The sequence below is a fragment of the Haematobia irritans genome, chromosome 1, assembly GCF_050003625.1.
Source record: "Haematobia irritans isolate KBUSLIRL chromosome 1, ASM5000362v1, whole genome shotgun sequence".
Lineage (NCBI taxonomy): Eukaryota > Metazoa > Arthropoda > Insecta > Diptera > Muscidae > Haematobia > Haematobia irritans.
In genome coordinates this window covers 265,739,644-265,811,732 of record NC_134397.1, presented here as the reverse complement: position 1 = coordinate 265,811,732, position 72,089 = coordinate 265,739,644, and the positions used below count along the sequence as shown (strand labels likewise).

At 32.4% G+C, this 72,089-nt stretch overlaps 1 protein-coding gene across 1 annotated transcript; it reads right to left on the bottom strand.

Moving 5' to 3' along the window:
* Positions 1-33,039: 33,039 nt before the first annotated feature.
* LOC142236188 (uncharacterized) lies at positions 33,040-59,170 on the bottom strand. The gene is made up of 6 exons (XM_075307453.1): positions 59,128-59,170; positions 58,955-59,049; positions 58,165-58,370; positions 47,517-48,336; positions 47,193-47,295; positions 33,040-33,140 (listed from the first exon to the last, which is right to left on the bottom strand). The coding sequence occupies exons 1-6, from the start codon at positions 59,168-59,170 to the stop codon at positions 33,040-33,042; spliced, it is 1,368 nt and encodes a 455-aa protein (XP_075163568.1).
* Between the last annotated feature and the right edge of the window lie 12,919 nt (positions 59,171-72,089).

Genomic DNA, 72,089 nt, shown 5'->3' with positions numbered 1-72,089 from the left:
TAAATATAATCTTCTATAGCACTAACTATATGTGCAAAAAATCATCGAAATCGGTTCAGATTTAGCTATAGCTCCCATATATATGTACCGCCCGATTTTTCTAAATTTGGCCATAAAACCCTTATTTATCAACCGATCTTACCCAAATTTGGCTAAATGTAGTCTTCTATAGCACTAACTATATGTGCAAAAAATCGTCGAAATCGGTTCAGATTTAGATATAGCTCCTATATATATGTATTGCCCGATTTTCCCAAATTTAGCCATAGAACCCTTATTTATTAACCGATCTTACTAAAAGTTGGCTAGATCCAGTCCTCTATAGTACTAACTATATGTACAAAATTTCATCGAAATCGGTTCAAATTTAGATATAGCTCCCATATATGTATCGCCCGATTTTGAAAAATTCGCCCTTATAACCTTATGTTTGACCATACAGGCCTCATTTCGTAACTGATCTTATTCAAATCGTGCACAAGGTAACCTTTTGTGGTATTAATCAAACCCGCAAAATATTATGCAAATTGGTTCAGATTTAGATATAGCTTCCATATATATGCATCGCTCGATTTTCCCAAACTTGGCCATAGTACTCTTATTTATTAACCAATGTTACTCAAATTTCAAATTTTGATGTACTAGCCGATCGTACTTATACGTACTTGTAGCTCTTACATAAGAATATTGCTCGATTTTTACAAATTTGTATTTATTACCCACACTAATTTAACGATTTTCTCTTTTTTAATAATGGGCTAAATATTAGTGGCATGCTAGCTCCGTAGGCGCAATATCAACACAGCCAGTGTTGCTAAAAGTAGGGGAAATTCCCTATATGTATGGTTTTTCTAATATATAGCGTCTTGTAGGGACGTAGGGTCACAATGTTGGACATTTTCACTCAACACAATGTGTAATAATTTTTACATTTTGGTGCCTCTAGAGGAGGAAATTAGAAGCCGGCAAGGCTTGATCTTTAACAATGTGTGGTAAACTTTATTCCTGTAGAGAATTTTGTCAACATTTTATTTCTATAGAACATTTTGTCAGAATTGTATTTCTACAGAAATTTTTTTCAAAATATTATTTCTATAAAAAATTTTCGCAAAATTTTATTTCTGTGGAATTTTTTCTCAAAATTTTATTTCTATAGAAGTTATTGTAAAAATTTTATTTCTATAGAAAAATTTCTCACAAAAATTTGTTTATAGAAACTTTTCCAAAATTTTATTTTTATAGAGATTTAACGAAAAAGATTACTAATTTGGGTAGAATTCTACCAACTGTGGCAACCGTGGTGGTAATACAAATTTATATTCGAAGTTATATACGTTGCATATTCATGTTTTAAGATAATAAAGTACTTAGAACCATTTTTGTTTTGTAAAATTTTTTAAATTTAACGAAAAATATAGTAGGGAAAATTGTTTGGGAATGTATGGGAAAATAGGGAACTTTTTTTTTTGTCCTTGTAGGGTAAACCGAACATTTTCCGTGGCAACATTGATTATGAGCTATAGTCAGATTGACACAAAGCACCCATAGACATGTACCCCTTAATTCTCTTAAATATGCAACTGCGGTTTATCTTCCAGACCTATATGTTACCCCACAAATGCTTATGATTACTAATTCTGTAATGGTGGTTTAGGGTATGATATAGTCGACCCCGCCCGACTTTCTACTTTACTTACTTGTTATTATATATTAACAAAATTTACTCACAGTGTATTTGTCTATTATTCTCCTTTATATATTTAATTTCAAACTGAAAATTTATTATTGCTTTTGATATTGTGCCGCTCGATCAATATCCAAAATCAAATGGAAATTAAAATCATTCAACATCGGCCAAAACAATAATGGCAACAATCCCCATAACTGCGGCAGTTTTTGAGAAATCTCCCAATCAAAGAGCGGTGATAAATGAGTGCACAGCGTGTGAAGCGTAAAAATATTTTGATTGTTTAAATCACTTAACGCTTCCAAAAGGCTGAACGTCTACAAAAATATCTTAAAAATATTTCAAAGAAAACAAATCGATTAGTTCTCATAGAGAGTGTTAACACCATCATTTTGGCATTCAATGTTTCACGCTATTATTTATACATATATACATAATAATCAACATATTGATAATTTAAACAAATTGTTAACGTATATTGTTTTTGAAGTGAGCGGTCATTTTAGACAACTCAATTACTGTTTTTTGCGACAGCGACTATGGCAAAAATTTCTTAAATACTTAGAAGATATCAATGATCACATCTTATATTTAGATCGAGGACAAATAATTTTTTTTACGAAATAAATTATAAATACATATATATTCATTTGTCTTGATTAGCTAATGTTTTTTATAAACTTATGACCCAAAATTTTGTTATGGCAAATTTGTGGAAATATTACTGGATTTTTCTGTGTCATTTAGAAATTTGAATTATTCTTTTATGTCTTAGCAAAATATTTTTGAGGAATTTAAAATGTTAAGATAATTTATTACTATGTGATGTTTGAAATTATTTTAACACCCTTATGGAAGCAAACAGCAAGAAACACTACTTTGCTGCCAAAATAAATTTTAAATATAGATATTTATATTTATTTATGTATATTATTTAGTTTTTTAAACAAGTATATACGGTTGTAAGTTCGGCCAGGCCGAATCTTATGTACCCTCCACCATGGATTGCGTAGAAACTTCTATGAAAGACTGCCCTCCACAATCGAATTACTTGGGTTGTGGTATTTTAAAACTTCTTAACATCGTCTTCTAAATTGTGAGTTAGTCCATACGTGGTATATTAGACACAAAAGGTATGTATAGGTAAGTCTACAAATTATTACGAATCGATATGGACTTATATGGGGGCTATTTAAAATTATGAACTTGATATGGACCAATTTTTGTGTGATTGGGGATCGATTTATCTGAGGGATATATATATATATATATATATATATATATATATATATATATATATATATATATATATATATATATATATATATATATATATATATATATATATATATATATATATATATATATATATATATATATATATATATATATATATATATATATATATATATATATATATAAGTATAAGCCGATATGGACTTAGTTAGGCATGGTTGTTAACGACTATATACTAGCACAATGTACCAAATTTCAACTGACTCGGATGAAATTTGCTCTGGATCGGTTTATATGGGGGCTATATATAATTATGGACCGATGTGGACCAATTTTTGTATGGTTGTTAGAGACCATATACTAACACCATGCTCCTCCAAGAGGCTCCAAAACTAAATCTCGGGATCGGTTTATATGGGGGCTATATATTTGATTATAGACTGACATGGTCCACTTTTAGCATGGTTGGTTAATATCATACACTACCACCACGTACCAAATTTCAACCAGATCGGATGAATTTTGCTTCTCCAAAAGGCACCGGAGGTCAAATCTGGGGGTCGGTTTATATGGGGGCTATATATAATTATGGAATGATATGAACCAATACCTGCATGGTTGTTGGATACGAGCGAACATCATGGATATACGAATATCACGTACCAAATTTCAACCGAATCGGATGGATTTTGCTCTTCCAAATCTAGGGATTGGTTTATATGGGGGCTATATATAATTATGGACCGATTTCGACCAATTTTTGCATGGGTGTTTAAGGCCATATATTAACACCACGTTCCAAATTTCAACTGAATCATATTAATTTTGGTCTTCCAAGAGGCTCCGAAGGTCAAATCTGGTGATCGGTTTATATGGGGGCTATGTATAATTATGGATCGATGTGGACCAATTTTTGTATGGTCATTAGAGACCATATACTAACATCATGTACCAAATTTCAGCCGGATCGGATGAAATTTGCTTCTCTTAGAGGCTCCGCAAGCCAAATCGGGGGATCGGTTTATATGGGAGCTATATATAATTATTGACCGATGTGGACCAATTTTTGCATAGTTGTTTGAGATCATATACTTACACCATGTACCAAATTTCAGCCGAATTGGATGAAACTTGCTTTTCTTAGAGGCTCCGCTAGCCAAATGGGGGGATCGGTTTATAAGGGGGCTATATATAATTATGAACCGATATGGACCAATTTTTGCGTAGTTGTTATAGATCATATGCTGACACCATGTACCAAATTTCAGCCGGATCGGATGAAATTTTGTTCTCTTAGAGGATTTGCAACCCATATTTGGGTATCCGTTTATATGGGGGCTATACGTAAAAGTGGACCGATATGACCCTTTTGCAATACCATCCGACCTATATCAATAGCAACTACTTGTGCCAAATATCAAGTCGATAGCTTGTTTCGTTCGGAGGTTAGCGTGATTTCAACAGAAGGATGGACGGACATGCTCAGATCGACTCAGAATTTCACCACGACCCAGAATATATATACTTTATGGGGTCTTAGAGCAATATTTCGATGTGTTACAAATGGAATGACAAAGTTAATATACCCCCATCCTATGGTGGAGGGTATACAAATATAAACGCAAAATTATGATAATTTTTTGTATTGCTCTTTTATTTTCGTATTGTTAATTTTTATAATTAACACCAATTTAGTTTTAATGTTTAATGAGTACATGCAGTTCCTCTATTAAAATATTTCGTTTAAATCCTTTTTTTCTAACATTCACCATTAAGTTTTTCTCTTAATTTTCATAATTTGTTGTCTAGGCAATTACAATCACCATTCTCACGAAAATTTTTAATTTCCACTTTTTGTATCTCTTTGTAGCCAAACATATTTCTATTCTATTCCGGCCATGGAGGAACCTCAAACCAGGATGGAAAGTTACGATTTTCAAAAAAAGGTACGACAGCATCAACAGCCCCAACCATCCAATCATTTAGCATCAACATCAAAAAAAATATAATTTCCGTTTACTTTGGTGTTCTTTTTTTTGGTTGTTCCTGGCTTGTATTTCGTGGGTAATAAAAAAAAGAGATGTGAAATCATTGATAAGCCTTTAGCGACGGCCAGAGAGTGTGTTCAAATTTTGAGGACGAAAGCTATGACAATGATGAACTTTTATGACGTTGGTTGTGTCGCATCATACTTTTGAGGGAGAAATTAAAGTGGTTGATATTTCTTTTGGACAAAAAAAATGGTATTTTTTCAATGGAAGGATCGATTGCAATATAGTGATTATGTATCGTTTATTATTATTTTATACGCATTGTTAGATATGACGTCGTTGTGTGTATGGGGTTTATATTGGCCACGGATATTTTTATTGATTGATTTCAAATGTTGATCTCATTTAAGATATCTTGGAGATGATCGAAAAATTCAAGAGCATTTTATAAATCTCTGTACATTATTATGATAATGTTCGAGATACAATTCGAGATAAAACTATAGAGGTATAAACTGTATATACACCCAGAAAAGGAATATGCACTGAAAAAAAAGCATGCCCGGTTCCAAAGATTTTGTCTTTACTTTAAAAATTTTGGTATTGATTCCGAGCCAAAGAAGCGGAGAATACAAGAAATGATACTTTTAACCCTCCAATACCCCAATTTTTTGCCTGCTGATTAAATTTTTAATGTTAACGACACAAAAGTAAGTAAACTAAACAAGAACAAGTATATAAGGCCGCAAGTTCGGCCAGGCCGAATCTTATGTACCCACCACCATGGATTGCGTAGAAACTTCTACGAAAGACTATCATCCACAATCGAATTACTTGGGTTGTGGTATCTTAAAACTTCTTAAGATCGTTTTCTAAATTGTGATTTAGTCCATACGTGGTATATATTAGACAAAAAAGTTATGTATAGTTAAGTCTACAAATAATTACGAATCGATATGGACTTTTTGTACGTAGAGAGCCAGAATTGAAATATGGGGGTCGCTTATATGGGGGCTATATACAATTATGAACTTGATATGGACCAATTTTTGTGTGATTGGGGATCGATTTATCTGAGGGCCATATATAACTATAGACCGATATGGACCTAGTCAGGCATGGTTGTTAACGACTATATACTAGCACAATGTACCAAATTTCAACTCACTCGGATTAAATTTGCTCCTCCAAGAGGTTCCAAAACCAAATCTCGGGATCGGTTTATATGGGGCTATGCACGATTATGGACTTATATGGACCACTTTTGGCATGGTTGTTAAATATCATATACTACCACCACGTACCAAATTTCAAGCAGATCGGATGAATTTTGCTTCTCCAAAAGGCACCGGAGGTCAAATCTGGGGATCGGTTTATATGGGAGCTATATATAATTATGGACTGATATGAACCAATTCCTGCATGGTTGTTGGATACCATATACCAACATCACGTACCAAATTCCAACCGAATGGGAAGAATTTTGCCCTTCCAAGGGGCTCGGGGGCCAAATCTGGGGATCGGTTTATATGGGGCCTATATATAATTATGGACCGACATCGACCAATTTTTACATGGGAGTTTGGGGCCATATATTAACACCACGTACCAAATTTCAACTAAATCAGATGAATTTTGGTCTTCCAAGGGGTTCCGGAGGTCAAATCTGGTGATCGGTTTATATGGGGGCTATATAATTATGAACCGATGTGGATCAATTTTTGCATGGTTGTTAGAGACCATATACTAACATCACGTACCAAATTTCAGCCGGATCGGATGAAATTTGCTTCTCTTAGAGGCCTCGCAAGCCAAATCGGAGGATCGGTTGATATGGGGGCTATATATAATTATGGACCGATGTGGACCAATTTTTGCATGGTTGTTAGAGACCATATACTAACACCATGTACCAAATTTCAGCCGGATCGGATGAAATTTGCTTCTCTTAGAGGCCTCGCAAGCCAAATCGGGGGATCGGTTTATATGGGGGCTATATATAATTATGGACCGATGTGGACCAATTTTTGCATGGTGGTTAGAGACCATATACTGACACCATGTACCAAATTTCAGCCGGATCGGATGAAATTTGCTTCTCTTAGGGGCCTCGCAAACCAAATCGGGGGATCGGTTTATATGGGGGCTATATATAATTATGGACCGATGTGGACCAATTTTTGCGTGGTTGTTAGAGACCATATACTAACACCATGTACCAAAATTCAGCCGGATCGGATGAAATTTGCTTCTCTTAGAGGCCTCGCAAGCAAAATTTTGGGGTCCGTTTATATGGGGGCTATACGTAAAAGTGGACCGATATGGCCCATTTGCAATACCATCCGACCTACATCAATAACAACTACTTGTGCCAAGTTTCAAGTCGATAGCTTGTTTCGTTCGGAAGTTAGCGTGATTTCAACAGACGGACGGACGGACGGACGGACGGACGGACGGACGGACGGACGGACGGACGGACGGACAGGCTCAGATCGACTCAGAATTTCACCACGACCCAGAATATATATACTTTATGGGGTCTTAGAGCAATATTTCGATGTGTTACAAACGGAATGACAAAGTTAATATACCCCCCATCCTATGGTGGTGGGTATAAAAATGTATACGGTAAAATTCAGTATATGCTCTCGAGTTTGAACTAAGTTTTCTTTTTATTTTACCCATTTCTGTTGTTTTAAGGTTAATTTTTCGCTTTTCAGCTTTTTTTCTTCATATGCTATCAAAGTCCTTTAAAAGCGAGTTAACGACAACTTTATTTTCCAAATTAAGACTCGACTTCCAGTACAAATTATGCTATGTTTCAAGTAAAAAACGTCTTTAAAATAAAGTTTTGAAAAACATGTCCTACATTTAAACGATTTTTTGCCTTGTAGTCAAGATGCAAAAAGACAACAAATTTAAAGACAATTTCATTAAATTTAAAGAATTTTTCTGAATTTTTAAAGTCACGTTGACCTTACCCCAAAAAAAAATTTCTTTCATGTTATGATACCCATTTTTAAGGCAAATCACTTAATTATAAGGACAACACGACTTCATTGAAAAGCTTATCAACTTGTCGACAAGGAAAAAACTTTATTTTAGAGAAATGCGTTTTCTATGCTAAGCACAATTTGCATTCATATTTTAAGGACATGAAATCTTTGGCATCACGACAATATTTTTTTAGTGTGATCACATCAAATATGTTTCAGGAGTAAAATCTTATTTTTGGACGGAGAACTTGCACAGAAAAAACTAAAGCTAAACTTAATTTATTTTTTTTTTAAATATTTGTTTGTAATTAAAGTATGTGTTTTGGCTCAGAATAGAACCGTATTGATTTTGGAAGAAGTCGGTTCAGATTTAGGTATAGCTCCCATATATATATTTCATCCGATATGGACTTATATGGTCCCAGAAGCCAGAGTTTTACCCTAAATTGCTTCAAATTTTGCACAAGAAGAGTAATTAGTACCAAAGTCAAGTGCCAAATTTTATTGAAATCGGGTCAAATTTAGATATAGCTCCCATATATATCTTTCGCCCGATATGGACTAATACGGTCCCAGAAGCCAGAGTTTTACCCCAATTTGGTTGAAATTTTGCACTAGGAGTACAATTAGTAGTGTAGTAAAGTGTGACAAATTTTATTGAAATCGGTTCAGATTTAGATATAGCTCCCATATATATGTTTTTCTGATTTCGATAAAAATGGTCAAAATACCAACATTTTACTTGTTAAATCGCCACGAATCGCCACGAACAGTTGTAAAAATGACTCTAATTTTCCTAAACTTCTAATACATATAAATCGAGCGATAAATCGTAAATAAACTTTTGTGAAGTTTCCTTAAAATTGCTTCAGATAGAAATGTTTACCATATTTATACGCACCACCATAGAATGGTGATGGGGGTATAATAAGTTTGTCATTCCGTTTGTAACACATCGAAATATCGATTTCCGACTATATTCTAAGACGATATAACGATGTCCGTCTGTCCGTCTGTCTGTCTGTTGTAATCACGCTACAGTCTTCAATAATGAAGCAATCGTGGTGAAATTTTGCACAAACTCGTCTTTGGTCTGCAGGCAGGTCAAGTTCGAAGATGGGCTATATCGGTCCAGGTTTTGATATAGTCCCCATATAAACCGACCTCCCGATATGTGGTCTTGGACTTATAGAAATCGTAGTTTTTATCCAATTTGCCTGAAATTGGAAATCTATAGGTATTGTAGGACCACAAATACGTGTGCCAAAAATTGTGAGTATCGGTCCATATTTTGGTACAGCCCCCATATAGACCGATCTCCCGATTTTATTTCTTGGGCTTGTAGAAACCGCAGTTTTTATTCAATTTACCTGAAATTGGAAATCTAGAGGTATTGTAGGACCACAAATACGTGACACAAAAATTGTGAGTATCGGTCCATGCTTTGGTATGGTCCCCATATAAAACGACCTCCCGATTTGGGGTCTTGGGCTTATAGAAACCGTAGTTTTTATCCAATTTGTCTGAAATTGGAAATCTAGAGGTATTTTAGGACCATAAAGAGGTGTGCCGAAAATGGTGAGTATCGGTCCATATTTTGGTATAGCCCCCATATAGACCGATTTCCCGATTTTACTTCTTGGGCTTCTAGAATCCGAAGTTTTTATCCTATTTGCCTGAAATTGGAAATCTAGAGGTATTTTCGGGTCATAAAGAGGTGTGCCGAATACGGTGAGTATCGGTCCATATTTTAGTATAGCCCCCATAAGAACGATCTCCCGATTTAACTCCTTGGGTTTCTAGAAACCGTAGTTTTTATCTGATTTGCCTAAAATTGTAAATATTCTGGTATTTTAGGCTCACAAAAACGTGTATCGGATTAAGTTTTTATCGGTCCATTTGGTAATGCCTCCATATAGACCGACTTCACTTCTTGAGGGTGTAGAAGGCGCACTGATAATGAAAATTGCTGGAAACTCAATGTAAAATTTCCAGATTTTACTTCTACAGATTTAAGATTTCAAATCAAGACGTTATTTTATAATTTTCTTGCACACTTACAAGAGATGTTAATAATTCCTCTAAAACTCAAACAAAAATGGTTCTTATAAATTCAGAATCTATGAGTACTATCCTCATAGGTGAAATCTTTCAATTTATCTTCGGGAAGTGTCCTCAAGTCCTCAAGCCCTCCTGAAATTTCAAAGAAAACCCTAATATTTGGTGTATGGTGGTGGGTATTTAAGATTCGGCCCGGCCGAACTTAGTGCTATATATATATTTTTTTTACTAAGATTGTGTTCCACCCTAGTGCATTAGCCGACTTAAATTTTGAGTTTATAGATTTTGTAGAAGTCTATCAAATTCTGTGCAGATCGAGTGATATTTAATTGTATATATTTGGGACAAACCTTTATATATAGCTCCCAACAAATTTGACGGATGTGATATGGTATCGAAAATTTAGATCTACAAAGTGGTGCAGGGTATAATATAGTCGGCCCCGCCCGACTTTAAACTTTCCTTACTTGTTTGCTTCTATGAGAGGGGGTAATTTCGTGAACTGCAGTTTAAATGTACAACAGGGCATTATAATTTCCTGATTTTAACACTTTGCGGATATCTCAAAATGTAATGTATAAAACATTTTACTTTTTTTTTTTGGTTTGTACGAGTATGAGGTTTAATTTTGTATGCAGTGCACATAATAAAATAAATAATTTTCCCATATTTTTTATATTTTTTCATTGCCTAAATAAAAACTGTTTCCAATGATCCTTGGCTAACAAACGAATCCTTAATTACCATTAAAGATATCATATAAATAATTACAAATGTTATTTATATTACAAATTTGCTTTTTTTTGCGCAATGGACGTAAACAGACTGAAGCCGTAAAAAAAAACACAATTAACCCCACCATCCTTTTCTCTATTTCCATTTTCCGTCTACAGGAGCTAAACGGTTCTAATGAATCATTAGCCAAAAAAGGTTTCATAAAAATTTAAACACATAATGCCACCATTTAACCCCTAGATAAAAAGCCAGCCAGACAACCAGAGTAAATTAACCATCATTTACAAATAACAACTACGACAAAACATGATAAAAAAAGCAAAAATTACAAAATGTAAATGAACGATGCTAATGTCAATCAAATTAAATAAAGAAAGAAGGAAGGAAACAAAGCAACGACCAAGCTACGCACGTTAATTAGAAATAAGGATGAACGAGCATTATGTGAAAGAAGAACCCTCTTGAATCTTGCTGGTTGAGTAGGCAATACAATGAATATTTTACGTTATTATCTCCCTACTTGAAGTGTTTGTAAAATTAATTAAATAACGAAAGACAAACGAATAAAATTATTAACGCCACTGATGATAATCAGCAGTTGCCATAATGAGACTAGATATGATTGTACATTGCTGGTGACATTTCTGAGGGTTTCAAAGCTTCTCTAAGTGGTTTCACTGGAATGTGGAACGCCGTTCGGACTCGGCTATAAAAAGGAGGTCCCTTGTCATTGAGCTTAACATGGAATCGGGCAGCACTCAGTGATAAGAGAGAAGTTCACCACTGTGGTATCACAATGGACTGAATAGTCTAAGTGAGCCTGATACATCGGGCTGCCACATAACCTAACCTAACCTAACCTAACCTATGATTGTACAAATTTCTCTATAATTTCGGCACAAAGTTGTTGTCTAGCACTTCCCCTTTTTACGGAAAATCTGTAAAAATCCTATATTTACTTGTATGGGATATAAATGTTTATACCAATGCCATGCAGGCAACATCATTATCCTGTTAAAAGAGATTAGTGTTTATCAGTGTTGCCATTTTGGTCCATTCGGACCAAAATTGATCCAATAGACTTTTAATTTTTAAATTTAGTCCGATGGTCGGAGCAAACGGAATTTAGTTCAATTTGGTCCATTTTCATAAATTTGGTCAAATTTATAAACTAAAGTGCGTACTATGTTCGGCTTCTGCGCCGAAAACCAGATTATTTCCACGATCAATTAATTTTACAAGACAAAATGTTATGGATTCAATGTCTTGAACTGTTTATACCCTACACCACTACTGTGGTATATAATTCATTTGATTATTCATTATCTTCTCCATGATTTTTGAAAGAAATGGAAGAATTGCGATAGGTCGGTCATCGTTATATTTCTTGGGAACTGGTATAATCTTGGTAATTTTCCAATTATTTGGAAAAAATAGACTTAGTGAGTATTGTGTTACAAAGTTTGTGTCGTAAATTTAATGAAAACATTTTTGAAGCAAAAATTATAAACTTTATTTAATAAAAATTTCATTATTTTAAAGAAATTTGTCCATAATATTCTGTAAATTTCGCATCCTACAATTTAGGTTGCGTAATCTTTAATATGACGTAAATATTTGTTTTCAGTGTGAGTGCATGTTGTGGTCTCCAAATACCTCGAAGTCGAACGTCAACTTTTTGTAATATTGAATTTCCGCTTTTGATGTTAGCTAAAATTGATTTCTAGATTTTAGAAAAGTCCACGTTTTGATTCCGATGTCAAACAATATATGGTTGATACAATAGAAGGTTACCGTGTGCTAAATTTAAGTAAGATTGTTTACTATATAAGGCTGTTATGGTCAGTAATAAAGTTACTAGGGGTACATTTTTGAAAAACGGTCGATACATATATATGGGAGCTATATCTAAAACTGAACCGATTTGGATAAAATTTTGCAGGTTTTGTTGCTATTAAAGGTGATTACCTTGTGCTAAATTTGAGTAAGATCGGTTAATAAATGAGGTCACTATGGTCAACAATAAAGTTATAAGGGGCAAATTTTTCAAAATCGGGCGCTACACATATATGGGAGCTATATTTAAATCTGAACCGATTTGGATGATATTTTGCACATATGGTCAGTTCTATAGAAGATTAGAGTAAGCCAAATATGAGTTAGACCGATTGAAAAATACGGGTTTTATTGCTAAATTTGTCAAAATCGGGCGATACGTATATATGGGAGCTATAGCTAAATCTGAACCGATTTCGATGATATTTGGCACATAGTTATAGTCAGTAATATAGAATTTTAGATTTTACCAATTTTGAGTAAGATCGGTTGATAAATAAGGGACTTTTGGCCAAATTTAGCAAAATCGACCGATACATACCCAGCAAAAAACAAGTAAGTAAAGGGGGCCGACTATATTATACCCTTCACCACTATGTAGACCAAAAATTTGTGTTACCATTTCAAATCGTTCAAATTTGTTGGGAGTTATTATGAAGGCTTTTATTATAAATATTTATACAATTTATATACAATATGGAGATAATTTTTTGTACTTCTATAAAATCTCTAGAATTAAAATTTAAATCGGCTGACACCCTGGGATGAAACACAATTTTAGTTACAAAATATGGGAAATATAAATATATGGGAAATATAAAGCTAGAGCAATTTTAATGCAATTGTACGAAATAATATTTACGATTTATCGAGCGAGAAATACGTATTCGAGATAAAGGAAAATTTAAGTAATATTTAAAATTTTTGCTACAGTGGCGCTTTTACAAGGATATTGGTTAAATCTCGGCATTATATGTGGTCAATTTTGGATTGTGATATATTATTCGGCCAAGTTTATTTTAAACTCGACCGTTTTGTGGAAAGTGTGGTATTACAGTGTGAAATATAACTACGAAATCTGAACCAATTAGATCAAAAAGCTTATTAAATATGTTCTCTGTGGAAACTATCGAGTCAACTGAAGGAAACTCCCATTGAAAATGGGTCTAAAATATGAAATATTCTACTCAACTCTGGCGTATATATACAAAATTTGAAGCAAATCAGGCTTCAACTCTGGCTTTTGTGCAAATCGGACGAAATATATACATGGGAGCTATATCTAAATCTGAACCGAGTTCAAACAAATTTGGCACAGTTAACCATACTATTAAACGCACTCCTTTTGGGAAATTTGAAGCAAATCAGGGTAAAATGCTGGCTTTAGAGGGCATATAAGTGCAAATCGGACCAAAGGTATATATGGGAGCTATATCTAAATCTGAACCGAGTTCAAACAAATTTGGCACAGTTAACCATACTATTAAACGCACTCCTTTTGGAAAATTTGAAGCAAATCAGGGTAAAATTCTGGCTTTAGAGGGCATATAAGTGCAAATCGGACCAAAGATATATATGGGAGCTATATCTAAATCTGAACCGATTTTAACCGAATTTGGCACAGTTAACAATATTATTAAACGTACTCCTTGTGCTAAATTTGAAGCAAATCAGGGTGAAATTCTGGCTTTTGAAGCCATATAAGCGAAAATCGGACGAATGATATATATGGGAGCTATATCTAAATCTGAACCGATTTAGCTGATGTTTTGCAGATTTTACGTGACCGACAAAACATTCAGATGTACAAACTTTCAAGAAGATCGGTTCATAAATACGTGAATTATGATCAAATCGGTGATAAATATATATGGCAGCTATACCTAGATCTGAACCGATTTTTCCAAAATCAATAGCGATTGTCTTTGACCCGAAGAAAGACCCCATGCCAAAATTGAGGACGATCGGACTTAAACTGCGAGCTGTACTTTGTGCATAAAATTACATATACAGACAGACGGACAGGCAGACGGACATCGCTAAATCGACTCAGAATTTAATTCTAAGCCGATCGGTATACTAAAAGATGGGTTTATGACTATTATTTCTTGGCGTTACAAACAAATGCACAAACTTATTATACCCTGTACCACAGTAGTGGTGAAGGGTATAAAGAGCTTCCAAAAAAGTAGCTTGGATCTCCAATCTGTGATCCGGAAGTAGTGCAAACTTTGATCATCTCCAATGAATTTTACACGGGCTTGTCATAGGACGGAAGTACTCCCTTTTTGATCCTTTGCATTGCTTTAGAAGTTTTGCCCTGGAAGTTAATTTGAATGAAGAAATTTAAAAAGCGAAAAAAAAAACAATTTTTTTCAACCAATTTCACTTTTTTTTCATCCAATACACAATTAAATTCCTATTATCTAATTTTTACAATTTGAAAAACTTTTTCGCTCCGACCAGGAGTTGAACCTGGGTTTTCTGGCACCATAACAGAACGCCTTAGCACACTCAGCCACAAACGCAATTTAACATAAAGCGTCGAAAAAATTATCGTAATTTTCAAAACCTTCTCAAAAGTACTTCCATGGAAGCGAAAAAGTCAAACGGCACAGGTTCAAATCCCAGCGGGGATGATTTTTTGTTTTTGTTTTATTATTTTTTTACTTTTTTATTAATTTTCTATTTTTTTAGTTTTTTTATTAGTGTTCTATTTTTTTGTAAAATTTAATTGTCCAAAATTTGCACTTAAAATAGCCAGATTGCGTTCTTTGTAATACTTGTCCACAAGGACTGCATCGGAAGTAGAAAAAAATCATTGGAGGATCCCAAGACGCGCTTTAGAAGAAATGTTTGTGCACTTGTCCAAAAGGACTGCATCGGAAGTGGAAAAAAACTCATTGGGGGATCTGACGATGCATCGGAAGTTGAAAAAACTCGATGGGGGATTCTGGGATGGGCTTAAAAAGAAACGAAAAAGAGGTCACTATGGTCAACAATAAAGTTATAAGGGGCAAATTTTTCAAAATCGGGTGCTATATACATATGGGAGCTATATTTAAATCTGAACCGATTTGGATGATATTTTGCACATGTGGTCAGTTCTATAGAAGATTAGGGTAAGCCAAATATGAGTAGGAATGATTGAAAAATACGGGTTTTATTGCTAAATTTGTCAAAATCGGGCGATACGTATATATGGGAGCTATATCTAAATCTGGACCGATTTCGATGAAATTAAGTACACTTTAGGGAGGTGAATTATATTACCTTTTGCAAAATTTGGAGAGAATCGGTTAGACAAAAAAACCCAACATGACCCCATTTGTCGAAATCGGACGTTACATATATATGGGAGCTATATCTAAATTTGATCCGATTTCTTCCAAATTCAACAGCGTTCGTCCCTGTGCCCAAGAAACACTCTGTACCAAATTTCATCAAAATCGGTTAATAATTGCGACCGGAATCCTGTGAACAACAAATACATGGACAGACGGACACCAAGCGCTACATCGACTCAGGACAGTGTTGTCAGGTTAGGGGTTTTCCCCCCAAATTTAGGGGTTTTTTCACGTTTAGGGGGATTTTTAGGGGTAAAATTTATTTGGTGGGATTTTTGGGGTAAAAAAATTATTTCAGACCTTATAAAGTGGAGCAATTCTCAAGCAAATTCGTAACAATTCTAGCATGAGTTATGAGAAAAAGATGCGGAAAGTCAACAAGAAGATCCTAAATACAAACAAGTATCCAATAGCATTATTTTCGTTATCTTTTTTAAACTCTTCTGTTGAAAGGATATTTTTAATATTTGACAAAATTAAAAACAATCGTATTTTAACTTAGCAGCTCAAAGCTTTTTAAGAGTAAGCCCGCTTTTTAAATTGATATACATATTGTATTATTACATCCATAGAAAAAATAATTTCCTCAGGGATGAAATTTTAAACAAACGAAAATCTCTTTTGTTTTAAAGTATTTTCTTAAATAGCAAATTTTATTTTTTATTTACTTCAAACGAAAAAAAATTTTAGCATCAAAAGAAAACTTAGTTTTTCTAAAATTTCGTTTCTCAGGAAAGAAATCTTCTTTCAGGATATATATTAGTGTTAAATTTAATTTTTAAAGTGTATCACCACATGATTTTTTTCACGTAATTTTGGGACCACTTTTTGTACTTTTATATTCTGAAATTTTTTGGGGGTTTTTGAAAAAAGATTAGACCAATTTAGGGGTTTTTTTCTTATAATTTGGGGGGAAGAATCAAAAATCACCTGGCAACACTGACTCAGGAGGTGATTCTGAGTCTATCGGTATATATTTTACCTAAAATCAATATTTCTGGTAGACACATTTTTTGGCAGATCAAAGTTATTATACCCTGACCACTATGTGGTTTAGGGTATAAAAACAAATATTTTGAAGCTAAAATTGTATGTATTTAGGGGCTTGGTTATGGATATTTGAGGCCATAAATTCAATATAAAGAATTTCAAGTGAATTTGAAGGAAAATACCCCTCTCTAAAGATAATCGGTTTAAATGGTATGGTTTCCAACGTGATATATGGATTTGTAACATAAGATTTAGATTTGAAGGGAACTTGTTTATTTGATTTCTAAAGGGAGTCTTAGATTTCTGTGTACGCGTTCAAGGAAATATTATGAAAATTTCACAAGTCATACGATATCATGGTTATTGTTCCAAATGGATAATTTTAGTCAGTCGATATGGGGGTCTATATCAAAATTAAAATCAAAATATTAACTATAATAAGTGTCATTTTTATGTCCAAAATAAATTAGGTCATGTCAGGTATAAATTGCAGTTTCCGTTGGCAGAGTCTTCGGATCCAACTAAACTTTTTTTAGTGAAGTAGAAAACACTTCTTTTGGTATGCACTGTATTTTCACAATCAACGATATTTGGAATCTAAAGCAGAGAGCATAATTGTCTCTCTCTCTCTCCCACTTCCTCGTTAATTATATTTCTTTAGAAAGGGGATGATGTGCTATTGACGTCTATCGTTTTGTTAGCTTTTAGCGAGGGGTTGTCAAACTGTTGATGTTTGGTAGCGCAAAAAATAACAGCATTTAAGTAAATAAAACACCCCTTGTTATTTTGTTCTGTTCTATTCATTATTATCTTCCCGTCCCGTCCCTTCTCCTCTTCCTATTTTGTTTTCTTTGGAAACCAACAATAGAGATAAACGATGTGGCATCCAGACTGTATGATGGTAATTTTCGGTGGGGTTGATTGGGATGGTTAACGATGGGAATATTGGTGATGGCGTTCAGTGCTGGCATCACATCATGATGATGTTGGTGGTGAAGTTGACTTCTGAAGCTCGAATCCAATGAATAATGCCTCAAACATTTAAACGATGGCAATAAAAACGTTGTTGGTAGCAGTGCTCAGATTGTGTTGCGAAAATTATGATGACAATATGAATAAAAGTTGTAGGGATTCCAAATTGAAAATATTACTGATATTTGGGAGTGAAAGCATATATACAATCTGAAAAAAATTTTAAATATAAATATACATAAAACAATATTTTCGTAACATATTAAAATAGTATCATATTTATAGTTACTTTAAACAAAAAATATATCGCAACTGCTATCCCTATTTAACAACTACATTATGTCAGTTATAACAATAATAATGATGATAGCGATAAAAAGCTTTACGACCAGCAAGGATTCCACTGGTAATACAACTATGCTTATTCAATTATCCTTTTCCCTTTGCTTTATAGCTTCTGCAGTAGCGTTGCTCTTAGCTCTGCTCATTTTCATAAATCGCTGCATGACTGAACATTCACTTGGATTTTAAGAGTAGCATGAAATACGTACAAAATGGTCTCAAATAAACTGTTTCCTATTTTCGCCTTTGTAAGGAAATCGGATGGTGGCCATTCTCATATTCTTCGAATATAATTTCACTTGAAGTTGGCAATAGAGCGAAAGTATTCAAAGGCATACAGTGTTTTTGTTTCTTTCAACTATGAAAATATTTTATTAACAACAAAACGATCTGTAGCGACTTCAAATCGTAGCGATGAATAATCCTAAAAATCAAATAAAAAATCACACCACAGGATGCGAAATATGCACCCAGAGAAAAATCACCACAAACATGTTTCAGAAGAAAAATTATATTTTTGGACGGGCAACATTTAAAATGTTTTTTTTTTATACCCTCCACCATAGGATGAGGGTATATTAACTTTGTCATTCTGTTTGTAACACATCGAAATATTGCTCTAAGACCCCATAAAATATATATATATATATGTATATATATATATATATATATATATATATATATATATATATATATATATATATATATATATATATATATATATATATATATATATATATATATATATATATATATATGTATATATATATATATATATATATATATATATATATATATATATATATATATATATATATATATATATATATATATATATATATATTCTGGGTCGTTGTGAAATTCTGAGTCGATCTGAGCATGTCCGTCCGTCCTTCCGTCTGTTGAAATTACGCCAACTTCCGAACGAAACAAGTTACCGATTTGAAGTAGTTGTTATCGATTTGAAGTAGTTGTTATTGATGAAGGTCAGATGGTATTGCAAATGGGCCATATCAGTCACTTTTACGTATAGCCCCCATATAAAGGGACACCCAAATTTGGCTTGCCTATCCTCTAAGAGAAGCAAATTTCATCCGATCCGGCTGACATTTGGTACATGGTGTTAGTATATAGTCTCTAACAACCATGAAAAAATTGGCCGCATCGGTCCATAATTATATATAGACCCCATATAAACTGATCCCCCGATTTGGCTTGCGGAGCCTCTAAGAGAAGCAAATTTCATCCGATCCGGCTGAAATTTAGTACAAGGTGTCAGAATACGATCTCTAACAACCATGCAAAAATTGGTCCACATCGGTCCATAATTATATATAGCCCCCATATAAACCGATCCCCCGATTTGACTTGCGGAGCCTCTAAGAGAAGCAAATTTCATTCGATCCGGCTTAAATTTGGTACATGGTGTTAGCATATGGTCTCTAATGACCATGCAAAAATTGGTCCATATCGGTCCATAATTATATATATAAACCGATCATCAGATTTGACCTCCGGAGCCTCTTGAAAGACCAAAATTCATCTGATTCAGTTGAAATTTGGTACGTGGTGGTAGTATATGATATTTAACAACCATGCCAAAAGTGGTCCATATCAGTTCATAATCATATATAGCCCCCATATAAACCGATCGCTAGATTTATTTTTGGAGCCACTTGTAGGAGCAAATTTTCATCCGAGTCAGTTGAAGTTTTTGTACATTGTGCTAGTATATGGCCGTTAACAGCCATGCCTAACTAGGTCCACATCGGTCTATAGTTATATATAGCCCTCAGATAAATCGATCTCCAATCACACAAAAATTGGTCCATATCAAGTTCATAATTGTATATAGCCCACATATAAGCGACCCCCATATTTCAATACTGGCTCTCTACGTACCGTGCAAAAGTCCATATCGATTCGTAATTATTTGTAGGCTTACCTATACATAACTTTTTTGTCTAATATATACCACGTATGGACTAACTAATAATTTAGAAAACGATGTTAAGATGTTTTAAGATACCACAACCCAATTAATTCGATTGTGGATGACAGTCTTTCGTAGAAGATTCTACGTAATCCATGGTGAAGGGTACATAAGATTCGGCCTGGCCGAAGTTACGGCCGTATATACTTGTTTTTTTTTTTTCTTTTTAATTTTCTATAGAAATAAAATTTTGACAAAATATTCCAAAGAAATAAATTTTTGACAATATATTCTAAAATAAAATTTTAACAAAATTTTCTATTGAAATTAAATTTTGACAAAATTTTCTATAGAAATTAAATTTTGACAAAATTTTTTACAGAAATAAAATTTTCTATAGAAATTAAATTTTGACAAAATTTTCTATTGAAATTCAATTTTGACAACATTTTCTAAAGAAATAACAAAATCTTTTATAGAAATAAAATTTTGACAAATTTTTTTACAGAAATAAAATTTTTTACAAGTTATTCTATAGGAATAAAATTTGGACAAAATTTTCTATACAAACAAAATGTTGACACATTTTTCTGTAGAAAAAAATTTTGACAAAATTTCCTATGGAAATAAAATTTTAACACAATGTTCTATAGAAATAACATTTTGATAATATTTGCTTTAACAACCCAGCAAAAAAAGCGTCGCCAAAAAAGTAATGAAAATGTTCTTTTTGGATCCGGAAGTGGTGCAAAATTGACGCAGAAGCGATGAAATTAACATGGGCTTGTCATAGGACGGAAGTCCTCCATTTCAACAGCCGTAACACTGAATTTGCATCACTTCTTTAGATGTGATCCTAATTCAATGTTTTGGATGTAAATTAAAAAATTCTGTGATATTTTGTCAAATAAATAATTTTTATAATTTTTAATGGATTCTAGTGCTTGTCGGAAACGTTTGACTTCAAATATTTTCAAAAATGCACAATTTTTTCAGATTGAATTTAGAATTTTTTTCGACAAAATTTAAATGTTTTGTACCATTTTATGAATTCTTACTCTGTTTTTAACCTATTTGAAACAAAAAAAGTTAAAATTATCCATTAAGAGTATGAAAAAACCATGTTATAAAAAAAATTGAATTAAAAGGACTTCGTAGGTAGTTAAAATAAAGAGCATCATTGGGAGTGTATCTTCTGGAAGTGCTTTTAAAGTTGTGCCTTTGGAAGAACTTCCAAATTTTTTTGCTGGGAGTATGTTATCACAAAATTTTCTACAGAAATAAAATTTTTACACAATTTTCTATAAATAAAATTTTTACACAATTTTCTATAAATAAAATTTTTACAAAATTTTCTACAAAAATAAAGTTTTGACAAAATTTTCTATAGAAATAAAATTTTGAAAAAATTTTCTATAGACAAAATTTTGACAACATATTCTTTAGAAATAAAATTTTGAAAAATTTTTCTATAGAAATAAAATTGTGACAAAAACTTCTATATGATAAAAAATTTAACAAAATATTCTATAGGAATAAAATTTTGACAAAATTTTCTATAGAAATAAAATGTTGACAAAATTTTCTGTAGAAATAAAATTTTGACACAATTTTCTATAAGTAAAATTTTTGCACAATTTTCTATAGAAATAAAATTTTGGCAAAATGTTCTAAGAAATAATATTTTCTATAATTAAAATTTTTAGAAAATTTTCTAAAGAAATAAGATTTTGACAAAATTTTCTACAGAAATAAAAGTTTTACAAAATCTTCTATAGAAATCAAATTTTCTATAATTAAAATTTTTAGAAAATTTTCTACAGAAATAAAATTTTGACAAAATTTTCTATAGAAACAAAATTTTGACAACATATTCTTAAGAAATAAAATTTTGAAAAATTTTTCTATAGAAATAAAATTGTGACAAAAACTTCTATAGGATTAAAAATTTAACAAAATATTCTATAGGAATAAAATTTTGACAAAATTTTCTATAGAAATAAAATGTTGACAACATTTTCTGTAGAAATAAAATTTTGACACAATTTTCTATAAGTAAAATTTTTGCAAAATTTTCTATAGAAATAAAATTTAGGCAAAATGTTCTAAGAAAAAAAAATTTCTATAATTAAAATTTTTAGAAAATTTTCTACAGAAATAAGATTTTGACAAAATTGTCTACAGAAATAAAATTTTTACAAAATCTTCTATAGAAATCAAATTTTCTATAATTAAAATTTTTAGAAAATTTTCTACAGAAATAAAACTTTGACAAAATTTTCTATAGAAACAAAATTTTGAAAAAAAATTCTATATAATTAAAATTGTCTTCTATAGAAATAAAATTTTGACAAATTTTTCTTTAGGAATAAAATTTTGACAAAATTTTCTATAGAAATAAAATTTTGACAAAATATTCTAAAGAAATAACATTTTAACAATATTTGCTTTAAAAATATGTTATCACAAAATTTTCTGTGGAAATAGAAGTTTCTATAAATAAAATTTGTACAAAATTTTCTCTAAAAATAAAGTTTTGACAAAATTTTCTATAGAAATAAAATTGTTGTTGTTTTTTTGATTTCAGCTTAAAACCATGCATTGACTAAGCCACAAGTGTAGCTTAACCAACAGAGGAAAATAATGTTTGTCTTGTTTATTTGGGCAAAGCCCTATAGACTGCAAGATGGTTGGATGGACGCATGTTTCGGAATTACCACATTCTTCATCAGCATCCTCTACTTGCAGCAAAAGTATCAACCAATTATCAGAATAAATTCAGGCAGTTCATTAAACCCAACCATGAACCACACTTGAACCTTCCGAAAAAAGGTTTTACATGATAGCCGGCTTATGCCGAAATAATTTGTACAAACATATCTCTTTTCCGTTGCCACCGTCAAATCATCGATTTGAGTTTTTTTTTGAAAATTTGACAAAATGTGCTATAGAAATAAAATTTTTAGAAAATTTTCTATATAAAAATTTTTAGAAAATTTTCTATAATTGAAATTTTTAGAAAAATTTCTACAGAAATAAAATTTTGACAAAATGTTCTAAGAAATAAAATTTTTATACAAATACAATTTTTAGCAAATTTTCTATAATAAAAATTTTTAGAAAATTTTCTATAATTAAAATTTTTAGAAAATTTTCTACAGAAATAAAAATTTGACAAAATTTTCTATAAAAAATCATAGAACTAAATATGCATCCTTGGAGCCAATTTTAAGAGCTCTAAAGGAATTTAACAATTTAAATAATAACTTTGATTTAGATTTTTCAATTCAATCCCTAAATAATTTTAATTCTATTTTAGACTTAATTTATTTTTAGAATTGCTAGTCTGTAAGGAATGTATTCCATAGACTGAATAAATAAATAAATAAAAAATAAAAAAATAAATAAATAAATAGAAACAACATTTTGTATAGAAATGAAATGTAGACAAAGGTAAGATTAGGTTAAGGTGGCAGCCCGATTAAGATTCAGGCTCACTTAGACTATTCAGTCCATTGTGATGCCACATTAACTATTAATGTAGGCAAAGTTTTCTACAGAAATAAAATTTTTACAAAATATTCTATAGAAATAAAATTTTGACAAACTTTTCTATCGAAATAAAATGTTAACAAAATTTTCTAATATATTAGCATATACGCCCATCATATTATACTAGTTTATGAACATTATATACTTGCACTTAAAAATAATAACACCGAATCATATGAAAAAGAGCCATTTTCGTCCGTGTATAATATAATTTCTTACATTTGGTGAATGTGGAAAACTTTAAGTATTCTTTGGGGTAAATAGTTTCGCCAATTAATTGTTTTATAAAAAATATTTTTGACTGACTCAAACTTATACCGAGATTAAGTCCTGACTATTTCGGTGGTGTTCTTACTTACTTTTTAACAGTTTTTGCTTTCCCGTGCAAGCTGTAATAATATATATAATATAATAATATAATAATATATATAATATATATATATAAAAATAGTACCAGTGTCGGCACATGGGCATCATTATATTGTGGCTTTACGGCTTTAATGCTGTTTGGCAAACAATAAAATAAATATAATTTTCAATTTTCCCATTCCGTTGAATCTTTAGCAGTAATATTTATTTAGAGGTTATAGAGGGATGATGAGAACAGCAACCACGATGGTGATGATGATGATACGGCTGTGGATGATTGCTGCTGCCGCTGGGAAACTTTTACATGCACTGCAATGAGAAGGTAATCGAGAAGGACAATAAAACGTCTGCCACTGCGTGTAGTAAAGAGAAGGAGCGATGATTATATTGGCCTGATAATAAAAAACTTTTCCACCAAAGCACTTTGTTTCTTTAAATTGGCTTTTTCATGTTTTATTCGTTTGTGATAATGCGTGTGAAGTTCTTCTCACATTTTCAAAATCTTCTTTGTTTTCGGTGAAAGATTAAATATCGGAGACAGCAATTGTTTTTTGGAGAAGAGAACGGTGGTGAATGAGGTGTGTGTGCGTGCCATTGGTTGGATGCTGTGTTCACTTGCGAATTGTTTTTGGGAAGTAAATGAAATGAAGAATTTTTCACCAGTAATTGTTTTATAATGTCTCTTAAGTTAAATGGTGATAATAATGGTGTCTTGCTGTTCAATTTCATATTTTATGGCTTTCTATGATTTGTAGGTTTTTTTATATAAAAACTGGTAGAATTTATTAAATGGAAACAATTATTAATGGAATTAAAGTATAATTTAGCATGCGAAGAAATCTTTATCTCACAAAATATTGTTCACATAAATAATGAACTAGTTTCATAGGCATTGATTTAAATTTATAATAAATTTATAATCCCTGGATCATTTACCATATATTTTGGAGGTCCGAGAACCTTCCTTTGCATTGAAAAATCGTCGTAAAAACAAAGATTTCTTGTCCCTAAAATTTGAGAGTATTTATCTGATAGAATATGTTTCTTCATCAAAGTTCATACATTTTTTAATGACTTGAAAATGGACAAACTGAGAGTAACCTTAAAAAGTATTCAATACGAGTATCAATATTAAAGTGTTATATTTTTTTTTTTTTTCATTTTTATACCCTCCACCATAGGGTGGGGTAGCGAAATTCTGAGTCAATCTAACGATGTCCGTCCGACCGTCAGAGGAAATCATGTTCTCTTCCGAACTAAACTAGTTATCGACTTGAAACTTAGCGCAAGTAGTTGTTATTGATGTATTTCGAATGGTCTTGTAAATGAGTCATAACGGACCACTTTTTGGTATAGCCCTCAAACCGATCCCCAGATTTGAATTGCGGATCCTAATGACGGAGCAAATTTCATTCGATCGTTGAAAAATGTGTCCATATCGGTTCATAATTTTATATAGCCCCATATAAACCGATCCCCAGATTTGGCTTGTGGGTCTTTCAGTAGGAGCAAATTTCACCCAAACCGGGTGAAATTGACTAAATACGTAGCTTTAGTACATTTCATGTTGCCGAAACAGGCAATTGACGACCAAATGCATTATATCTATTTATACAATTATTTTAATTAATTGTATAATTAGATACGTAGCTTAAGTCTATTGCCTCTAATAACCATGAAAAAATATCGGACCGTAATTATATATAGCGCCCATATATACCGATGCACAAATTTGACTTATGGAGTCTCATGGAGGAACAAATTTCATCTCATCCAATACCTTTTTTGAAGGTGTAGTAATTTTGTCTTCAACAATTTGTTTACTTTATTATTGAATAACAATAAATGTCCGAAACAATATCAAATTTTAGAATCAGTTTATAAAGGGTGATTCTTTTGAGGTTAGGATTTTCATGCATTAGTATTTGACAGATCACGTGGGATTTCAGACATGGTGTCAAAGAGAAAGATGTTCAGTATGCTTTGACATTTCATCATGAATAGACTTACTAACGAGCAACGCTTGCAAATCATTGAATTTTATTACCAAAATCAGTGTTCGGTTCGAAATGTGTTTATCGACAAATTTTGTTCAGCGATGAGGCTCATTTCTGGTTGAATGGCTACGTAAATAAGCAAAATTGCCGCATTTGGAGTGAAGAGCAACCAGAAGCCGTTCAAGAACTGCCCATGCATCCCGAAAAATGCACTGTTTGGTGTGGTTTGTACGCTGGTGGAATCATTGGACCGTATTTTTTCAAAGATGCTGTTGGACGCAACGTTACGGTGAATGGCGATCGCTATCGTTCGATGCTAACAAACTTTTTGTTGCCAAAAATGGAAGAACTGAACTTGGTTGACATGTGGTTTCAACAAGATGGCGCTACATGCCACACAGCTCGCGATTCTATGGCCATTTTGAGGGAAAACTTCGGAGAACAATTCATCTCAAGAAATGGACCGGTAAGTTGGCCACCAAAATCATGCGATTTGACGCCTTTAGACTATTTTTTGTGGGGCTACGTCAAGTCTAAAGTCTACAGAAATAAGCCAGCAACTATTCCAGCTTTGGAAGACAACATTTCCGAAGAAATTCGGGCTATTCCGGCCGAAATGCTCGAAAAAGTTGCCCAAAATTGGACTTTCCGAATGGACCACCTAAGACGCAGCCGCGGTCAACATTTAAATGAAATTATCTTCAAAAAGTAAATGTCATGGACCAATCTAACGTTTCAAATAAAGAACCGATGAGATTTTGCAAATTTTATGCGTTTTTTTTAAAAAAAAAGTTATCAAGCTCTTAACAAATCACCCTTTATTTGTCCAATTGGTTACAATTGGCACGATTTATGACATTCAAACGGCAGAGCCATCAAATGATGCACGAAAGTAACCCTGTGATTATTTTCATCCAGGACGGAGACCAGGGACATTCCAAAAGGAATGTCCACGGTTTCTGCCCGATATTTTTGTCTGTCCTTGACTTCACTACATTTTTCCGATAATATGCGCCAATTATTTTGACCCCACGGTCGATAAATAGGTCGGCGGGCGACCATTACTATAGGCGGTGTTTGAGTTTTGATGGCCAATCGCTTCTTTGGCAAGTAAACCTATAATGTTATTGCTCCTTAACTGCTCAATGGCTTCTCATTGGAGAAAACCAAATGCGTTAATTGACGGCTTTCGTGTAAGCGAAGCAACCAAGGAGTTACACGTTTTCCAAACGTTTTTTTTCTTTGCGTGTATATGGTCTCTAACAAACATGCAAAACTTGGTTCATATCGGTTCATAATTATATATAGCCCCCATATAAACCGATCCCCAGATTTGACCTCCAGAGCCTCTTAGAGGAGCAAAATTCATCCGATCCGGTTGAAATTTGCAACGTGGTGTTAGTATATGGCCGCTAATAACCATGCCAAAATTGGTCCATATCGGTCTATTCTTATATATAGCCGATCCCCAATCACACAAAAATTGGTCCATACCGGTTCATAATCATGGTTGCCACTCGAACCAAAAATAATCTACCAAAATTTTATTTTTATAGAAAATTTTGTCAAAATGTTATTTCTATAGAAAATTTTGTCAAATTTTATTTCCATAGAAAATTTTGTTAAAATTTTATTCGATTGTGGATGACAGTCTTCAGTAGAAGTTTCTACGCAATCCATGGTGGAGGGTACATAAGCTTCGGCCTGGCCGAACTTACGGCCGTATATACTTGTTTTTCTCTCTTTTTTTGGCATCGGTAACCTCTTGCACTTTATTGAATGGACTCAGTCCAAGTTTAGTTTTCAGTCCTAGCGATATTTTCAGATCACGAGAAAGTTTCATGCCACTGCATCGTGGATTTTGATCTTATCTGGCTCTCACTTTTCGGATCATAGCCGGTTGGCTACCATTTTTGTCTACCTTTTGGACGCGATGCAATGCTGCCACTACCAAGCAATGGTACGAGAGACACAAGACTTATTCACATTTGTAGGACTTAGTCACAGCTAAAAATAAAGCAATTACGCTTGAATTGTATCGCAAATATTTTTATATCTGAATAACATAGATTAGAATGCTTTTGTAGGCTTGTGAATAATAAAATTAGGTGAAATAAATATGTCAGCTCTAAGACGAGCGTCGAAGTTGGTTAAAATACATATCAATCACCCTGTACATCAGAGATCATACCATAGCGAAATGTAACCAGCTGCACATATCACCTGAGATAAAGCCCTTCCAGAGTAATGGGGCCACATGCTTCGTTTCATCTTGGCAAACAATCCGGTGCTTTAAACTCCTGGTCATATGAAACCGGTATAGGGAGCACGGTTGCCACAGTTGATAGAATTCTACCCAAAATGGTAGAGTTTTTACTGTTTAATAGATTGGTATAACTGTTTTTTTTTTTTTTTTTTTTTTTTTTTTTGCAAAATATTCCTCTCCAACAAAGAGGTACTTCACAAATTTTCGATAGAAATAAAATTTTGACAAAATTTTCTATAGAAATAAAATTTTGACAAAATTTTCTATAAAAATAAAATTTTGACAAAAATTTTTTAAAAATAAGTTGTCGCAAAATTTTCTACAGAAATAAAATTGAGTTGACACAATTTTCTATAAATAAAATTTTTACAAAATTTCCTATACAAATAAAATTTTGACAAAATGTTCTTAAGAAATACAATTTTAACAAAATTTTCTTTAGAAATAAACCTTTGACAACATTTTCTATAGAAATAAAAATATTGACAAAATTTTCTATAGAAATAGAATTTTGACAAAATTTTCTATAGAAATAGAATTTTGACAAAATTTTCTATAGAAATAGAATTTTGACAAAATTTTCTATAGAAATAAAATGTTAAGAAATTTTCAATATAAATTAAATTTTGACAAAATTTTCTATAGAAATAAATTTTTGACAACATTTTCTACAGAAATAAAATTCGTATAGAAATTAAACGTTGATAAAAATGTTGACAACATTTTCTTTAAAACTAAGTTATCACAAAATTTTCTACAAAAATAAAATTTTTGACACAATTTTCTATAATAAAATTTTTACAAAATTTTCTGTAGAAATAAATTTTTTACAAAATGTTCTTTACAAATGCAATTTTGATAAAATTTTCTTTAGAAATAAAATTTTGACAAAATTTTTTATAGAAATAGAATTTTGACAAAATTTTCTATAGAAATAAAATGTTAACAAATTTTCAATATAAATTAAATTTTGACAAAATTTTCTATAGAAATAAAATTTTGACAACATTTTCTACAGAAATAAAATTCGTATAGAAATTAAATGTTGATAAAATTTTCTATACAAATAATGTTTTGACAACATTTTCTACAGAAATAGAATATTGACAAAATTTTCTATAGAAATAAAATGTTGACAACATTTTCTTTAAAACTAAGTTTTCACAAAATTTTCTACAGAAATAAAATTTTGACACAATTTTCTATAAATAAAATTTTTACAAAATTTTCTATAGAAATAAATTGTTTACAAAATGTTCTTTACAAAAGCAATTTTGACAAAATTTTCTTTAGAAATAAAATTTTGACAACATTTTCTATAAAAATAAAAATGTTGACAACATTTTTTATAGAAATAGAATTTTGACAAAATTTTCTATAGAAATAAAATGTTGGCAATTTTTCAATATAAATAAAATTTTGACAAAATTTTCTATAGAAATAAAATTTTGACAAAATTTTCTATAGAAATAGAATATTGACAAAATTTTCTATAGAAATAAAATTTTGACAAAATTTTCTTTAAAACTAAGTTATCACAAAATTTTCTACAAAAATAAAATTTTGACACAATTTTCTATATATACAATTTTTACAAAATTTTCTTTAGAAATAAAATTTTTACAAAATGTTCTTTACAAATGCAATTTTGACAAAATTTTCTTTAGAAATAAAATTTTGACAACATTTTCTATAAAAATAAAAATGTTGACAACATTTTCTATAGAAATAGAATTTTGACAAAATTTTCTATAGAAATAAAATGTTGGCAAATTTTCAATATAAATAAAATTTTGACAAAATTTTCTATAGAAATAAAATTTTGACAAAATTTTCTATAGAAATAAAATTTTGACAAAACAACATTTTCTATAGAAATAGAATTTTGACAAAATTTCCTATAGAAATAAAATTTTGACAACATTTTCTATAGAAATAACATTTTGACAAAATTTTTTTAAAACTAAGTTGTCGCAAAATTTTCTACAGAAATAAAATTGAGTTGACACAATTATCTATAAATAAAATTTTTACAAAATTTTCTATACAAATAAAATTTTGACAAAATGTTCTTTAGAAATAAAATTTTGACAAAATTTTCTTTAGAAATAAACCTTTGAGAACATTTTCTATAGCAATAGAATTTTGACAAAATTTTCTATACATATAATGTTTTGACAAAATTTTCTACAGAAATAGAATACTGACAAAATTTTCTATAGAAATAAAATTTTGACAAAATTTTCTTTAAAACTAAGTTATCACAAAATTTTCTACAAAAATAAAATTTTGACACAATTTTCTATAAGTAGAATGTTGATAAAATATTCTATAAATAAAATGTTTACAAAATTTGCTATAGAAATAAAATGTTTACAAAATGTTCTTTAAAAATACAATTTTGACAAAATGTTATTTAGAAATACAATTTTGACAAAATTTTCTTTAGAAATAAAATTTTGACAACATTTTCTATAAAAATAAAAATGTTGACAACATTTTCTAAAATAAAATTGAGTTGACACAATTTTCTATAAATAAAATTTTTACAAAATTTTCTATACAAATAAAATTTTGACAAAATGTTATTTAGAAATACAATTTTGACAAAATTTTCTTTAGAAATAAAATTTTGACAACATTTTCTCTAAAAATAAAAATGTTGACAACATTTTCTATAGAAATAGAATTTTGACAAAATTTTCTATAGAAATAAAATGTTGACAAATTTTCAATATAAATTAAATTTTGACAAAATTTTCTATAGAAATAAAATTTTTGTTGTTGTTTTTGATTTCAGCTTAAAACCATGCATACAAGTAGAGGATGATGATGAGGAATGTGATAATTCCGAATCGTGCGTCCATCCAACCATCTTGCAGTCTATAGGGCTTTGCCCAAATAAATTTGATAAACATTCTTTTCCTCTGTTGGTTAAGCTACAGTAGTTTAGTCAATGCATGGTTTTAAGCTGAAATCAAAACCAACAACAATGATTAAAGAACAAAACCAACAATAACAATACAGAAAGAAATAAAATTTTGACCAAATTTTCTAAAGAAATAAAATTGTGACCAAATTTTCTACAGAAATAAAATTTTGACAAAATTTTGACAAAATTTTTTACAGAAATAAAATTGTGATAAAATTTTATATAGAAATAAAATTTCAACAAAATTTTCTATAAAAATTAAATTTTGTCAAAATTTCATAAAGAAATAAAATTTTGAAAAAATTGTCTATTGAAATAAAACATTGAAAAATAATTTTGTCAAAATTGTGGTAGATTATTTTTGGTTAGAGTGGCAACCATGCGAGTGAGTCGCAATGCTAATCTTAGCCGTAAAGCAAATTAAAATGAAGCATTTTTAGAGACAAATATATAATCAGACAAAGTCATAAATTCCCAAAACAACTTGGATTCCAACGTCCATGGATACTTATATCATGCTGTCATTCCGGAAGTGGGAGAAAATACCAGTACCGCAATTAAATTTCCTTGGCAATAATCACTTATCATGGATCCATGGGAATCTCCATAATTTACATGTAAATCAAAGTAATTCCCTTCGAACAAACAAAGAAGAAAAAAGAAAACTCATGACGACTATTGAGGTAATCCCATAAAGAAGAAAAGCAAATATCGGCAAACTTTATGATAAGCATCAACAGTGATTACGATTACTATGACGCCGTCGTCGCGTCATTCCAGTCATTAAACAATTCATATCTCCAAACGATGAAACCATGATGGTGGAAGGACACAAAAAAACCCAAAACTGAAATGAAGAAATCATCCCTCAACCACATCACAAAAATCACAGTCCTAATGGGGAACAATGAACATGAATAATTTTCAAGCTAATATCAAATTTCCAGTGTACAGATATGAATGTAAAGAAGACTGCCTATTTGGGGGAGGATAAATAGAGAGACATAATACCACTCCTGCTCCCCCGCTTCTAAGGCTTATTCAATTCACATCCTGGATGAACAAACCCCCATAGCTAATATTGCCATTTCCATGATGGTAATAAACGTTAAATAATTTTTGTTTGCCTTGCCAGCAGCACTTGAGCCAGGGCAAAGGGACATCCAAAGGCTCACAAAACAGAATGGAGCAGGGCTGATACCCCGAAAAAGTCTCTGCCACATCTAAAAGGATAATATTTATTTAACAAGTGGAGGATGTGGAGGAGGTGGTGAAATAGATGAGGGGGAATTATTCAACACCAACAGCAGGTCTTTTAAATAAGCATGAAACCACTGTGTGTTATACCAAGTCAACAGAAGGACTTTATTTAGCCTCCACCTCATCTTGGGTAGATAGACAAACTGTTTAGCATGTTAACTTTAGATTAATTCAATTTGCAATTTTTATTCACTCCACAATTTTGGACAGAGGGAGGGAGGTGTTATGCTGTGGCGAGAGCAATACAACAAAGGATATTCTCATTTTGTTGGAATTCTTCATCTGTGAGAATTGGGGTTGCAAGCCAAGCAAATATTTGTTAAAATTTTCTTTGCCGCAAAGAGGGGGCCGGGGGTTTTGATGTAACCCCCAAACCCACATGCCATGTCAACACTACGAACCCAAGAAGCCTTACAAAAAGGGAAATATTTTATAATGGCATTTAACACATCCTTATTCTCGCCAAAACGTATGGTTGGCATTTTCAATGGTTATTTATTTGGAGATATGGACGAGGGGTAATAACTGCCGTTGACTTTATGCTCCTTCGATTGCACCCGAGGGTTGCTGGGATACGTTTGTGGTGATTACTTGCTTGCCGTCCCAAATTAATGGTTGTAATGAATTTTGATTGTTTTCTAAATATATCACATAACGCACAGTGGTAAACACAGTAGATAATAATATGCTTTGGGTTGTGAACACGGTTGCCACTCGAGCCAAGACAAATTTACAAAAATTTTAAGAAAATCCTACCAAACAACTACCTAACAAAAAATCTTCATTAGAAAAATTTTATTTCTATAAAAAAATTTTTCAAAACATTTTTTTTATAGAATAGAAAATTTTGTCAAAATTTGTATAGAAAATTTTGTCAAAATATTATTTCTATAGAAAATTTTTAAAGTGGAATATTTTGCAAAATCTACCAAAACATCAAGAATTCTAACAATCTACAAAACAGTAAAAAAAATCTACCATTTTTGGTAGAATTCTACAACCAGGAATATCGCAAGACCAACAAAAAAAGCTTTTCTTACAGAATGGCTCGTTGACAGCTAACAGATTTATTGCAGTGACAATTCGTTTTATTGTTTACAATCTTCCAAAGGCATTTCGATCTATTACATTCAGAAATAAATTTATTCGTGATCAAGCGTGATAGTGTGAATGCTTTATATTTGTCTGGGAAACCACAAGTGGCAAGAGTCCTCCAGTATTTAAATGTGAATAACTCGTACCATTGCTCATTACTGTGCTACCGGCTGTGTTGCATCGCGTCCAAAAAATGAACAAAAACCATTAAGCTTGTCCGAGCCGTATCTTAAATATCCACCACCATGATTCAAAGATTAAGAGTTTTCTTTAGAAGTCTTCGTCGTAGCTGGTTACTTGGAAATGTATGGAATTCTAGGAACATTTAATGACAGATACTCGCATAAGATGTACTGGACAAATTTTCTATAGAAGTAAAATTTTGACAAAATTTTCTATAGAAATAAAATCTTCACACAATTTTCCAAAGAAATCAAATTTTGACATAATATTCCAAAGAAATAAAATTTGGACAAATTTTTGTACAGAAATAAAATTTTGACAAAATTTGCTATTGAAATTAAATTTTGACAAAATTTTCTATAGAAATTAAATTTTGAAAAAATTTTCTTTAAAAACAAAATTTGACAAAATTGTCTATAGTAATATAATGTGGACAAATTTTCTATTGAAATTAAATTTTGGCAACATTTTCTATAGAAATTAAATTTTGACAAAATTTTCTATAGAAACAAAATTTTGACAAAATTTTCTACAGAAATAAAATTTTGAAAAAATTTTCTATAGAAATAAAATTTTGACAAAATATTCCAAAGCAATAACATTTTGACATAATATTCCAAAGAAATAAAATTTTGACAAAATTTTCTATAGAAATAAAATGTTGACAAAATTTTCTATAGAAATAAAATTTTGACAAAATTTTCTATAGAAATAAAATTTTGACAAATTTTTCTATAGAAATAAAAATTTGACAAAATTTTTTATAGAAATAAAATTTGGACAAAATTGTCTATACATTGACAAAATTTTCCAATGAAATAATACTTTGACAACATTTTTTATAGAAATAAAATTTTAACAAAATTTTCTATAGAAATAAAATTTTCACAAAATTTACCTTAGAAATAAAATTGTGACAACCTTTTCCTATAGAAATAAAATTTTGACAAAATTTTCTATAGAAATTAAATTTTGACAAAATTGTCTATATAGAAATAAAATTTTAACAAATAAAATTTTAACTAAATTTTCTATAGAAATGAAATGTTGAAAATATATTTATATAGAAATAAAATTTTGACAAAATTTTCTTTTGACAAAATTTTTTATAGAAATAAAATTTTACCAAAATTTTCTATAAAAATTACATTTTGATAAAAATTTTCAATAGAAACAACATTTTAACGAATATTTTCTATGGAAATAAATTTTTAAATTTTTTTTTATAGAAATAAATTTTTGACAAAATTGTCTGTATGGAAATAAAATGTTGACAAAATTTTATATAGAAATAAAATTTTGACAAAATTTTCTCTAAAAATAAAATTTTGACAAAATTTCTATATAGAAATAAAATTTTGACAAAATTTTCTACAGAAATAATATTTTGACAAAAATTTTTATAGAAATAAAATTTTAACTAAATTTTCGATAGAAATAAAATTTTGATAAAAATTTTCAATAGAAATAAATTTTGACAAAATTTTCTGTGGAAATAAACTCTTCACTAAATTTTCTATAGAAATAAAATTTTTACGAAATTTACTATAGAAATAAAATTGTGACAACATTTTCTATAGAAATAAAATTTGGACAACATTTATAATAGAAATAACATTTTAACGAAAAATATCATAGAAATAAAATTTTTACAAAATGTTCTACAGAAATAAAATTTTGACAAAATGTTCTATAGAAATAAAATTTTGACAAAATTTTTTATAGAAACAAAATTTTGACAAAATTTTCTATAGAAATAAAATTTTGACAAAATTTTCTATAGAAATAAAATTTTGAAACAATTTTCTATAGAAATAAAATTTTGACAAAATTTTCTATAGAAATAAAATCTTGACTAAATTTTCTATAGAAATAAAATTTTGACTAAATTTTCTATAGAAATAAAATTTTGATAAAATATTCCAAAGAAATAAAATTTTGACATAATATTCCAAAAAAATAAAATTTTGACAAAATTTTCTATAGAAATAAAATTTTAACAAAATTTTCTATAGAAGATTTGATTTCTATAGAAAATTTGATTTCTATTGACAAAATTGTATATAAAGAAATAAAATTTTAACTAAATTTTCTATAGAAATAAAATGTTGAAAAAATATTTATATAGAAATAAAATTTTGACAAAATTTTCTGTAGAAATAATATTTTGACAACATTTTTTATAGAAATAAAATTTTAACAAAATTTTCTATAGAAATTACATTTTGATAAAAATTTTCAATAGAAATAGCATTTTAACGAATATTTTCTATGGAAATAAATTTTTACAAATTTTTTTTTATAGAAATAAAATTTTCACAAAATTTACCTTAGAAATAAAATTGTGACAACATTTTTCTATAGAAATAAAATTTTGACAAAATTTTCTATAGAAATCAAATTTTGACAAAATTGTCTGTATAGAAATAAAATTTTGACAAAATTGTCTGTATAGAAATAAAATGTTGACAAAATTTTATATAGAAATACAATTTTGACAAAATTTTCTATAAAAATAAAATTTTGACAAAATTTCTATATAGAAATAAAATTTTGACATAATTTTCTACAGAAATAATATTTTGACAAAATTTTTTATAGAAATAAAATTTTAACTAAATTTTCGATAGAAATAATATTTTGATAAAAATTTTCAATGCAAATAAGATTTAAACGAAACGAAATTTTCTATGGAAATAAACTGTTGACAAAATTTTCTATAAAAAAATTTTCACGAAATTTACTATAGAAATAAAATTTTCACGAAATTTACTATAGAAATAAAATTGTGACAACATTTTCTATAGAAATAAAATTTGGACAAAATTTATAATAGAAATAACATTTTAACAAAAATTTATCATAGAAAGAAAATTTTTACAAAATTTTCTATAGAAATAAAATTTTGACAAAATTTTCTATAGAAATAAAATTTGGACAAACTTTTCTATAGAAACAAAATTTTGACCAAATTTTCTATGGAAATAAAATTTTCTATAGAAATAAAATTTTTACAACATTTTCTATAGAAATAAAATGTTGACAAAATTTCTACATAGAAATAAAATTTTGACAAAATTTTTATAGAAATAAAATTTTAACAAAATTTTCTATAGAAATAACATTTTGATAAAGATTTTCAATAGAAATAAAATTTTAACGAAAATTTTCTATGGAAATAAATTTTGACAAAATTTTCTATGGAAATAAACTTTTGACATAATTTTCTATAGAAATAAAATTTTCACGAAATTTACTATAGAAATAAAATTTGGACAAAATTTATAATAGAAATAACATTCTACCAAAAATTTATCATAGAAATAAAATTATTACAAAATTTTCTGTAGAAATAAAATTTTGACAAAATTTTATATAGAAACAAAATTTTGACAAAATTTTCTATAGAAATAAAATTCTGACAAAATTTTCTATAGAAATAAAATTTTCACAGTATTTACCATGGAAATAAAATTGTGACAACATTTTCTATAGAAATAAGATTTTCACAAAATTTATAATAGAAATCTAATTTTAGCAAAAATTTATCATAGAAATAAAATTTTTTCAAAAATTTATCATAGAAATAAAATTTTGACAAAATTTTCTATAGAAATAAAATTTTGACAAAAATGTCTATAGAAATAAAATTTTGACGCTCGAGGCACGTTGGAGGGTAAAGTCGCCACTAAAAATTACCAAAGTTTGGTCATCTGAAGACGGGACTTAGCTGGAAATGGGCCATAATAACTCAGAGACACTGTGGTGCAGTTTGTGATGAATTCGCGGCCATATTTCAGGCTTAAGGTAGTCAACTCGAAACAAATCTAAACTGATTCCAAATTTTTATCGTTTTTCTGACATTTTTTACTTTGAAAAATAAAATTAAAAAAATATTAATGACTCTACTAAATCTAATTTCTATAACCAAAGTTCGTACTGTGCACATAGAAATAAAATTGTGACAAAATTTTTTATAGAAATAAAATTTTAACTAAATTTTCGATAGAAATAATATTTTGATAAAAATTTTCAATGCAAATAAGATTTAAACGAAACGAAATTTTCTATGGAAATAAACTGTTGACAAAATTTTCTATAAAAAAATTTTCACGAAATTTACTATAGAAATAAAATTTTCACGAAATTTACTATAGAAATAAAATTGTGACAACATTTTCTATAGAAATAAAATTTGGACAAAATTTATAATAGAAATAACATTTTAACAAAAATTTATCATAGAAAGAAAATTTTTACAAAATTTTCTATAGAAATAAAATTTTGACAAAATTTTCTATAGAAATAAAATTTGGACAAACTTTTCTATAGAAACAAAATTTTGACCAAATTTTCTATGGAAATAAAATTTTCTATAGAAATAAAATTTTTACAACATTTTCTATAGAAATAAAATGTTGACAAAATTTCTACATAGAAATAAAATTTTGACAAAATTTTTATAGAAATAAAATTTTAACAAAATTTTCTATAGAAATAACATTTTGATAAAGATTTTCAATAGAAATAAAATTTTAACGAAAATTTTCTATGGAAATAAATTTTGACAAAATTTTCTATGGAAATAAACTTTTGACATAATTTTCTATAGAAATAAAATTTTCACGAAATTTACTATAGAAATAAAATTTGGACAAAATTTATAATAGAAATAACATTCTACCAAAAATTTATCATAGAAATAAAATTATTACAAAATTTTCTGTAGAAATAAAATTTTGACAAAATTTTATATAGAAACAAAATTTTGACAAAATTTTCTATAGAAATAAAATTCTGACAAAATTTTCTATAGAAATAAAATTTTCACAGTATTTACCATGGAAATAAAATTGTGACAACATTTTCTATAGAAATAAGATTTTCACAAAATTTATAATAGAAATCTAATTTTAGCAAAAATTTATCATAGAAATAAAATTTTTTCAAAAATTTATCATAGAAATAAAATTTTGACAAAATTTTCTATAGAAATAAAATTTTGACAAAAATGTCTATAGAAATAAAATTTTGACGCTCGAGGCACGTTGGAGGGTAAAGTCGCCACTAAAAATTACCAAAGTTTGGTCATCTGAAGACGGGACTTAGCTGGAAATGGGCCATAATAACTCAGAGACACTGTGGTGCAGTTTGTGATGAATTCGCGGCCATATTTCAGGCTTAAGGTAGTCAACTCGAAACAAATCTAAACTGATTCTAAAATTTTATCGTTTTTCTGACATTTTTTACTTTGAAAAATAAAATTAAAAAAATATTAATGACTCTACTAAATCTAATTTCTATAACCAAAGTTCGTACTGTGCACATAGAAATAAAATTGTGACAAAATTTTCTGCGGAAATAAAATTTTGAAAAAAATGTATCATAGAAATATAATTTTGACAACAAAAATTATCAAGAAATAAAATTTTGACAAAAAAATTTTAATAGAAATAAAAATTATAACAAAATTTTCTATAAAAACAGAATTTGGAAAAAAAAAATTATAGAAAAAAAAAATAATAAAAAAAGAATATTAATGACTCTACGATTTCTTCTAAATCTCATTTCTATAACCAAATATCGCACTGTGCACTTTAGGATATATTCTAAACAATCCCTTATTTATTAAGCGGTAAAATAAATCTTGGAAAATTTGAACTTTTAAATGTGTATTTATTGTTCCCCAGAAGAAAACCTGTTTCCAGCATTAAAAGAAAATAAGCGTAATATCTGTTTTAGTAACCGGAGAATTCACTGTGACAGCAAAAATCATATGCCAAAATCCATGTCCAATTTACAAGTGAGTTAGTGGAAATAAATCACATAAAGTTAATATTTGAAGAAGGGTCAATATCAAAAGAAAATTTCCTTTACAAAGTACAATAAGAATAGATTGTGGGATATCGTTTCTTGTTTGGCTGAAACCATTAACTTTTGCCAACATTCATTTTCTTTTAATTATTTAATGATTGTGCCAACGCCGTCATTTATTCGCTAAATGACTCCATCCTTTGGATTGTTTGTTTAACAAATTTGAGAACTTCCTATAACGACGAATCTTTCCTTTGTCACACAGTCTAGCCATTATAAGCTCCTTTAAGAAGGACAAGTGATAATTCTATGTTCTTTGCTACTGTATACATCAAAAGGAATTACAAAGTCCATTGTGTCATCTCTAGAAGTCATGGTAGTTGATGAGAATGTTGTCTTTCCACCAATTCATGATGACTACTGTGGTGATATTTATTTGCTTGAGGTTGTTAATCTTGAAGGTGTCTCTCTACTTTTCAAAATGTTTACTTTTCCAAACAGCAGCATTATTTTGCCCACTTCTGCGGACTTTACCGCCATATGATAATATCAGAGACAGAAGCCCATGGTGACTTTTTCAAATGAAGCTTTTAACATTGAAATTTGCTGATAGACAAACAGAAATTAGCAACAGTCAGTTGGCAGGTATTTGCTCACAAAGCAAAAGCCACAATAAATGCTAGACAATCATGGTAGTCACATTTGGTTCTTGTCCCCACAGTGTCCATGTTACTTTTACCGCCGCCTCGCCGACAGTCATTATTTATTTTGTCAATTTGCAAATAACAGCGCACCAGCGGATGACCATGTCGAAGTCATCCTTTAAAGAGTTCATTAGTAGCAAAATGTAGTTGAAAACCCAAAACCAAAAAGCTCGAACTGAAACCAAATGCCCCCTCCCCACCAAGTGGACAAAGTGATTTGGACAAAAGGCAATTTTAACACCAAGTTAAGCGAAGGTAAAAAACAAACAGCGCCTACTATTTGTAATGCTCTTGGGTTTATCGGACCAGATAGTGTCAAAAACCTGTCTCTACCTCAACTATGACTGTGGCGAGGAAGATTATACAGATAGGCCTTGAATGAATGCGTAAATCCGAATTCAAACCCAACAAAGAATAGATTTATTTTAGAAACGTTTATACTTTCTGCCAAATTGAATTTATTCGAAAATTTCAAACTTTTATCACTTGTGGCAAAATTTTTATTTTTGCAATAAAACATTTTTTTGTTTAAGCATCACCGTCCATTTCATTTACTTTTTTTTCTGACTTTAGGTCTTTAAATAACAAGACATATTTTGAAGTATCAGAGTAAAAATTTAATATAGTAGCATGTAAAGGTGGGTATTAAGTTCGAGTTTAGCCGCTAAAATCGTCATTTTTTCACGATTACTTCTCTTTAATAATCCATTTTAAGGAATACAAACTTTGTGAACATTTGCTTTGGGATATTCCCAATCAAGTTATAATGAAATATGCAACAAATATGTATAATTTTATGATTTTTTTTACTGATTTAGTTTTCACATTAGTGAAATTTAGCGGCTAAACTCGAACTTAATACTCACCTTAAAGCCGAAAATCTTTTTAAATTATTTCGAAATTTTTGGAATATAACGATGTCTCTATTCCAAAGTACGCTAAGTCTAAAAAGTGAATTTTACAGGAAGCAAGTTCAAAATTTTTATACCCATCACCATAGAATGGTGATGGGGGTATAATAAATTTGTCATTCCGTGTGTAACACATCGAAATATCGATTTCCGACTATATAAAGTATATATATTGTAGATCAGGGAGAAATTCTAAGATAATATAAGCATGTCCGTCTGTCCGTCTGTTGTAATCACGCTACAGCCTTCAATAATGGCGCTATCGTCCTGCAATTTGGCACAGATTCGTTTTTTCTTTGCAGGCAGATCGAGTTCGAAGATGGGCTATATCGGTCCAAGTTTTGATATAGTCGTCATATAAACCGATTTCCCGATTTGGGGTCTTGGGCTTATACAAATCGTAGTTTTTATCCAATTTGCTGAAATTAAAAATCTAGAGATACTTGAGGACCATAAAAAGGTGTGCTGAAAATAGTACCCATCGGTCCATGTTTTGGTATAGCCCCCATATAGACCGATCTCCCGATTTTGCTTCTTCGGCTTCTAGAAACTGTATTTACTATCCGATTTGCCTGAAATTCGAAATCTAAAGGTATTTTGGGACTATAAAAAGGTGCGCCGAAAATGGTGCCCATCGGTCCATGTTTTGGTATAGCCTCCATATAGACCGATCTCCCGATTTTGCTTCTTCGGCTTCTAGAAACTGTATTTACTATCCGATTTGCCTGAAATTCGAAATCTAAAGGTATTTTGGGACTATAAAAAGGTGCGCCGAAAATGGTGCCCATCGGTCCATGTTTTCGTATAGCCCCCATATAGACCGATCTCCCGATTTTGCTTCTTGGGCGTCTAGAAACTGTATTTTCTATCCGATTTGCCTGTAATTGAAAATCTAGAGGTATTTTAGGACCATAAAGAGGTGTGTCGAAAATGGTGCCCATCGGTCCATGTTTTCGTATAAGCCCCATATAGACCGATCTCCCGATTTTGCTTCTTAGGCGTCTAGAAACTGTATTTTCTATCCGATTTACCTGAAATTGAAAATCTATAGGTATTTTGGGACCATAAAGTGGTGTGTCGAAAATGGTCCGTATAGGTCCATGTTTTGGTATAGCTCCAATATAGACCGATCTCCCGATTTTTATTCTTGGGCTTCTATAAACTGTATTTATTACCCGATTTGCCTGAAATTGGAAATCTAGTGGTATTTTGGGACCCCAAATATGTGTGCCGAAATTGAGGTGTATCGGTCCATTTTTTTTTTCGTATAACCCCCATATAAACCGATCTCCCGATTTTACTTCTTGGGCATCGAGAGACTATATTTTCTAGCCGATTTGCTTAAAATTGCAAATCTAGAGGTATTTTAAGATCACAAATAGGTGTGTCGCAAATGTCGCCTATTGGTCCATATTTTGGTATAGCCCACATATTGACCGATCCACCGGCTTTATTTTTTTGGGCTTCAAGAATTCGTAGTTTTTATCCAATGTGCCGGAAATTTGAAATATAAACGTATCTTAGGACCATTAATAGGTGTGTCGAAAATTGACCTTATCGGTCCATGTTTTGGTATAGCCCCTATATATAGACTGATCTCCCGATTTTACTTCTTGGGCTTCTAGAATTCGCAGTTTTCACCCAATTCGTCTGAAAGTTGAATTCTAGAGGTATTTGAGGAACATTAAGAGGTGGTGAGTATTGGTCCATGTTTCGGTATAGCCCCCATATAGACCTAACTCCCGAATTTATTTCTAGGTCTTCTGGAATCCGGTTGACCACAAAACAAATAGGTCAGCCGAATATGGTGTGTGTCGACTCATGTTTTAGTATAGCCTGCACATAGACCGATCTCCAGATTTAACTCCTTGGGCTTCTAGAAACCGTAGTTTTTATCCGATTTGCACAAAAATTTAAATATACTGAAATTTTAGACCCTCAAAAATCTGTATCGCATTTATTTTTTAACGGTCCATTTGACAAGAGCAACGATATAGACCAATTTAACTTCTTGAGGGTACATCCAAAGAAAAAATATTTTCCTCCGCAATGAAATTTTAGACAAACGAAATTACCCTTTCGTATAAAGTATTTTGGTTTAGAGCAAACAAGTCCGAATTTTTGATAAGCGATTCAACGATTGCCTCTAAAATTTGTGTCAATAGAAAACTTTGTCTAAAATTTCGTTCCTCAGAAAAGAAAACACTTCTTTCGGGGTATAACAGGCACAATGATCATGAAAATTGCTTGAAACTGAAAGTAAAATTTCCAGATTTTACTCGTCGTATTCAGTTAAATAATGACTACAGATTAAAGATTTCAAATCAAGGCGTTATTTCATCATATACACGATATGTTTGTGATTTCTCTAGTCCCCATATAAACCGAACTCCCGATTTGGGGTCTTGGGCTTATAGAAATCGTAGTTTTTATCCAATTTGCCTGAAATTTGAAATCTAGAAGTATTTTATGACTATAAAGAGGTGTGCCAAAAATGGTGAGTATCGGTCCATGTTTTGGTATAGCCCCCATATAGACCGATCTCCCGATTTTACTTCTTGGCCTTATAGAAACCGCAGTATTTATTCAATTTACCTGAAATTGGAAATCTAGAGGTATTGTAGGACCACAAATTCGTGTGCCAAAAATTGTGAGTATCGGTCCATATTTTGGTATAGCCCCCATATAGACCGATCTCTCGATTTTACTTTTTGGGCTTCTAGAATCCGAAGTTTTTATCCTATTTGCCTGAAATTGGAAACCTAGAGCTATTTTCGGGTCATAAAGAGGTGTGCCGAAAACGGTGAGTATCGGTCCATATTTTAGTATAGCCCCCATAAGAACGATCTCCCGATTTAACACCTTGGGTTTCTAGAAACCGTAGTTTTTATCTGATTTGCCTGAAATTGTAAATATTCTGGTATTTTAAGCTCATTAAGTTTTTATCGGTCCATTTGGTAATGCCTCCATATAGACCGACTTCACTTCTTGAGGGTGTAGAAGGCGCACTGATCATGAAGCCTCCTGAAAATTCAAAGGAAACCCTAATATTTGGTTCATTGTGGTGGGTATTAAAGATTCAGCCCGGCCGAACTTTGTATACTGTATATACTTGTTTCTTCTTCATACGGGGTCATTTTGCCGCGATTTCGACCTTCAAACGCTCCAATAACGCCATATAAAAGTCACTGTTGATGGATTTTCTCCTCTCAAGATAATCGATAAAAATTATTCCATGCGCATCCCAAAAAACAGAGGCCATTACTTTGCCAGCGGACTTTTGAGTCTTTCCAGGCTTCGGAGACGGTTCACCGGTCTCTGTCCACTCAGCCGACTGTCGATTGGACTCAGGAGTGTACACTGTTAGAAAAATATGTTTTTCATATGTTCCGATATAAACAAAATGTTTTTCGGACACGATTTTAAACCACAACATATTTAAGTGCGAACATGTAATGTTCCTAAACTAAAACTAAATGTTTGGGACATCTATGTTAATATGTTAGAATATATTATGTTTGGGGCATGAATGTTTCATAAAAATCATATGTGTGAATACAAACATATATAAATTTACAAATTTCGACTAAACATACATATGTTGTGATATTTTATTCAAAGCGACAGAGAGAGTATAGAGAGAAATAGAGATGGAAAACGGGAGAGTTGACGAAAGATATCAATATAACACAGCAAAAGAGTCAAAAGAGAACAATTTCTGTGAAACCGCTTGTATGTTGTTTCGGAAAACTGTTTTATGATAAGGCCAAAACTTTAAGTCTAAATATTATTTAATTTGAATAAAGAGAATAGACATTCGGAACCAAGAGAATAGACATTTGAAAAACAAACAGCATATGTTTTGGCCTAGAGAGCAGCATTTTATGTATGTGTGGACATGTGTTTTGTTTATCATTTTGGCATTATGGGCACAATTTTTTTCATGGTTCGTTAAAAGAAATCAGGGGTCTTCATAAAAATAGCGAAAGGGCACTATACACTTTTTAGAGTTGGGACAGTAAAATGAAATAAGGAGGAAATAGTGAAAAATTACACAGTAAAATGTAAAAAAAAAAACAAACTTTAGTTCCTTTTTGGTAGTCCACGAGGAGTTGACGGACACCATCAAATATAAAAGCGGGCATTAAGTTCGAGTTTTACAGCTAAAACAATTTAAAAAATTTGTTTTCTTTAAAATGAATTATTAAAGAAAAATAAAAGGAATTTTAGAGCGATGGTGTTAAATGGTAGTAAAAAAACTTTTCACTCCTAAATAAATTTATGTTTATATTATAAAATTATGTATGTATGTTTATAATCGACTCCACGTTCTTCTTTTGTTAGTTTTTGAATTCCTTCCAAATTTTAAAGTTTTGTCCAAAAACAGTTTTTTATTACAAAATTGTTATTTTTGCAATAAAAAATAATATTTTATCCAAAAATCAGTCAATTTCGTTTATATCAAGCACTGTTACTGACTATAAATCTTTAATAACGCACATTTCGAAGTTTCATTTAAAAAAATTTAATATAGTATAAATATAAATGTGTAAATTAAAAAAAAAAAAATGTTCGGTCGGAGCAGGGATTGAACCCACGACCCTTTGCATGCAAGGCAGGCATGCTAACCACTGCTCCACGTGGCAAACAAATGTATGTTTCTGTTAAATAATGTTATGTTTGCATGGGCTCGTGGGCGCTGCAAACTATGCTATATAAATGTAACTTAAAACGATAATTATCTACTGGTGACTATAACAGCTACGTAGCCCAGTGGATAGTGTGTTGGCTTACAAACTGTATGGTCCTCGGTTCGATTCTCCGTGCAGGCGAAAGGTAAAATTTAAAAAATTTATAAAAGTGAATAATTTCTTCAACATTATTTGTATTACAGAAAAAGGTGCCAAGAAAAAATTTCGTGGAAGTGAAAATTACGAGTATGTTAGGGAATGAGCACAATCGTGTTTGGGAAAAATTCTTCCAAGCATATAATATTTTTGGCTCAAAATGCTTCCAAACATATAATATGTTCACATAAAACAAACATATTAATGTTTCGGAAGTATGCAATAATATATGTGCTTCCTGCAAAATATGTTTGGAACATATGTTAAAGAAGCGATTTTTTTGAGGGTGTAGTGATGGAGCCATGTTTCATCCATTGTCGACGGAAAACATCGGGTGTATTACGAGTTAACAGCTGCAAGCGCCGCTCAGAATCATCAACACGTTGTTGTTTTTGGTCAAATGTGAGCTCGCGCGGCACCCATTGTGCACAGAGCTTCCGCATATCCAAATATTGATGAATAATATGACCAACACGTTCCTTTGATATCTTTAAGGCCTCTGCTATCTCAATCAACTTCATTTTCTGGTCATTCAATATCCGTCCACTGCGTTCACCGTCCTCCGTGCTCATTTCACCACGCTTGAATTTTGAATACCAATCAATTATTTTTGATTTCCCTGGGACAGAGTCCGCAAACTCATTATCAAGCCAAGTTTTTGCTTCCACCGTATTTTTTCCTTTCAGAAAACAGTATTTTATCAAAACACGAAATTCTTTTTTTTCCATTTTTTTTTCACAATAACAAAAGTTGCTTCACAAAAGACGCTCTATCTCACAAACTAATTGACTTACAGACGTCAAATTTTGACACGAATCATTTGAAGGTTGGTATTATATAAAAATAATATGCATTTAATACTAGCGACGACATATATGTGTCAGACCGGGGACTTATCAGCCAACCTGTTAATTGTTTCGTTGAAGGTGGGTATTAAGTTCGAGTTTAGCCGCTAAAATCGTCTTTTTTCACGATTACTGTACAAATCCGTGAGAAGTGTTTCCTTTAGTGGACTGTATATAAAGATTAATTCTCGGATATGTAAAGATTTTTGTAATGAAAAGAGAAGAAGCAAAAGGCAAGTTATAAGTTTTACAATTCAAATAATGGCTTTATTCAGGATGACGGCAGCTTACCAAGGGCAATGACGAAGCACAAGTGAAGTTTTACAACAAACGAAGTGTCAGTCAGACATTGCGGTTTAGAAGTTACAACAATTAAATTCATTTTGAGTAAAAGCTTTAGGGTTATCGCATAAAGATTGAATTCAAGTATCGATAACAATAATTCATATTTAGTATTGGCAATTCAATTATTTACGTTAAATTCAAAATATTCAATAATGTAGATATTCAAAATATTCAATAATTAATAAAAAACAAAAAAGTTGGGGAACGGAGTTCAACATGCCGCCGCCCTTGCAACACTGCAACTCAATATGAACAAGCTCCGGAGATTACCCATCCGAAAATGGTGCTTTGGGCGATAGGCATTAAAGATGACGTTTGAATTAAGCCCGCCAAAAGTATTTTTGCCAGTTGATCATTTCCAATTACCACTTCGACATTGGACGGGTTGAAAAAATGAGGATCGGCTAAAGAAGTCAAGTGATCATACACAGTGTGCAACTTTTTTACGGACGTTGACTTCGGAAGATCCATGTCAAATTTAGTTTTCACCGCAGCCGTAATCTGCACTCTAGCTGAAGCGTCGTGATAGGATTGAAGACTAAGTGTGCAGAACTCGGTTTGATCTTTGCGGGTGGTGATAAGTTTTAAATGTTGAACCATCGATTTGAGCATGACTGTTTGGATCCCCGCCGAATTCAGCAATAGTCGCGCTTTAGCAGGGCCTTTTGGAGTTAATACCCGAGCCAGCGCGGTAGGTAAGAATACGTGTACTCGCGACCGTGGACTTAGTCTCTCATGTACGTAGGGCTTTGGTGAAGTGCGACGTTTTCGGCTCGTTTGGCGTCTTTTCGAAATCGATGTGGAGGTCTCAGATCGGCAGTTCATTGGAGCAACTGTTTCATTCGGCTTTTGACTTCGGCTGGTTCTGACTTGGTGGTCGTCGATATGTAGCATGGTGTGATGGTTATAATTACAGACTAGACAAGTTTTTCTAGATCTGCACCAGTCTCGAGTATGGGACGAACAGAGGCATTTGAAGCAAAACCGGTTTTCTCTCATATGTCGTCTTCGTTCGTGGACTTCCATTCGCTGAAATTCTGGACAGTCTTTCAAAGCATGCCGGTTTTGGCAGATGCAGCATTTTGGAAGGCTAAATGTTGTACAGTTACGTAAATTTATTATGTTGTGAACGGTAAAAAAAAAAGAAAATTTATGAAACTAGTGAGCAACGGGTAGAATACAAAGTTTAACTATTGGACGCAAAAGCGTACCATTTTGCGTCCTTAGTTCAACAACGCGGACCTTTGAGTCTTGACCATGAAAAACTTTAACAACACGTCCAAGACTCCATTCAGTTGGAGGTAAGTTATCCTCTTTAATAATTACTAAGTCACCCTCTCTAAGATTCTGTTGTTCCGTTTTCCACTTATATCTCTTCTGCAAGTTGGAGATGTACTCGTTCTTCCATCGCTTAGCAAAATTAAACTGGATTGTTTTCAATTTTTGCCACCGATTTATCAAGTTTAAGTTGTCAGAGCATTGCTCGGGTACGGAAATCATAGCTGACCCTCTAAGAAAATGGCCAGGTGTTAAAGCAGTAATTTCAGCAGGGTCCTCGCTCATGGGAGATAAGGGCCTAGAATTCAGTACGCTTTCTATTCGAACAAGTAAAGTGGAGAACTCCTCGAAAGTAAATTTAAGATTCCCCGCGGCCCTTCGGAGGTGGGATTTCATGCTTTTGACAGCGGCTTCCCACAACCCCCCCATATGTGGCGCATGCGGTGGAATAAAATGCCAAGTGAAACCGTGAAGATTGTACTTATCGACAAGACCCTTTTCAGTAGATTTTAGAAAATTCTGATATTCACGACATAGGACTCTACTGGCCCCAACAAAATTTGTGCCGTTATCAGAGAAAACTTTATTCGGGAATCCTCGTCGGCCAACAAACCGATCGAAAGTGGCCATAAAGGCCTCTGTTGTTAATTCAGAGCACGCCTCTAAGTGAACGGCCCGAGTGGAAAGGCAAACGAAAACAGCAGCGTATCCTTTATGAAGTTTTGCATTTCGCAATCTTGAAGTCTTTAAATCGAATGGTCCTGCAAAATCAAGACCAGTATTGGTAAAGGGTAATGAGAATGTGCAGCGTTCTTCAGGCAAGGCAGCCATTATTTGATTTTGGATGCGTTGTTTGTAGATAATGCAAGTGCGACAGTTACGTATACAATGACGGACAGCGTTCTTCAAACGTATGACATAGAATTCAGCACGTATTGCTCGTAACATACTTTGGTGTTCGGCATGTAGAAGAATTTTATGAGTAAAAGTCAGAAACAATTTAAAGAAGTGTGAGTGCTCGGGAAGAATAATAGGATATTTCTCGTTATAAGGAAGATTTGAATTCGCTAAGCGACCATTAACTCTAAGTAGTTTCTGTTCGTCCAGAAATGGGTTTAAAGTTAAAAGTTTACTTTTAGAAGGTAGTGGTTGGTTATTCTGTAGTGCATTATATTCCGGAGCAAAAAATTTAAATTGTGCCAGTCTAATTAGTTGGACTTTGACAGTTGTAACTTCCGTTGCAGTAATAAATTCATTTCCCATTTCAATACAACTCCGCCTTTGACATTTCCTTATGAATCGGTACATGAAGCAGATTACCCGTAAGGCTCTGTTGAAAGATGAAAACCGTTCCATTATGTCCTCCATTTGTGTTTCAATCTGAAAATTTGAAGTTTTTCGCTCAAGTTCTGGCTCATTAAACGTTTTTGATTTTGGCCAACATTCTGGAGGTTCTATCAGCCATTTGGGTCCATGCCACCAGAGGTTATTATTCCTCAGTTCCTCCGCGGTGCAACCGCGCGTCCCGAGATCAGCTGGGTTTTCATTTGTTGGAACATATCGCCAAGTGACGTTTCCAACATTGTCTAAAATCTCTGATATCTTGTTTGCGACAAATGTCTTCCAATGGGAAGGCGGTTTATCCAACCATGCCAAGGTAATAGTGGAATCGCACCAAAGAAACACATCAGTTACAGTAAAAGTTAGATTTTGCGAAACAGATTTCAAAAGTTTAGATAATAGTGCAGCTCCACAAAGTTCAAGCCTCGGTAAACTCACTGTTTTTAAAGGTGCCACCTTGCTTTTCGACACAAGTAAGTTCGAAGTTATAAAGTTTTCAGCAGATTTGGTGCAAACATATATACATGCGCAATATGCTTTCTCGGAAGCATCGCAAAACCCGTGAATTTGAATATGTCTGTCAGGTGCATAATAAATCCATCGTGGAATTCGAATGTATTCGATATCCGGAAAGTTGGAAATAAAATGGTTCCATTTTTGGAATGAGTGTGGCTTAACTTCCTCATCCCAATCTGTTCCGTCAAGCCAAAGTTGTTGAAGAAGCATCTTTGCTACAATAATAATCGGTGCCAACCAACCGGCGGGATCGAAAATTTTTGCTACAATCGATAGTATCTTTCTTTTCGTTAAAGGAGCGGAAGGGATAGTAATATTTGAAACAACATAAAAAAACGCATCTGTCATGGCATTCCACCTGATACCTAAAGTTTTCGTTTCACTGGAATTCTCAAGTTTTAAAAAATCTTCATTTAGAAGATCTTCCGGGGGCAAATTTCGAAGAATGTGTGGATGGTTAGCCGTAAGTTTCTTAAGTGGAAATCCAGCAGAATTAAGTAAATCTATAAGTTCCAACAAATAAGACCTCGTTTCAGTAATTGAATGACTTCCTGAGAGAACATCATCAACGTATATTTGTTTTTTCAAGATTAATGAAGCTGAAGGGTGAGTAAGTTTTCCTTCTTCGCTTAACTGTAAAAGTGTGCGAATAGCTAGATATGGAGCACAGTTTACTCCAAATGTCACAGTCTTCAAACAAAAGTCTCTAACTCCATCTGTGGGAGGCATGCGGAATAAAACTCTTTGATATTGTCTGTCGTCTTGGTGAACATAAATTTGACGATACATCTTTTGTATATCGCCATTGAAGACATATCTAAAGAAGCGCCAGCGGAGTACAACATTCATAAGGTCATTTTGTAGTATAGGACCAGTATGTAAAACATCATTTAAAGCGATTCCAGTTGAAGTTTTCTTCGATGCATTAAATACTACTCGCACTTTTGTAGAAGATCGTTCAGGCTTTACGACGGCATGATGTGGAAGATAGAAAGAACGGTATCCTGAATCATGAAAGACTTCTACTGATGATGTGGGTTCCATATGGTCAAGATTTAAGTATTCCGACAAAACATTTGCATATTCAGCCGCTAAGTCTGGTGATTTTTTCAAGGTCTTCTCCATATGGAGATATTGACCCATAGCAGCCTTCCTTGATGACCCGAGAGTTATGTCTGTAGGTAAATCATGCCGAAAGGGGAGTCTCACTTCGTATCTGCCGTCAGATCGACGAACCGTAGTTTTCCGATAAAAGTCTTCACACCATATATCAATTTCCGACAAGGTTTTTGAAGATGGAACTTCTTCCAGTTCCCAAAATTTTCTAATCTCATTGTTAAGTGAATCGGAACAAGTCGCAAATGATGCAAACGTAGTAGTAGACCTAACTTTTGGTGGACCACTCAGAATCCAACCAAATTCAGTTTCCTGTGCAAGAAGACCTCCAGATATATTCTTTTGCACACCAGACTTCAGAATTACTGGAAGAATGTCGCTACCCAATAACATATCTATCTGTGCAGGTTTATAGAATTGTGGATCCGCCAAGTCAATTCTTTCTAAATCAGACAAATTCGAAATACGGGTTGGGAAAGATGGCATTAAGTGATTCATGTTAGAAACAACTATAGCAGTTGTACTTAACTTAAAGTCAGATTTCCGAGATTTCAAAATCAAATTGCAAAGTTTTGAAGAATTCTCGAGAAGAGTACCCCCCAATCCAGAGATCGTAGTATACGACCTTTTGGTTGGTATTGAGTATCTATTTACAATTCTATTCGAAATAAAAGTTTCTTGTGATCCTAGATCAATAAAAGCCCGTATTGTCAAATTTGTACCTAAATGCTCTAAATAGATTAACGCCGTTGGCAAAATAGTGCAATCTGTAGAACTAGCGAAGTTTGACTGAACGTGTAACGTTTGTTCTTCAAAAGCAGCAGCCGCCGTAGGATGTTGATTATCATATGAAGTTTCTATGTTAAAAGTTGTAACTCCTGGAGGTGGGCCATTTAGTGGCCTGTCATTATTCCTATTTTGATCAGAATCAGGGTGTAAAATTGTGTGATGTTTTCCTTGACATTTCTGGCAGACGTTTTCGCTTTGGCAATTTTGAATAGTGTGACCATAACACAAACAGTTCTCACATATCTTATTGTCATTTACGAATTTTTTCTTTTGTGAAAAAGGCCAAGATTTGAATTTAAGACATGATCGCAAGGAATGATTAAGTTTACAAACTTTACAAGATTTAACTTTTGACTCGGTTTTTGTGTGATAAGTTTGAGTTTTATTTGTAACAGTTGTGCTAGTTGAAGGTTTTCTCATGTCAGATATGGACTCCAACATATTTAATCTTCTAGAGATAAAGTCATCCAGCTGATTCCAAGTTGGTATTTCTTTATGGTCTGTTAATGAGTTTTCCCAAGCAGCCAATGTTTCATCCGGTAATCTTGATGAAACCCAGAAAACTAGAAAAGGATCCCACGACATGACAGATATATTATATGTTTTTAATACAGACATGCAATTGTTTATGGTGTACTGAAGATTTCGTAAAGCCTTGCCTTTTTCTGAAGTCACGCGTTCAGTTTCGAATATTTTCTTTAGTTGATGGTTTATAAGTATTCGTTTATTTTCGTAACGTTGACGAAGGGATTCCCAAGCTAAGTGGAAGTTATCGTCAGTTAGGGCGAATTGTTTCACAATCTGATTCGCCTCCCCACGAGTCTTTGCCCTTAAATGGAATAATTTTTGTGCCGGTGACAATTTTGGGTGCTTGACGTAAATGGCTGAGAACATGTCTCTAAAACTGGGCCATTTGTCATATCCACCGCTAAACACCTCAGTATCACATGGAGGAACTTTCAAAGAATACCCTTTTTCCTCCGGGGATTTGGCTTCAAGTGATTCCCGAGAAAGTGCCGACCGCTCCATGGCTCTTCGTTCAATTTCAATTAAGTCCAACATGTCAGCTTTGCATTTTTTGTAGGCCCTTATAGACTCATTAAACTTGGCATGTATTGACTCTTTTTCCGTTTTAGTACAATCGGAAACCATCTCAGCTTCGTATACCTGAGTAAGAGTCTGCCAACGACGCTCCAAGTCCTCAAGATCGACTTGTAGACTTGAAAGTTTGTGTTCAGAAGTATCAATGGCACCAAAGTTGGCGCAGTAAGTGACGACTTGGTCAGAAAAAAATATGAATTTTTGTGAAGCCATTGCAAGTTAGAAATCTGATCAAACAAAGGGGCAAAAAAATGATTGACTCAACGCAAAACAAGTACAGAAGTTATTTGCAATCCAAACCTCACTATGAGAGTTCAATTATAATCGTATAATTATAATTGTACGTTCGACTTCTTCAACAGAAACAGAAAAGTAAGGGTAAAATTCAAACAGTAAAATTATTCCAATTTACGAACGTAATACAGTGCTAAATGAAACCGTAAGTTTCCACTGCAAATTCGAAAAAATGCATCAAAGTCTCCGTCTCGAGAGAACACTAATCATATAGTCAATTCTAACACAAGAACCAACCAATTAATCTCTTGAAAGGAATTTATTACAAAGTACATACAATTTCTCACACAGTTTAGACTCCACGAGAGCAATCTCAAAGTAATCAAACAAAGCAAAAAAATCGTTTCATGAAAGTTTAGGCTCCACGAGAGCAAACTTCAAACGAAGTTATGTTATCAAGAAACCAATCGTGATTGGTACTATCCCCTTCAATCTTAAATCCCAAAAATCGTGGAAATAAAAATTGGTAATAAAATGTACTTGGCAACCCTATTGGGTGTAATATTAGGTAACGTATTGTTTGACGAATTAACCTTCAACTCAGTGTGTCGAACAAAATTATCAATGTTAGTGTTCGGATTCGAAGATGAGTTCTAAATTGATTTGAAGTTGATTTCTAAATTGAAATAAAATTCTCAGTGTATAAATATTCAAAGACCTGTAAGTTGATGAAAAAATATGCAAAGATCTGCAAGTTGTTTAAATAAAATCTCTCAGTGCACAACTATTTAAAGATACGAGCTTAAACAACACTGACAGAAATTCAATCGTATATAATAGAAATGTATCACGAAGGCATACGTAATATAAATCAGTTAATCTGTTTCATAAAAATTCAGAAATGGTTTTGAACAGATTTCCTTTAACAAGTTTATACTCGAGTGTAAACAAGTGGCTCAATGTTCAATATGAAAACATTTCACCAAGATTCAAATTTCACTTGGGAAAGTCTAACAACTCTTCATATTGTAGCCAATTGCAAACAATAACAATGGAGATTCTCGCCGTTGGAAATACCTCAATTCCAATATATAACTCCCGAGAACAAAATTAAAATCAATTCGGCTTTACAATTTTTTCCTAGCTCAATCCGTTTTATTCTGGCGGAGTTCAAAATAAAAATAAACTCTTTCTCGTTAATAATAATAAATCCATATCCTTCTTACCATGGATTATCCAAGAGTTTAAGATAAAAAACAGAGATAACCCTTTTCAATGGTTTGTCTGATGATTATATCAGGAGAACGTTGAAGATACCAGCACCTCCTTGTCCAGAAGTCCAGTTCCAACCGATTTCAAAGCATAAAACTGGTCCAATATATCGCGTCAACCCCTACGTCACAGACTTGACTTGATAATGGCAAATCTTGCCAAACGTACTTTCGATACGTATTTATGACCATTAATTAGTCACGACCTGTAGTACACAGAAGCAAACGGGGTACAATTCAGTAAACAATACTCCTTTCAATTCCACGCCTTTGAAATTGACCTCAAACATACGTATGTTGTGTCATAATAGCAAGAAACACGTTGCCTAATGTATTTTGACCTCAAAATCCTAACTCAACTCCAAGTATAAACAATGCCAGGTTCCAAGTAAAAATTGGTCGAGAAATATCTTACAAGTTCAAGCTAAAAGTACGTATAGTAGAAACGAAAACACGTACACGTTACTTAAGAAAAGTAATCTCTGTGTATACGACAGTATTCCTCAGTGCGTTTTCTAGTACTAAAGCTGTAGATAATTCTCCAGAACTCTATGGTCGTTCTTACGATATAAATCAAATCAATCCAGATCGAAATATTTACTTATTGATCAACAATTTCGATCCAACACTGAAAATGTTCTCCTTACACTAAGACTTGATATTGATTCCGAGGTAGCGCACACTTAAGCAAGGATACATTCAAGACACCTGTTTAAAATCTGAGTCCCAAATACCTGATACTAGAATACAAATTCGTTTTCATTCGTCTGCCTTTTCCTTAATGTGTTATTCAAATTCGGATTTGAACTCAAGTAGAAATTATGATATGTTCCAAGGAAAATTGTCTTTAACGTAAAGTGTTCATGAACGTCGTTTAGCTTTGTACTCCAGATACAAAACCCAACAAAACTAAAAGGATTCTATTAATTTCGCAAAAGTTCCCGAAATTACCAAAACCAAGTTGACCATAGTCCCACCAAACTTTCCTTTATGTAAAGATAACCCCTGACACGTAGAGGCAAGACTTTATCGAATTTTGGGCAAGAAATATCTATATAATAAAATGTGCCAGCTTGCCTTTATATTATAACGAAATGTATTATTTCCCAGTGTATTACTTGAAATAAGTGTATGTATATATAAATATGTTTCAAAATTGATATGAAGTAAAAGTCGTACAGGTATATAAATCATATATTCAAAATATGTGTTTTCTTCCCTTAGGATATTTTATAATTTCAAATATAAGTAGGCCAAATTTGTATGAATCAATCGAACGTAATTTCCATACGTATATCTCTTTGGCAAATCGCTCTATCGATTCTATTGATTAAAAAACATAATTCCATTCTTTTTCACGAAATAATTAAATATGTTGAAATTCAGCATTTTTTATAAAAGCATTTTTTTATAAAAAGTAACGATGGCAACTCTACCTTAACTACCTCCACTCACCCACTTTATTTACAAAAAATAGTAATTGGCCCCACGCCTCACCCCTTGATTCTTACTCCTCATGAACGTGTGGTATATGGGCACCGTTATGAGCACATGAAGTAGCCAGCAAATTCTCCACAACGTCTTCCACTTACTCGTCTTTGGCCAATCTCAATCCAAACGCAAATGATTTGTTTAGTAGATTTCCAATTGGTACAAATTACCATAAACTGCCAACTATCCTCGCCTCTATTTTTCTCACAAACGTAATTACTTCTCAATCTCCTTAACTTCAAAATTGTTTCTCCACAGATTTGTTTAGATTTTTCCAATTTCGTTCCTCATAAATTTAACTTTTCTATATTCTTTCCTTTATATTCGCTTTTGTTTTTAATCGCTTATGTTAACATGTTCACTTCATGACATGCAGATTAAAATGACACGACGAGGAATTGGCGTTTGTCAAATTAACTACTCCTCTCTTTTGTTCCGAATTATTTAGTTGGTGTAGCAGTTGGCATGAAAATGATGTGGCCGTATTAACAGTCACTTTTGGGATTGCACACTTTCCTTTCGATCAACAAATTTTCAAAATGTTTGTTTAGGTATTTTACTTTGTGTATGTTTTTCCAAACAATCGAAAATTTAAAAAAGAGTATATCTTTAAAATTGTATATGGTGAAACCATGAATAATAGCACCAATGTGCTTTACAATTAAAAAATTTCCAAACTTGCCGGTCTTAGAATATGCATATGGTAACCCAACAATGAGAATAATGTTGTAACTACATGCGCAGTGCACTCTCAATATGAGAGAATCAGTACAAGAGATGAAGGTTGAGCTGCGCTGCTAACTTTCAAGGCAGAAAAACTTTAATAAGCGAGTAGATTAGAGTTTGTGCATATAGGAAGTATGCTCTACATAAAGCAAAGAGTATATCCCTCTGTATAAACTTAAGAGAGTTTACAACGTTATAACTCCGTTTTTCTCTTTTTTTTCTGTAATGTTTGAAACGAAACTGCAAAACAACTATGGTTATTTATATAGCCGTGCGATGTATGTTATGTGCTTTTCCTTCGATATCTTTAGATTTTTGTGGAGTTTTGGCAATGTTGGTAATCCTAAGTCAGTCGAAAAAAAGGAGACAAACAATGCGTAGTGTAAATGCAGATCTGTTAGATCTCAACTTATGTTGAAAATGTTTCACAGAGGCATTGGGTTGGTGAGCGAACGTCTGTTCGTGTGAATGTTCTTATCTTAAGTATGTAAGAAGTATGTTACCTTTACAGTGCAAAAAAATGGATATCGTTGATAGATGTCTCAGCTATGAGTATTAATATTAACAGTGCAAAATATGGATACCGTTGATAGGTTTCTCACCTACGCGTATCAATATTAAAGGTATTTTTAGAAATGGACTTGTAGTTCTATCTTGACCATTATTAAGACTTTTGCCTGCACATATTTTAGTCGTTTCTGTTCAATAGTAACACACTTTCTGATCAAATTTTGTTTCCAAAGTATTTATCCCGTAGGGATGGTCGTGCTATTGTTACACAATAATCTGTGCAAGTGACATAAATGCAAATGTTCACAAATGCAAAAGAGTCTTTTACACCAAAAAGTTTCTTGCTATTACAGCACTGTAACGTATTGTAACATTAACAGACCGCGACTATGTGCCTTCTGGTTTTTGGCTTTCAAGTTACAAACAGCAGTAATATAAGTGCAATTGGTAAATTGCATCTCAGATTATAAGATTTTTTCTACCGTTGCGTTGCCACTAAATCATAAATTCACACTGTTGTTCACAATATAATAAATTGTACGTACCTTTTGTCCATAATAGTTAAAAGGAGAATGTAATATGAGGATAGGCTTACGGGCGAAAAATATAATGAACAGAGGACGTAATCCCAAATCAAACGCAAAGCTATTCCAAAGTGGTGGACGTAATCCGTGTAACAAAAAATCCTCGAAGTTCCTTGACGGGTCGAAGGATCATGTACAAATCCGTGAGAAGTGTTTCCTTTAGTGGACTGTATATAAAGATTAATTCTCGGATATGTAAAGATTTTTGTAATGAAAAGAGAAGAAGCAAAAGGCAAGTTATAAGTTTTACAATTCAAATAATGGCTTTATTCAGGATGACGGCAGCTTCCCAAGGGCAATGACGAAGCACAAGTGAAGTTTTACAACAAACGAAGTGTCAGTCAGACATTGCGGTTTAGAAGTTACAACAATTAAATTCATTTTGAGTAAAAGCTTTAGGGTTATCGCATAAAGATTGAATTCAAGTATCGATAACAATAATTCATATTTAGTATTGGCAATTCAATTATTTACGTTAAATTCAAAATATTCAATAATGTAGATATTCAAAATATTCTATAATTAATAAAAAACAAAAAAGTTGGGGAACGGAGTTCAACAATTACTTTTCTTTAATAATCCATTTTAAGGAATACAAACTATGTGGAAATTTGATATGGGCTATTACCAATCAAGTTATTATAAAATTTGCAACATATATGTATAATTTTGTATGGAACAAAATATCGGCCAAATGGGCGCCGCGACCTCGGTGGCACACCTTCATCCGATGGTCCAAATTTTCGATGACGCTGAGGCATAATTGAGGTTCTGTGCCGTTAATGTGCCGAATTATCTCATCCTTTAGCTCTTGAGTTGTTCCTAGTTTATCGACGTACACCTTTTCTTTCAAATAACCCCAAAGAAAAACGTCCAACGGTATCAAATCCCATGATCTTGGCGGCCAATTGTCATCACCATTACGTGAGATAACACGACCATTGAATTTGGTGCGCAAGAGAGCCATTGTTTCGTTAGCTGTGTGGCAAGTGTCACCGTCCTGCTGAAACCACATATCGTCCACATCCACATCTTCCAATTCGGGCCATAAAAAGTTCGTTATCTTCTCACGATAGCGAACACCATTCACAGTAACTGCCTGACCGGCCTCATTTTGGAAAAAATACGGCCGATGATGCCGCCAGCCCATAACCGCACCAAACAGTGTATCTCTCCATGGTTTAAATTGAGTAAATCTGAAATAGAGAAATGTCAAATAAAATTCGGAAAAAAACTTGGTGTTTAGGTGTGGTTCACATTCAACATCGGTCCTTACAATTTAACCACCCTTTATTTATATCGAGTCCAGGCTAAAACAGGGTGAATTTAGGATACACTTAGCTTTGATAGCCACACGGATGAAAAAGACTGTTTTTCATATGTTTGGCTATAAACATTATATGTTTGGAACACAAATTTTTAAACACAATATTTTTGAGTGCAAGCATATAATGTTCATAAACTAGCATAACATGTTTGGGACATATATGTTAATATGTTAGAACATATTATGTTTGGGACATAAAATGTTTGTAAATATAATATGCTTGGATGCAAACATATATTAAATTAGAAATATATTATAAACATATATGTGTTTAGTAGCTTGGAGCGCTATTTAACAGGGAGCGATATTGAATTAAGTTGGTGGTTGTTGCTTGTTATTACAAAATTAACATTTTATTTTTCCTTGGGCAATTGATCAGCTACTTCTTTGATCCTTACAAACTGTGTGGTCCGCTGTTCGAATCCCCGTCCGGCAAAAGGTAAAATTAAAATAAATAAAAAAATCATACAATTGAATAATTTCTTCTACAATGTTTGTATTACAGAAAAAGGTGCTAAGAACTAAAAAATCTCGTGGAAGTGAGAAAGATGTGGGGGAATATACAATTGGGCAGAAACAAAATTTTGAGCATTCAGGTCGAAAACCTATGTTGTTAGCACCTATATTACCTGTTTATTTTCATAATTCATTATGATTGTAAATATATAAATAAATAAATAAAATTTTGAGCACAATATTGTTTGGGAGAATTTTTTTTAAGCATATAATATTTTTGGGTGCAAAATGCTTCCAAACATATTATATGTTCACATAATAACATATTGTTTTTGGAAGACAACATTATTGAATTTGGATGCAAAAATACAAAATGTTTGGAACTTAGACTACCCAAACATATATTGTTTAGACCAATATGCTTTCAAACATATTATATATTGGAAGAGATCAAACATATAAATGTTTGGGCAATACCCAAAAATATATACGCTTGAAGCAAAATATGTTTGGGAGTAGAGTTGTGCACGTGAGTAATAGTTTACTCACGCTCACGCACACTCACGACTGAAAAATCATACTCACGCACACTCACGCACTATATTTTTTGGTAGGACTCACGCTCACGCACACTCACGAAAAGAAAATTTGTACTCATGCACACTCACGCACGAAAAGTCGTGACTCACGAAAAATACCGTGACTCACGAAAAATATCGTGACTCACGAATAATTTTATGATTAATTTACCTTACCGAAGTGTCTGAAAACATGAGCATTATTAAAATCGAGAGTGTTATTAAGCTCTTAACATCCCATGTGTCACTAAAATTGTAATTGAATTTAACTCTTAAGCGTTTTATGTTGGTGAGCAGGAATATTTTCGTGAGTGTGATTCGTTACTCACGCACACTCACGAAGATATTATTTTCGTGACTCACGCTCACGCACGACATTTTGGTTTGTTAATCACGCTCACGCACACTCACGCTGTTGTCATGAGCGTGACTCACGACTCACGCACGAATCACGAAAATTTTCGTGAGTCACGACAATTTCGTGTCACGTGCACACCTCTATTTGGGAGTATATGTTACAGAAGCGATTTTTTGTGAGCGTGCAGATTATTAGCTATTTTCTGTTTTTTCCGGTATCCCTAGAAACATAGATGATGCGAATCATTTCAAACTCATGTTCTGTTTTGCTGCGGTGTTCCTAATCTGAGGATGATAGAATTCACATAATACCAACCCTTCAAGCATTCTTTGAGGGCTACCTGTTCGAAGTAATATTTTTGCCTAAAAGTTTACTAAAGCCTACAGCTTAAGCATCACCATTTGCAAGGAACAATTGCTGAGTTTGTCGTCTCAACATTGCCATTGGTGGTTTAAAGTGATTCTCAGAGAATCAACTGCCTAACTAAAAAAATGAAGTGAATTATATTGTGTGCGTCAATTGTTCATTGTTTTTGGGTGAGTTTTTCTCGTTTTATGGATGATAGTGGCCCCGTACATTTTTTGCTCTCTCAATCTTAGTTGCGTTTTATTTGGAAAATATTTATCAACACCTCTTGGCAGATGACTTTCATGGGCCATTGCTTTTTAGCAATGCTGTTTGTTTTAGTTCTTGAAAAGCATAAACCCTAAGCCAATGTTCATTCAGATTTAAGTCATCCGCAATTTTGGATACTTGGATTGGAATTAAGGATTGTTACTTACTACGATAGCGGTGTAGTTTTTGAAGAAGGCAGTGTGATGGTCATTTCATATTTACTTTCAAGAGGACGCACATTAAGTGTCGCTTTACACTTGCTAATTGACATTGTCTACATAGGGATACAATGGACCTAAAAGATAATGCCAAACGATGCCACAATGTTGGTAATTTTATGACTTCAATCGAAATGTTTATAGTATCGCTGGAAATTCTAACAGTGGGGGGGATAATACGAATTTTCGGGGGGAAAACTAAAAAAAATATATTCAAAAAGTATGTTTAAACAGTTCAACAGTATAATTTGTATTTTTTATACCCTGCGCTACACTGTGGAACAGGGTATTATAAGTTAGTGCATATGTTTTTATCTCTAATCGTCTTCTACATAGTAATATTCAATTTCACTCGATTTACTTATTCATAAAATTATTGCAATATTGCTATAAACAAATTAAAACATGAATTTCCTACTTTCAAAAAAGAGTGAACTTTCCAGAGTAAATTTTTCTAAAATTATCCAAAATTTTCCTTCCTGGTGTATTCACTGAATTTTGAGTGTAAAAATTATATTTTTTTCGGTGTATGGTGAACATAACCTCTATTGTGAGAAGCATAAGTCATGACCATATTTAACAGTGCTATGTAAAATGTCAACATTGAAATGAATAATTTTGTACTTAATTGTTTCATGGATAAGTCTTGGGTACATATTAAAAAATGCATTACAGAATTTAATTGTCAATATTTACGGTAATATTTGAATATTTAAATAACATAAATGCCACAATAGCCACACAGTGGGAGAGTTTATCTATTTAAGCGGAATTATTATATGCAAACTGAATTGAATTATTATACCCTCCACATCGGTCCATTTTTACGTATCACAATGGACTGAATAGTCTAAGTGAGCCTGAATCTTAATCGGGCTGCCACTTTAACCTACGTATAGAGAGGGACCCTCAGATTTGGCTTGTGGAGCCTCTAACAGAAGTATATTTCATCCGATCCGGCTGAAATTTGGTACATGGTGTTGCTATATGGTCTCTAACAACCATGCAAAAATTGGTCCACATCGGTCCATAATTATATATAGCCCCAATACAGCGTTGCCAATTTAGCTTTTTTCCCGCTAGATTTGGCTTTTTTTGAAGACGTTTAGCGGGAAAAAATGCATTTAGCTTCTAGCTTTTTTTCTGGCTTTTTTTTTCATGACCCTTTTAGCTATTTTTGGCTTTTTTTATTTTCGACATGTTTCTATTGAAATATGGATAAATCGGCGTTTTTATCTAAGCCTTGCTGCAAGAATAAGGGTTTCCACATATTTCAAAGCTCAGTTGAAACATTAATAATGATTCCAGCCATTATGCGGGCATTTTTGTAGCAAATACACCTTGTTGTAAAGTTTTTTCATCATATTCATAAAAGTTATCGTAAACTTTAAATCTACTATTACCATACAAATTTGTTAGATAAACTGTCAGTAAATTATTGGGAATATTAGCATTTGACTCGTTTATCCTTTTTTTGTTATTATAATATTCTAAAGTTATTGCGATTTTACAAAATTAAAATAGTAGATGTGAATTGCTTTGTGCACTGAAAAATTATTGTCGTGAGGCCAAAGATTTCATCTCCTTAAAATACGAACGCAAATTTTGGTTATAATAGCATTTGTGAATTTATCTTATATAAACTCTTTTCCTTGTCCAAAAGACGATAAAGTCGTTTTGTCCTTATAATTAAGTGATTCAACTTAAAAATGGGTATGTTTTCGTGAAAGAACGAAGAATTAATGAAATAGTCTTTAAATGTGAGGAGTTTTTGCATCTTAACCACAAACCCAAATAGCGTTCAAAAATAGAAGATGTTTTTCAACACTTTATTTTAAAAATGTATACATACAATAATTTCTACTTGAAGTCGAGTCTGAATTTGGAAATTTAAGTTGGCGTTAGCACGTTTTTAAAGCTCATGAAGAAGTTTTGATAGCTCATGAAGAAAATGAAAATGTTTTTACTGGGAAATGTAAACTGTAGGTATTTTCTACAATTTAAATAAAAGTAATGTATTTCGAATTTCTCACAATTTCAAAACCAATCTAAAATTTTATTAAAAAAAATGACAAATCATTTTTTTTACCAAATCCAAAGCATGCTTAGATTATTTAATATTTTAAAATAACAAGTAAATAAAATAGAGGTGTTGGGAAGGTAGCTCCCCCAAAACGAAGGACTTCCAGTAAAAAATTTGTGATAGTAATCAAAATGTATCGAATACGCAAACAGAGCTAATATGCCTTAGATATTGTTACAGTCTCACAGAAGTGGAATTAAAATGAAAATAATATGCATTTTAAGTGAAATAAAGCCTTTAAGTTTGTTAAATTTCAATCAAAAATGTGACTTTTGATACAAAAAAATTTTGCTATTTTTCTAGCTATTTTTTAGTATTTTTTAGCTATTTTTTTGGGCAAATCTAGCGGTTTTTGGTGAAACAATTCTGGCAACGCTGCCCCCATATAAACCGATCTCCTGATTTGGCTTGCGGAGCCTCAAAGAGAAGCAAATTTCATCCAATCCGGCTTAAATTTGGTACATGATGTTGGTATATGGTCTTTAATAACCATGCAAAAATTGATCCACATCGGTCCATAATTATATATAGCCCCCATATAAACCGATCACCAAATTTGACCTCCAGAGCCTCGTGGAAGACCAAAATTCATCTGATTCAGTTGATATTTGGTACGTGGTGATAATATATGGCCTCAAACACCCATCCAAAAATTGGTCAAAATCGGTCCATAATTATATATAGCCCCCATATAAACCGATCCCCAGATTTGACCTCCGGAGCCCCTTTGGAAGAGCAAAATTCATCCGATTCGGTTGAAATTTGGTACGTGATGTTAGTATATGATATCCAACAACCATGCAGGAATTGGTTCATATCAGTCCATAATTATATATAAGCCCCATATAAACCGATCCCCAGATTTGATCTCCGGTGCCTTTTGGAGAAACAAAATTCATCCGATCTGGTTGAAATTTGGTACGTGGTGGTAGTATATGATATTTAACAACCATGCCAAAAGTGGTCCATATCAGTACATAATCATATATAGCCCCCATATAAACCGATCCCGAGATTTGGTTTTGGAGCCTCTTGGAGGAGCAAATTTCATCCAAGTGAGTTGAAATTTGTGGATGGCAGTCTTTCATAGAAGTTTCTACTCTATCCATGGTGGAGGGTACACGCAGAGAAGAAACATGATTGTCACAATGATATTCGAAGAGCAAAATAATATGATAGGAGCTATTTTTGCGGCGACCATGTAACATTTTAACATGCAACCATGTTGGCTCAGTGAACATGGTTCTAAGAAAACTATAATTGTCCGCATCTAAAATGTTATTATATTGATAAACAGAATTTTGTTTGAATGAAAAGACAATGGTCACAATTTAAAATGTTATGGTATTCATTAAAAATGTTTTTCTCATCCCGTGTAAAAATTGAGGGATCTAATCAGATATGATTAGATCTCAAAATTGGCCCCTTTAGATATAAGCAGATATACCAACATATGATGAGATAGAATTAGATATCAATGTATATCATTTCATATATGACCAGATCTAACATCAGATCCAATAATATATAGGGACAGATATAATTACATCTAAGACATTAGATCTAGGCCAATTTTGAGATCTGATCAGATCTAATTCCATAGTAATTAGATATGATTAGATCTTACCATTTTTCGGATCTACTCATATCTAATTGTATCAAATTAGATCTCTCAATTTTTTCTCGGGATAGTTAAAAGAACATGGTCACAACCTAAAAATAGGACGCCACTTGAGAAAAGAAAACACAAAATTAATTTTTTTTTGTTTGTTTTTATTTATTTATATATTTTAATTTGTTTGTTTTTATTTATTTATAAACTAATTCGTTGTTTATTTGTATTTATAATGCCGTTCAAGCAAACATCATATATTTTTACACACTCTATTTTATTTCAATTTCAACAATAAGTAATTATTCCATATTTACATCGTACTCATCAAATGTACAAACGCAGACATCATGTAACTGCAAATAAAAATAAATGATACCATATAGCAAAATGCAGAACAAAAAACAGGTAAATTTTTTCAATTACACTTTCCTTTTTTTGTGGTCACATAAAACCACGTGCCACTTAAATAAATTAACACAAAAAAACCGTATTCTCCGTCCATTCCAAGAAACAATCAACACACGACTGACGCGCAAAATGAAAATCATGTGTACCTAGTCAATGTTTTTATAAAATTATTTTCGCTGCAAAAAAGTTAAAAAATTAAATGGTCACGAAAAAATGTAAATGGTCTTTATGGCCATGTAATGGTTCTAGACATGTCTATACTCAACCTGTAAAAATACTTTTTTCCCTGTAAAAAAGTAAAAAAAATGGAATGGTCAGGAACATGATTTTCCCGACCATTTAATGGTTTCAAATTCTATCATTTGATAAAACATGTTTGCGGTATTTGAGAACCATTCAAATGCTTATTGCCACCATACATTTTTCTCCGCTCGAAAACTATTTTTACAAAGACAAAATACATGGTTTTCGCGGCAATTACATGCTCTAGATAAGCATAAAATGGATGCGGCAACCATGTCCAAACATGGTTTTTCTGTACGTGTACATAAGATTCGGCCTGGCCGAACTTACGGCCATATGTACTTGTTATTTTTTTCACTTATATTTAACTTATTTTTCTGTTTTATATTCTTACTTAATAAAGTGCTCATTTATTGCCTTAATTGATTGACATTTTTATTGTCCACTACCACGAAAAGGAGATCAAAACTTTTACAATAATCGTTACCACTGTGTTGTAGCAAATCTTTAAGCATTTTTGAGATACAATCAATGATCTTGGCTTACTTATATTGATGGATCATCATCTTTCTTCGGTATAAACTTGAATGATGTCACAAAATAAACATTTTTGTAATCTTCGATATTGTCCCATGGCTATCTCAATATGTTACAGATTTTTGTCCTGTCCTGTTCAATGTTTACACAGATTTGTTCAGGTTGATGGCATCTGAAGTCCATGTCCACGTATCAGGAGAATTTTAGTGGATACGTCAAAGTGTAAAGTAAAGATTATCTTTACTTTGCATGGTGCCCAGAAGTCATCCAGACGATGATAATTGCTTTCAAGTTGGTGGTCATGGTTACGCACAGATTGATGAGACAACAATGCGTCGCTTAGGGGAGTTGACAAATAAATATCAATAACATGTGTCAATATTGGCTTGAAAATGAAACCGTTTTATTTTTGTCTTGACTTTATTTGAAGTATGCAAAAATTAAAAAAAAAAAAATAAAAAACAAGTAAATAAAGTAAAAAGTCGGACGGGGTTGACTTTATCGTTGGTATAGGTTTGGGAGATAAACCGCCGTTCCATATTTAAGAAAATTAAGGGTATATGTTTATGGGTGTTATTAGGAGCTATAGTCGATGTTGCCAGCGAAAATTTTCGGTTTACCCTACAAGGGCAAAAAAGTTCCCAACTTTCGCTCAATTAGTGTGGGTAATAAATCCACATTTGTGAAACTTAGGAAATATATTTATGTAAGAGTCACACATAAGTCTAACTACGATCGCCTAATATTTCAAAATTTGAATTTTGAATAACCTTTGTTAATAAATAATAATATTATGGCCAAATTTGGGAAAATCAAGCGATGTATATATATTGGAGCTATATCTAAATCTGAACCGATATGGATGAAATATCCAGGTTTAGTTGATACAACAGAAGATTACCGTGGGCTAAATTTAATTAAGATTGGTTACTAAATAGGGGTATTATGATCAGAAATAAAGTTAGAAGGGGTACATTTTTGAAAAACGGGCGATACATATATATGGCAGCTATATCTAAAACTGAACCGATTTGGATTAAACTTTGCAGGTTTGGTTGATATTACAGGAGACTACCTTGAGCTAAATACGAGTAAGATCGGTTAATAAATGATGCCACTATGGTCAAAAATAAGGTTATAAGGGAACATTTTTCAAAATTGGGCGCTATAAAGGATGACACGGTCAAAATTTGGTCAAGGGAAAACGCGTGTAAATCGGTAAAATCGTTTATTTAAAAAATCAAATTAAATTTCTTTTTCAAGTTCAATTAGTATAAAATTCAGGAAAAATAATCAGTTAGGCTTTCGCTTTTCCAAATCCGAATTGCCGGGCCTCACGCTTGACACCTGCCATCAGATTTTGTACAGCCACCTTGTCCATCTTCTCCGCCGCAGAAAGCCAGTTTGCCTTGAACTGTTGCTCGTCCTTAACAGTTTTTTGGTCTTCTTTAGGTTCCGCTTGACAATAGCCCAGTATTTCTCAATTGGGCGGAGCTCTGGCGCGTGGCGTGGCGTTGTTAGCGGCGTACCACTCCATGGCCTTTTTGCCGTAATGGCAAGGTGCCAAATCCGGCCAAAACAGTACGGAACAACCGTGTTTCTTCAGGAAAGGCAGCAGACGTTTATTCAAACACTCTTTCACGTAAATTTCTTGGTTGACAGTCCTGGAAGCTATGAAAATGCTGCTTTTCAAGCCACAGGTACAGATGGCTTGCCAAACCAGATATTTCTTTGCGAACTTTGACAGTTTTATGTGCTTGAAAATATCTGCTACCTTTCCCCTTCCTTTTGCCGTATAAAACTCCTGTCCCAGAAGCTGCTTGTAGTCGGCTTTGACGTAGGTTTCGTCGTCCATTACCACGCAGTCAAACTTCGTCAGCATCGTCGTGTACAGCCTCCGGGATCGCGCTTTGGCCGTCGTATTTTGTATTTGAAATAAAAACAAGTATATACGGCCGTAAGTTCAGCCAGGCCGAATATTATGTACCTTCCATCATGAAACTTCTACTAAAGGCTGTCATCCACAATCGAATTACTTGGATTGCGGTAACGCTTGTCGATGGCAAGGTATCTTAAAACTTAACACCGTCTTCTAAATTGTAAGTTAATCCATACGGGGTATATATTAAAAAAAAGAGGCCGACTAAATACGTTTGACAGAACTTTCTATAGAAATAAAATTTTGGTAGATTGTTTTTGGCGATATGGATAAATTTTTGTGTGATTGGGGATCGGCTATATATAACTATGGACCAATATGAACCAATTTTTGAATGACTCTTAGCGGCCATATACTAGCGCAATGTACCAAATTTCAATCGAATGGGATGAATTTTGCTCCTGCAAGAGTTTCCGGAAGTCAAATCTGAGAATCGGTTTATATGGGGGCTATATATAATTATGGACCGACATGGACCAATTTTTGCATGGCTGTTAGAGACCATATTCCAACACCACGTACCATATTTCAACCGGATCGGATGAATTCTTCTCCTCGAAGAGACTCCTGAAGTTAAATCTGGTGATCGTTTTATATGGGGGCTAGATATAATTATGGACCGATATGGACCAATTTTTGCATGGTTGTTAGAGATATGGACCAATTTTTGCATGGTTGTTACTAACACCACGTACCAAATTTCAACCGAATCGAATGAATTGTGCTCCTCCAAAACGTTCCGGAGGTCAAATCTGGGAATCGGTTTATATGGGGGCTATATATAATTATGGACCGATATGGACCAATTTTTGCATGGCTGTTAGAGGCCATATTCATACACCACATACCAAATTTCAACCGGATCGGATGAATTTTGCTCCTCGAAAACACTCCGAAAGTTAAATCTGGGGATCGGTTTATATGGGGGCTATATATAATTATGGACCGATATGGACCAATTTTTGCATGATTGTTAGAGACCATATACTAACACCACGTACCAAATTTCAACCGGATCGGATGAATTTTGATCATCCAAGAGGCTCCGCAAGCCAAATCTAGGGGTCGGTTTATATGGGAGCTATACAAAAAATTGGTCCGATTTGGCCCATTTACAATACCATCCGACCTAAATCAATAACAACTACTTATGTTTCTCCTCGAAGAGATCCCGGAAGTTAGAGACAATATACTAACACCACGTACCAAATTTCAACCAGATCGAATGTATTTTGCTCCTCCAAGAGGCTCCGCAAGCCAAAAGTCGGTTTATATGGGGGCTATACGTAAAAGTGGTCCGATATGGCCCATTTACATTACCATCCGACCTACATCAATAACAACTACTTATGCCAAGTTTCAAGTCGATAGCTTGTTTCGTTCGTAAGTTAGCGTTATTTCAACAGACGGACGGACGGACGGACATGCTTTGATCGACTCAGAATTTCACCACGACCCAGAATATATACTTTATGGGGTATTAGAGCAATATTTCGATGTGTTACAAACGGAATGACAAAGTTAATATACCCCCCATCCTATGGTGGATGGTATAAAAAATCCTTAATGTATGGTGATATTTAGTTTTAAGACTATTCCTATTTTTAAAGTATTTTTATGAAATTAGGAAAATACTTTTTAAAATAATTCCCTGTTCGCCATTTTCATATTCATTCGAGTTCAACTGCTTTTCTTTTGAATGGTATTTCTTATGGTATACGAACAGATAATTAAGTATCTATTTGAATTATGGTGACATCATATTAAAGGAATTTAAAGAAAACTGCTTCAAATACTGCGGCTAGAACGTTCGAAGGCACCACTTATTTTTTTTTTAATTCTTCGAAACAAATATTGAAAATAATATTTATACTTGATAGTTATTTGTTTCAATTTCACTTTAGACTGCCAAATGTCTGAAAATTTTCGAATTCCCATGACCTGGAAAAAAGGTGTGCAAAAAATTATCCTATAAAATGATCAAGGTAAATAAAAGGATACGAATCTTGTGATTGATTACCCTGTGGCGTTTGCAATTATTTTCAAGTTTGCCTTCATTGTTTGTCAGATTTTGAAACAAAGGACATTCTAATAAATATCCTGTGGTAAGGCGATTTTGGTCATCTACTGTCAAACACAAGAAGTCTTTAGCCAAACAGGACTTTTCTTTCATTCTATGAGTGATCCGTCCGTCTGTCACAGTTTGGACTATCGTAAATTTTGTGTATTTACCTAAAGTACTTAAATACTTAGGCAAACAAACTCATATCCTTTTTGAGATATGCTTGGGGTTTTGTTTTTGCCAGCCATTATCATCTTCAGATGCGTTTTGATGTTTGTCTTGGTTTTATGTTTACATCTGCTGGTCTTGTTCGATTTTGGACAATTTGGACAATTCAACTTCAAGTAGGACTTTTGTGAGCCTTTTTAAGTGTTGCATCTCTGTGGGTGATGATACTCTTTTTGATATCCTGAGAGGTTTTCGAGAGGTCGTTTTGAAAAAAAAGGATAAACAATATTGAAGATATTGTGCAGTAATCCCATAGTCCCAAGTAGTGATCATTTACCAATTGCCACAAAATCCTTTGGACATTTTTCGATTGCCCAAGAGATTGGATATTAGGTCCTTAAGAATCGGCCACAATTGATTGTGGTGTGTGTAGTCCTTGTTTTTGTCGTTACATAATTATTACCACAATGTTTTTGGTGATTTCCTCTGATGGGTGCATTAAATTCAAGTACCATGTCATAAATCATCATCTTATTGAAGAAATTTTTGGAGTCTTTGCCCTGATTTGTTTAATGTCAGTGCCATTTGTGGCGTCTGAGTCTATGTTGTGCATTAAAATTGCCTTAATTACGCCACTTAATATTGAAGATAGCGGTAACACCTACCAATTTATCAGTCACTTAACAGTCGCCTATATTCCATGCCACCGACATCTCATGATAATATTGACAATAATTACGACTCTTTAGACTTATTTAACTGCCGCTGAATAGTACTTGAGTCATTTAATGTAATAATTTATGGAAATAATGGAGTTTAGATGTTGTCATAATTTAATTTCTCTTTAGGCTGTCATTGAAGGTAAGTATTTGAATAATTATACAAGTATTTGGATATTAATATTATGGAGTTTTATGAAATTCATGTTTAATTTAAAACAAAAACAAAAAAACGTTCAGAACATCAAACAAGTATATACGGCCGTAAGTTCGGCCAGGCCGAATCTTATGTACCCTTCACCATATATTGCGTAGTAACTTATACTAAAGACTGTCATCCACAATCAAATTACTTGGTTTGGTAGATAGGTCTTGCCAATGGTAAGGTATATTAAAACTTCTTAACATCGTCTTCTAAATTGTAACTTAGTCCATACGTGGTATATGTTAGACAAAACAAGTATATACAGCAGTAAATTCGGCAGGGCCGAATCTTAAATACCCACCACCATGAATCAAATATAATAGTTTACTTTGGAAACTCTTCGTCGTAGTGGGTT

What these genes read in the sequence shown, in the direction of transcription:
- LOC142236188 (XM_075307453.1), bottom strand. Translation starts at nt 59,170, where the DNA reads ATGGCTCTCTTGCGCACCAAATTCAATGGTCGTGTTATCTCAC. An exon ending in TTAACTATTATGGACAAAAG is followed by an intron (nt 48,337 to 58,164) that starts GTACGTACAATT and finishes TACAACATTTAG; the next exon opens with CCTTCCAAAATGCTGCATCT. An exon ending in GTGCTTCGTCATTGCCCTTG is followed by an intron (nt 33,141 to 47,192) that starts GTAAGCTGCCGT and finishes TGATATATTTAG; the next exon opens with AAAACAATCAAAATTCATTA.